The 72,089-nt window shown below is 38.4% G+C and overlaps 3 protein-coding genes across 4 annotated transcripts; all 3 read right to left on the reverse strand.

Moving 5' to 3' along the window:
- Positions 1-5,092: 5,092 nt before the first annotated feature.
- Positions 5,093-8,234, reverse strand: smim12 (small integral membrane protein 12). 2 transcript variants are annotated; one of them, XM_079829704.1, is made up of 2 exons: positions 8,191-8,234; positions 5,093-7,666 (listed from the first exon to the last, which is right to left on the reverse strand). In XM_079829704.1, exon 2 carries the CDS (start codon positions 7,642-7,644, stop codon positions 7,369-7,371), a length of 276 nt encoding a protein of 91 aa, XP_079685830.1. In that variant the 5' UTR covers positions 7,645-7,666; positions 8,191-8,234; the 3' UTR covers positions 5,093-7,368. The 2 variants fall into 2 exon arrangements, with proteins under 2 accessions (XP_079685830.1, XP_079685829.1); XM_079829703.1 differs by lacking the exon at positions 8,191-8,234 and adding an exon at positions 8,087-8,173 and having other exon boundaries at positions 5,923-7,666.
- A 63-nt stretch (positions 8,235-8,297) lies between these two features.
- Positions 8,298-21,753, reverse strand: pef1 (penta-EF-hand domain containing 1). The gene is made up of 5 exons (XM_079829702.1): positions 21,700-21,753; positions 20,435-20,696; positions 17,604-17,759; positions 17,268-17,411; positions 8,298-9,356 (listed from the first exon to the last, which is right to left on the reverse strand). Exons 1-5 carry the CDS (start codon positions 21,715-21,717, stop codon positions 9,127-9,129), a joined length of 810 nt encoding a protein of 269 aa, XP_079685828.1. The 5' UTR covers positions 21,718-21,753; the 3' UTR covers positions 8,298-9,126.
- A 2,899-nt stretch (positions 21,754-24,652) lies between these two features.
- Positions 24,653-26,914, reverse strand: gjb9b (gap junction protein beta 9b; the record flags this gene model as incomplete). The annotated part of the gene is made up of 1 exon (XM_079828922.1): positions 24,653-26,914. One exon carries the CDS (start codon positions 26,912-26,914, stop codon positions 26,141-26,143), a length of 774 nt encoding a protein of 257 aa, XP_079685048.1. The 3' UTR covers positions 24,653-26,140.
- Positions 26,915-72,089: the final 45,175 nt, after the last annotated feature.

Genomic DNA, 72,089 nt, shown 5'->3' on the forward strand with positions numbered 1-72,089 from the left:
TTTAAAACTGTTTTCCATATTTTAAAATGGCATTTATTCCTGTGATGACAAAGCCGAATTTACAGCAGACTTCAGTGTCACATGATGCTTCAGAAATCATTCCGATTTGATCCTCAAGAAATATTGTTGAAAACAGTTTTGCTGCTTAATATTTTTGTTAAAACATATTTTTTTTCTTTTCATGATTCTTTGATGAATAGAAAGTTTAAATAACATTTATTTGAAAAGGACATTTTTAGTCTTTACTGACACTTTTGATCAATTGAATCATTTAGTTATTGCTAAACAATCCTTTAGTGTGCTTAAAAATAAATTAACTAAAAAATACCCCAGACTTTTTTGAACACAATACAGATTAAAGTGTCTTTTATAACATGGTAAAAGTTCAATTAGGTTCATCATTAGTTGAAGGGATAGTTCACCCAAAAATGAAAATTCAAACAAACCTGTCTGTCATTCTTTATTCTGTGGAAGATATTTTAAAGAATACACACATTGAAAGCCAGTGGGAACCAATGCTGTTTGAACCCCAATGACTTTAGGTATCAGGAACTAATAATGTCTTTTTAAAAAAAGTCTACAGCATATTGGTTTATCGAATGCCCAGCTGTCAGGTGGTCAAATAAACTGGATCCTTAACTTAGGCCCTGTATACACTAGTGTGTTTTAGTTTTAAAATGGCGTTTTAAATGAAAACAATCCTCGTCTACACTGGTGTTTCTATTGCGTTTTAGAAACGATCTCTGTCTTCACTGCACAACCGAAAACGCATGTCACATGACCGTTCATGCACACTGGGCATGCGCGTAAGTGTAAACAGTTGCCTCTTGAGTCTGTACACATCTGCAGAATTATACAATACAGCATTTCACTGCACAACGTATGCTAAAAAGGACCACAACGTCAGCAAAGCATCCAGTTTTCGTCTCTGTGTTGTTGTTTACACAGTCGTCGAGGCTGGTATGTTACAGAGCCATTGAGAGAGACGGCTCAGGGCTGCGTTTCCCAAAAGCATTTTAACAATAACCACCAACGGTCTCTACGATTTTGGTCTAAAACGCAACCCCAGATTTTTCAAACTAAAACGGGGTTTGCGTTTTCAAAAGTCTCCGTTTTTGAGGTTCGAAAACACAGTCGTATAGTGTAGACGACAGGCGTAACCGCAGCAAAAGTTATGCATTTTAAAACGCGCTAGTGTAAACGGGGCCTTAGACAACCTAGAGGAAATAGGCTTATCTGCTTCCTGATTTTTCCATTGGTCACTCCAGGCAATGGCTAAAATGCTTGTTCAACCTTACAATGGAGCAGTACACTGTACAGTACAATTGTACACTGATTTTGTAACAAGGTGTTGCTATGCAGTTATTTAGGTGCTCTTGGTGGTTTTTAGTGCATTGTAATGTGGTTGCAAAGGTGTTTACCAGTAGCAGCCCATTACCAGTCTCCATGATATTCTAAGGTATTGAAAAATACAGTCTGCGAGATTTTCATTTTTTTTTTAAACCATTTTATGCATGAACAGCTCATCTCAAAGAGAGAAACAGATAGAGTGAGTCAGAGTACATTGCTTCTTAATCTATAAGGAGCTGATCAGATTGTAATGCAGGAAAGACATTGTTAAAACAACATCTTGACTAAAAACCATGCCTCCGTTTTTCAAGCTTAAAGCAATAATAGTAATGAAACTAATGAAAAACAATGACTTGTGCTCAAAAATAATCAGGCACTTGTGGCATTTTTCCCCAATCTTCAATGCCTTTTTTTTATTGATAACATTGTGATTAATTCCACCATACAATTATTAATATCAATATTTTAACTTAATTTCTTGCCAATAATAAAGTATTTTCACACATTTTTTACAGTATTTTAAAAAATGTGTGATTCATTTGATAAATCTAAGTATCAGTATTAATAATCAATATTTGAACTTCATGTCTCGCTCCCATACCTCTGGGATGAGAATTTTTTTCTTACAAATTTGCCAAAGTGAGTGGTAGGACACATCAACTTCATTTGTCACCGTTCAATATTTAGTAAATGATCTGGAATGGGACAATGGAGTAGTGATAAGACCCTAGGGTCCCATACTGAGGGAAATGGAACTGAACTTGAAACTCTCTAAAAGGGTTCAAAGGGGGACACAACAAACTAGTTATGGGAACTGAACAGTTGACCCCATGGGAAAGGGGAGGATTTAGAGTGTCTCTCCATTGTTTTTGTCGCTGATTGGAATCTATAATGAATAATAACTATGCTGTAATTGTGCAGAAAGGCTGTACACATCCTGGCTGAAGGGCTGAGAGAGGCCGGCTGGCGTCGTTCCTTCTTCTATCACTCAGGAACAATAGGGCTGTATGTCCTCTGGGACAAACTAGCACCTTTCCAGCACCAAACCCAGTCTCCTACCTGGTTAGGCACAAATAAACCAGACAACACATCCTCTCTCACACAACTGCTGGTACAGGAAAAGGAGTACTCGTACAACTATAGCAGGACATCTGACCCACATTCTCCAAAGTACTCTCTGTACTCTCAGGTCAAATGTTTTCTGTCAAAATCTCTGCTAGATAGAACATGCATGTCGCATGACAAATAAATTTTCCTTCAGTACTCCGTCTGGGATTTTCTTCGGTCAAATTTTAACCCGTCCAATCAGCGAACAGAGGGAGTGGCTGAGAACGATGACGTTAATGTCGTGCGCTAGTTTGAGATGACATACGTCACAACCAAACGTTAGCGATTGGTAATGGTAGATCCAGAGTGGCTCTGGGCAGATCCAATAGTTTTAAACTTCAACAGAGTACCTGTTGGAAGTTAACGCCTGGCAATGGAGAGTGGCCAGACTCTCTGTACAAATGAAACGTTCGAGAGTCTGGTAGGACCAGGCTTGGGCTCACTAGGGAGCCTCAGAAAACATCCAAGGGGGCTTCATGGTGATTTAAAATGATGGACAAAGAATTAAAAAAAGAATTAAATAGGCCAAACTAGAACATGACACACGACATACAAACAGGTTTTAAAGACCTTCAAAATTCATGACTTGGGCATTTTATGAAGAATATGCATTTTCTCTGTTAAAGCTCTAAAATATTTTATCAGGTATAAATTGTGAGTAAAAAAAACGTAATCCTTATCTAATTCACAACGAACAACAGGAAAAGTCATGGGGCCTATGAATATTGTTGTGGGGCCTTGGAGTCAATTTTTAAAGTGACACCCCCCCCCCCCCCCCCCCCCCCCCTCAGCATAGCACCGGCAGGACCTGTTAAATGTGGAACAAAACTTACGTTAAGTTTATGGTGATGTAAATGTTTCTGACTTTGACTTGAAGCCATTCAAGTGCAATATTTCTTCAAATAATACCTTTTATAGAAAAATGTTTTGGGCAGACAAGCTGACGGTGCCTGGTATCAGCATTTATGCTGATGTAAATCTAGATCAGCAGTCATAAAGTTTCACTAGCTTGTTGGCAGCAGTGAAGCAAAACTTTTGCTGGAAAATGTTAGGGTTACCTCTATTACGTACACTCTGAGGATTTGTGATATCTTGCTCTTCTGGTTTCTATTAATCAAGCTGCGTGCTGAAAGAAAAAGAATTTGCAGCACAGAAAACAGGCAATGCATCAGTCCAATGAAATCATAAAAGTAAATGCACCATATTTGTACTAAATTATATATAAAATTTCCATATATATATGGAAGCTTATTACCCCACAGAATAAAAAAAAGTTAATTGTGACTTTATATCTCACAATTCTGACTTTATATCTCACAATTCTGACTTTATATCTCCAATTCTGACTTTATATCTCACAATTCTGACTTTATATCTCCAATTCTGACTTTATATCTCCAATTCTGACTTTATATCTCGCAATTCTGACTTTATATCTCAGAATTCTGACTTTATATCTCCAATTCTGACTTTATCTTGCAATTCTGACTTTATATCTCACAATTCTGACTTTATATCTCAGAATTCTGACTTTATATCTCCAATTCTGACTTTATCTTGCAATTCTGACTTTATATCTCACAATTCTGACTTTATATCTCCAATTCTGACTTTATATCTCACAATTCTGACTTTATATCTCCAATTCTGACTTTATATCTCGCAATTCTGACTTTATATCTCAGAATTCTGACTTTATATCTCCAATTCTGACTTTATCTTGCAATTCTGACTTTATATCTCGCAATGCTGACTTTATATCTCGCAATTCTGACTTTATATCTCGCAATTCTGACTTTATATCTCACAATTCTGACTTTATATCTCACGATTCTGACTTTATATCTCGCAATTCTGACTTTATATCTCACAATTCTGACTTTATATCTCGCAATTCTGACTTTATATCACACGATTCTGACTTTATATCTCACGATTCTGACTTTATATCTCGCAATTCTGACTTTATATCTCACAATTCTGACTTTATATCTCACAATTCTGACTTTATATCTCGCAATTCTGACTTTATATCTCACAATTCTGACTTTATATCTCGCAATTCTGACTTTATAGCTCGCAATTCTGACTTTATATCTCGCAATGCTGACTTTATATCTCGCAATGCTGACTTTATAGCTCGCAATTCTGACTTTATATCACACAATTCTGACTTTATCTTGCAATTCTGACTTTATATCACACAATTCTGCCTTTATATCACACAATTCTGCCTTTTTATCTCGCAATTCTGACTTTATATCTCACAATTCTGACTTTATATCTCACAATTCTGACTTTATATCTCCAATTCTGACTTTATATCTCACAATTCTGACCTTATATCACACAATTCTGACCTGGACTTGCTGTCATAGCAACAGGTTACGGACAAGAGGAGGAGCAGGCTTATTTAATGTTAACAGGATTAGATTGCATCTTTTTAAGCAGCGTTGATACTTAAAATGTGTCCCAACCACTGCTACTTTATTACAAGTATTCATTACTGAACCAGGGGCAATAATAATTTTAAATAACAATAATATAAAAATGTATTTGAAAATAATATTATAATGTTGTGTAAAAGGTGTATAATACTATAGACACAACCACTTGATTGAGAGCATTATTTTTTGACGGAATAATTACTTTATAACTTTATTGGAGTCTTACACACATGCTGTACAGTTTACCTGAGCCGTGCATTCAAATAATTTGAGTGATAACGGATATTATGGGGGTGGCTTGATGCGGCACAGGAGATTCTTGACCCTTAAGAAACTTTAATTAATGCTGTCGTCATGTAACAAATCTGCTTCAAATTGACTTAAAAATTTAATGAATTGCTAATTACAACATTTAAATAAAAATGTAAAGGGTGTACAAATACTTTAAAATTGTGAATATAAATAATTGGGAATAATGGTTTTAAAAAAAAACATTTATCATTTATCTATTATAACTTTTATGTTGGTTTGGTCATTTGGCTGTTTCCATATAAAGGTCCAGACATTCGTGTTTTTTTTGTTTTAATTTGTCAAGTTTTGTGCCAGGTGGCTTTAATTAGGCATGATGACATGATTACGTTCCTGTCTTGACGCCAGCCAATCGCTGCCTTGCTGATCGTGGTTTTGCGTATCGATGCATCTGCCCTCTTCAGGGAACACAAGAACGTGCAGCAATCTCAGATAACTTAATCCAGATATTTGAATCCAATCCGCAAATTCGTTTGAAGAACCAAATTAGCCAGACATCAGTTATCACGATTAAAAGTGTCAATTCATCTCAGATGTATTAAGCGAGGTACGAAGAACGGACCCCAGACCTTTAATTCATTGAAAATCTTTGGAATCTTTGTGCTGTAGTAGACTTTACAAAGTGCTGGACTCTTGCATTGTCAATACAAGATCTAAAAAATGTATGCACCTCTTGATGGAAATAACATCACAACATGTATTTCCATCAGCAGCCCAAAACAGAATCTAATGCTGCCATGTTTTATTGGGAATGTCAGATTGTAGCTTGTGATGCAATGAAATAAAAAGGCTGCGTTTCACAAAATGAATGCATGAAATGTCTATTGCATTGCCCTACAAGGGTAATCTAATTCACAAACTCTTATGAGCTGATTATTTTAAGTGAAGCAAAAACATACATCACAGCTAGTTTAGTTTTGATTGATAAATAAATTACTTTTATTAGCCGGGTCTTTGTAGTGAATCAAAAACATACGACAGAAACCAATTACTCTTAAAAGTTGGCTCTAGTTTAAAAAAGAAAAGTTACTGGTTTGAATGGGTGTGAAACCCTTGATGTTATAAACTCTATAAAACGGTTTTAAAAATTACATGATCTAGGACCTTTATAGAGTGCATGCTATTGTAACTTCTATAGTCTGTCCCTCACAACATCGTTTTCATCTGCGTTAAGTTCAATATGGTGTCTAACCTGACTAAGGTCTATTGTTGTGCAATGCAATGTGCAAAATTCATTTTAGCTGTTAAGATCATCCGACAAACAGTACCAAAAAGTAAGTGTATCTTTACATTTATTATGAACAGCCTCCCACACACTTCAGCACAGAAGTTAGCTGTGCAATTATCACTGACATTTTAGCCATAATGATGCTTAGGAAACGACTGCATGCGTAATGAACCCGGCAATAGTACGAGTTCACTGTACTGTACATGTAAATTGACAAAAAACGTACAGATAATAAGTTTACAATGAGATCATTCTTTTTTCCCACATATTCATAGCGAGTTCTTACATGAACCGAAAAGATTAACACTGAGGCCAAACTTTGCTTTCATTCCTCACTATTCACTGTCTATTATTACTAATTAGCTGTAGGCCACAAAGACAGAGCTTATATGAATTTCTGAGCGTTCGGAATCTGAATAACTTCAGCTACCCAAAGTTTAAACATCTCAAACATTTTCTAGCCCATGAAGTGTTGCCTTGCATAAATGAACTTTTATTCACGCAGTCACAAACTTAACAAAGGTGGTCTTTCTTTGAGCTTCAGTCTCATGAGCATATGACAGGGAGCATGAATGGAAAACTTATTAAAGCTTTCCAAGCTTTATAGTCATGTGTCTGCGTGCCTAAGGGGAGAAGATGAATATTGAAAAGTCTCAAAGAATGAAAGTTGTAAAATATTCTCTCAGCAGTCAAGTTCCACCAGCTGGCCTGGTAAATATTACAGCAAGAATCCATTTAATTAGGGCGGCAGAATGAAGTGGCATAGGAGTGGACGTGAAATCCCACACACACACACACACACAAAAAAAGTTTCTCGATGAAGTTCTCGTCCCTGGGGCCGTAGAGGGTGACAAATGAGCCCAAAGTTTGAGAAGTTGCACATCATTATAGTGTAATCTTGCAGGACTTCATGACATTTAATAAAACTTAGCTCTTCTCCGGTCGGTTTCTTTCCAGCACTGCCCTTGGTGTGAATTCTAGTTTGTCCTTCAGGCTGAGGACCTTTGTACTGTCCTGACCGGTCAGTTCCTCTAATTTCCTATCCTCCCGTAGCTCTGCAATGCCCCGTTCTTCTCCTGGGGCCTTTGGGGTGCCCCTGATAAACCACTCAAGCTGGTATCCAACAGCTCCCACCACAAAGGCCACTGGGAAGGTCACATAGGGCGCATAAGTGCGCATTACAGTCCAGACCACTGGCCACATGGTTGCAGACTCAGAAATACACCTGGGGGAAAAAGTCAGTTCAAGTCCTAGATTATTTACCTTTGACAAGTGACAATGTATCATTAATCTGGTAACAGGTGTAAAATAAAAAATATTACAAATACAACCAAGGAAGCAATATTGTTTTTATAGGGTAGAAGGAAGGAAACTAATGACTACACAAATTTATCAGAAAAAAATGTCACAAACAATGTCAAATGCAAGTAACACGTTGAATTAAACATGACATTTTGAAGTAGAACGAAGAAAAAGCGTTTTCTGGTAAAGTGTACTCCAATAATGTTGGTTTTGTTTACACATTAGAGAAACAAAAGCGTTTGACCTGACTATAAAAAGTCATGTAACTGTTACAAGGGTACCGGTGTCAAAGCATGAGGTGTGAAATGGCGCATTATTATACATTAATACGACATGTTTTTACTTGTACAGGTTCCTGAAACCCCGCTGACGATTTAGTGCGTAATATTCCATACATTCGATCAATCAATTGCGCGTGCGTTTATAAAATCTCATGACTGTACATACCTCTTATCTCTAGGCGATTCCACTTCCTGCCTCGTTGCGTCAGCGTAAGCAGCGATCTGATTGGTTATTGGTGTACGTCAGAATTACGCTCTCAGTTCTTATTCGTTCAGGGAGGGAAAACAAGTTTAATACAGGATGGCCTGGTAAAGCAATACTGACACCCAGTGACCAATGCTAAATGTGTGCGTTAGTCCTGAACTTAAAGTTGATTTTTGTATATGTACGATTATATTGTAGTCAATTTAGACAATGTTTTATATTTAAATTAAACAAAAAGTAGCCTAATAAAAAAAAAGACAACTGAGGGAATACTTCACAATTACATCACATACAACTAAATTATTTTCTTTTCTTTATTGTAAGCAAAACAACAGGGGAAAAAAAGAAAAACAATATTCACTATTATCATTTTATATGAAATAAAAGGGTGGAGGCAGTTAAAGATAGCATAAATATTATCATAGAAAAAAAAATGCTTCTGTGAGGGAGAGCTAAACAAATTTCCACTTCAAGCATTCATAATCATTCAAGTTTTCTTTTTTTTTGGCTAATATTCAAAAAAGAACAGAAATTTTCATTTTTAACAAAAAGAAAATCAAAGTATTCATACTTTCATGACAAACACCCAATACTAAGTAAATAGTGCTTGTTGCATAGCTAATGGCGTTTTATTCACATGCACCACTGACAATTTTGGCATTAGTATAGTCTTGAATAACTGCATTACATATTTGTATAAAGCAGACAACCATATCACAATGGTAGACTCTTGCGATGAGTGCTATATTTGGCTAGTTGGCAATGTTTAATGAATATAGTTTTCAGCTCATTGTGGTGAAATCAGGGTGAGCTGCAGTGAAAGGCACTGTTGAGAGGGTGAAGTTTCGTGCCACACATTCAGAGTCATGACATCTTCTGAAATGCTCATGCAGTTCTTCACATCAGTCTGGTAACGGCACCAGACAGAAAGTCTTCGTAACTCAATCTCACGTTGCCAGTCATGCCCGTGTCTTTCTCGCGGAAGGCTTGGGTCATGCTTTGGAGCTGCGTGCACACCTGAATGAAGCGGTCCAGCTGGAGAACCCCGTTCACACCCGGTGCAGCGTAACGATTCACCAGTTCCTGAGTAAACTGAGGACTCAGATTGTAGCCCATCTGAGATAGTGCTGGAAAAGAAGAAATACATGGGTAAATAAAAACATTACATTTACACCATATACCGTTGTTTTTTTAAAGAAGTCTCTTTGCTTATCAAGGCTGTATTTATTTGATCAAAAATACAGTAAAACAGTCATATTGCGAAAAACTCTTTTCAACTTTAATATATATTGAAAATGTTTTGTAACATTATAAATGTTTTTACTGTCACTTTTGATCAATTTAATGTGTCCTTGCTTAAGGACACATTTCTTAAAAAAAAAAAGTAAAATAATAATTACAAAATAAAAATCTTACAGGCCCCAAACTTATGAACAGTAGTGTACATAAAACAGGGAATTCTTATATTGCTAACCTCTGGTTAGACATCAAAGTTTATTTATTTGTATTGAGTTAGCAATAAAAAGTAGAGAGTTTTTCAAAATTAATAAAGTTAGAAGGACCAACAAAGCCTCCAATGGTCCCTAAATCCCAATTTTTCTCTTCACAGGGCCCATTAAACCATTCTACTGTTATGTTTGTATCCACCATGTTTTCAACACCAGTAATCAACCATGCACTTTCAGGCCTATTCACATCTTTATAATGGCTTCAGCTATATAGTTAGCCTGAGGATCTGACTCGGCCAGCTATAGAATAGCTTTGTTCATACAAAATCAATGAGTATAAAAAACACACAGCAAGATAACGGCTACAATTTTGAGGTTATTTTAAGAGCAATTTTTCATGACGTCTCAATGAAAATAATGCTGTATTCAATCACGCAGGATTCGATGGGGAAAGGAGTTACAGCAGAGAACACAAGCTTTTCTTACAAACTTTCTGTGACTGCCACATCTTGTGCGTGTGTGGTCCTGGTAAGCCCTATGTTATAGGGACAGAAAGTCCTGACAAAGCAATATCCAAAATCCTTGTCCTTTTGGGGACATTTTTGCTCCCCATGAGGAAAACAGCTTATCAATCATACCAAGGGATGTTTTTTGAAAATCTAAAAATGCAGAATGTTTTCTGTGATGGGTAGGTTTAAGAGGTAAGGCAGTGTTTTCCAATCCTGGTCCTGGAGAACCCCCAACACTGCACATTTTTAATGCCTCTCTTATCTGACACATTCATTTGAGGCAGGCCTGGGCAAACTCGGTCCTGGAGGGCCTCTGCCCTGCAGAGTTTAACTCCAACCTTAATCAAACACACCTGAACCAGTTAATCAATGCCTTCAGGATTACTAGAAGGCTACAGCCAGGCGAGTTTTATCAGGGTTGGCGCTAAACTCTGCAGGGCAGTGGCCCTCCAGGACCGTTTTTGCCCATCCCTGGGTGCTTCCCAATTATTATTTGCGCATCCTCGTTTGCTTTCCTCACATCTTAGCTCCACCCCTTAAGGATGCAATGGAAGGACGCAAGGAAAAGACACAAGGAAATTAATCAAGTGAAATGATATTTCCTCGCTCCCTTTAAAGCGTCGCCAATTAATGATGATCTCTACCGCTGGATTTAGCTTGCATGTCGGGATTCTTAAACATTAGAGATAATTCCACAAAATACCACATTTGTCAGTTTTTTTTTAAATATATATATATTTCCAGCTATCATTAACAATGAATTATTCCCAGTTATTAACAGTTTGTTTAATTTTCTTGTGCTTTGATATAATTCGGCAACTGTCCTGCTACAGTTGTTGTAATTTGACATACATTTGTGTCTTGTACATGTAAACAATAATGATAATAAAAATAATTATAATTAATAAACTGAAAGGGGAGGTATATGTGCGTCATGTTTAGGCGATAAAACAAAGGATCTGCAAAGGATACAACTGTTTATCCTCGCTCATGACTCCTAAGTAAGCCTCCTCACTCCTCGACCACGGTGCGTTCACACCGCCGCCAGTGAGTGTCAAAATTCCACCCTGCCAACGACGTTGTAGAAAGATCCATGGACACTCTGACGTAGATTGAATGCATGGTCTTTTTTTAAACTGTATTTAAAGGAGCCGTAAGAAATTGAACGATGGAAAGCACTTAAAGGTCCCATGGCATGAAGAGTTCATTTTATGAGGTTTTTTAACATCAATATGAGTTCCCCTAGCCTGTATATGGTCCCCAAGTGGCCTGAAATTTTGACAGGTGTAAACCGAGTTCTGGGTGTCTTTCTCTGCCTTTGAGAAAATGAGAGCTCAGATGAGCCGATCTGGAATCTTGCCTGTTATGTCGCCATAACAGGAAAGGTTACCTCCCCTTCCTCTGCTTTGCCCGCCCAGAGAATTAGGAGAAAATGGATTCAGTTTCAGTTGCAATGTCAGCACAGGTTTTACAAACAGACTTTTACCATATGGATTCGACAGCACCGCCACAAACAGTGAGTAACAGTGTTCATTAATGCCTCATCTGGGATTTCTGATGTGTAGCTAATCATTCAAGTTCACGTAGACTTTCTTTCGAAATCGTTTAATATTGTTGTTTATGCATTGAATCAAGCCAGTGACTAAACGATCAAATTAACATTGTTTCTCTAAGTAGCATCAAACAAATCTGTTATTTAAATGATTAAACTAGAGAGCGATCAAAGAACACTCTTTATAATGTTCGGAGCTGTCAATCACACGTCACGAGTGTATCTGCACACTTGCCCAAACTGCCGTCATAACGAATGACGCTGTTATGCAGCACAAAGCTCTTACTGTATTCATGTCCATGTTGTGTTTGCTGTTAGTTGTGGTGAAAGCATTTTGTGAGAGAAAACGCGCTGCAATGAAGAGATCACTGCATTCACGCGATCAACAAGACTGCATGTGTACTCAATGCTCATCACTGCAGCTTTTGATGTGATAGGAATAGATCATAAAATAATGCTACAGTCAACACTTTGACGATTCGTTCATATCGACGGCTGTGATGGTAAAAAAAACGTAGTTTAGGGTGTTTAGAGGGGTTCCACAAGTTCGTAGTATAAGGAGGAAGACGACAGGTCGCGTGGCTGGGACTCGTGTTCATTCAGAACTCTCAAATACAAACAAAATAAACTTGCGCTCTCAACAACTCGGTACACTAAAACCTTCTCAGCAATCCGTATCCAGCTCTGCATCTCTCTGGTCCACATGCAGCCCGTCTCTCTCTCTCTCTCTCTCTCGGGCAGTGTGTGGAGATATCGCTAAACCCCGCCCCCTTCGCCACATAATCGAATACTCATTTCCAATGCAAAGATGTCAGCCAATCACAACAGTGGCCGTTTTCACTGAAGTCTCACAATAGACACGCACCTTGAAACAGAGCATTCAAGCCAGAGGGCTAATATCAGTATAGAAAAATGCTTTTTTTTTTTTCTAACTTGACATTTTTTTGATGTAAAAACCATACTAACAATATAAGTACACCTCAGGAAACATAAAATAATAAAAACAATCTATGCCATGGGACCTTTAACAATTATTGTTACATTTGCTAATGAAATAAACCTATTTAAAGCCATTTGTGTGGTGTGGCTTTTGTGTTCATGGTTAAGTTTATAGGAGTTTAAAGTCCTCATGAAATCAAAATCGATCTTATTTACTTTGTTAGCCCACATTACAGATCTTAGGGTGAACAATTCATCTGTGCAAGTTAATACACATTAAAAAATTGTTTGCCGTGGTAATCTTTAATCAAAATCTGAAAAGTAACTTCCGGTCTTGAATGGCATACCCTTTCCGATGACGACTATGCGACGGCTTGGGTTTGAATATCCTTAACCACTCCCCTCCAACCGTTAGTCTGCTATGAGCGTGAGATGGAGAGGAGGAGTGCTGAAGTGAAACCCTGCCCTCTATTTAATATACCGTTTCACTTGGAAATACGTCACAGCACTGAAATAAGATCAGTTGCAACTTCCGGTTCACTGGGACTTTAAACATGCAGTTTATAGGAGATGTTTACTAGCTGTGGTCTTTAAGTAACACGAACATTCATTTGTGTACAGCCTACATTACAATAACTCTCCTGGTTGAAGTGTAGCCTTAATGCAATTGGTTGATTCGGTGTTGTTTTGAGCAAATGAATTACAATCCCGCTGAAAAACAAGTGTTCTAGCGCAAAAACGTTGCCTATAAATAGTGTTGCGTGCCTTCTTATCAGATTCACACCATTATGGATGATCAAGTTTTTCCCATTTTGCTTGGGAACTAATGTGGTCGGAACCAAAGTTTACACGACTGCGTTCTCCAGAATCCTCTCAAGCGGAGGACGTCTACATTCCAATTCATTGCCGCCGAACCACGTCCAAGTTCATTACCATAAAGTTGACCTGATTTCAACTCTCCTCGACACCCAAATCGTCCAAGACGTATCGCACCGCTTCTCAGCGAAAGCTCGCCGCCGGCTGACATTGAAAATTAATTACTTCCAGCCACTTTGACGCTCTTACCGGCGGCGGTGTGAACACACAGTTAAGAGTTGAGATGTCCTACAAGATGGCTGAGCTCGATCCGTTTCCAGGTAATAGGATTGAGTTGCGAGGAAACGAGGAAGGATATTGAGAAGCACCCCTTGTCTTGGAGTCTTTACTAATGAGCTGATGAGTTAAATCAGGTGTGTTAGATGAGGGAGACATCAAAAATGTGCAGTGTTGGGGGTTCTCCAAGACCAGGATTGGGAAACACTGGGGTAGGGGGTAGAATATACAGTTTGTACAGTGTAAAAATCATTATGTCTATGGAAAGTCCCCATAAATCATGAAAACCCAATGTGTGTGTGTGTGGTTCAGGTATACCCTACATTAGATGACCTTGTAGGGAAATGTTTTGGTCCCCATGAGGAAAACAGCTTATAAATCATTCTAAGTGATTTTTTGAAAATGTAAAAATGCAGAAAGTGCTCTGTGATGGGTAGGGTTGGGTATCGTTTGGGTTTTTTTCGATTCCGGTGCCAAACCGATACTTTTAAAACGGTTCCGGTGCCTAAACCGATACTTTTTTTTTTTTTAAAAAGGCCACAAAACGAGGTGGATGACATTAAATGGCTTTTTATTTATTTATTTTTTATTTAAATTGAACCATTTATTAAAAGTTTAACGTATACTTAAATGTATGAATATAAATAAATACAAAACACAATTTACTTATTTACAAATTATAATTGACTTATTTACAAATTCACAGTAAAACCTAAGCCACCTAACCCAACTACAACAAGCCTAATATAACTCTTAATTACAATAATAACAGCAGTAGTCTGTATTCTTGGTATGCTACTAACCAGCTTCGAGCTTCAGCTCTTTTTTGAAATATGATCATATTCTCTGGCTAAATATTTTAGAACGCATCGTCTTAATGTTTCCATGGCGACGCGTCATGTTTCTCACATGATGACACAGCAGCCGCAATAGCGCTGACAGCTCAGCTGTATCGGGTTTATTTCGTTTTTTCTTTTTATTCAAAATATTCACAAACTTCTTAACTGTGTCACGAACTATCTGATGTTCAAATGTGTGAGTGAATGTGTGTTAGTTGATCTCTAAAGCGCAATGGGCGGCGCCATGTTAGTTTGCGCCTCAGAATCGGATCTGTCGGATTTACAACACTTGAGAGCATTCTCACGAAATACATGAAAGTAAGTGACCAGTGAACTGGAAGAAGAACAGAGTAAACGCTATAGTTACTATATAATGTGCATGTATCTGATGTGAATAAAACATGTAACGTTAGTCAAATTATAATCGTCTGAAAGGATTGTCATAGCCGCTTTCATAGACATCAGGGTGTGTTTTTTGCTAGTAGCCTACTTATGAGCATTTAAATGTCTGAAACCTGAAATAAACATGATGTCGTTGAAAACACTGAATAGTTGTCATGAGTTGTGATGTGACCAGCGCTGAGCGTCTGTCTCTGGCTCAGCCAAAGCGCGAAAGCACGTTTGAATTTTGGCACCGAAATGAGGAACCGAAATCTGCGTTCTGATTCGGTCCGGTACATACCGGTTATATAAGTACCGGTGCCATATTGGAACCGGATTTCGGTACCCAACCCTAGTGATGGGTAGGTTTAGTGTTTGGGGATAGAATATACAGTTTGTACAGTATAAAAATCATTATGTCTATGGAAAGTCCCCATAAAACATGAAAACCCAACATAGAAAAAAACTGATATAAAATCAATGGAAGGCCATGCAATGTGCTCACTAATATAGTCAAACAAGTGTGTGTGTGTGTGTGTGTGTGTGTGTGTGTGTGTGTGTGTGTGTGTGTGTGTGTGTGTGTGTCAAGCATGCCCTACCTACAAAGATGGCAAACCCTTCTATATTTTAACAAATATGTTCTTTCCTGGAAATGTTGCTAATTAAAGTTATTTGTAATTATGATTTTTCTATTGTGTAAATACCTGGAACTAAAAGTAAGTGACCAAAAACCAAATATAAGTGAAATGATACTGTATGTGAATCACTTAAAACTACTGGCAACTGGCTGGTAGGTTTATTAACCCTCTGGTGCTCTTCGGTCATTTCTGACCGGAAAATTTTCTGTTTTGAAATGTTAAAAATCGCAGCTTCATCGGAATGATATGAAACTTGGTGACTTTTCATACATTAGGTATGTAAACACACAAAAAAAATGGGGTCATGAGATCGAGCATGCTAATTGGTCGTGAAAAAAAAAGTAGCATTCATTGTCTTCGGTCATAAATGACCGACCATAGGAAATGAATGGGAAATCGGCAAAAACACAAAAATTAACCGAATATTTGTGTGTACAATCTACAAATCGGCCACGATGCTGAAAAAAAGTACACAGCAGTAAAGGGGTGACACTCTAAAACATCAAGAGTGGGATATTGACACATCCACTCACACACACACTTATACACACACACATACACCTATGAAAAACTGAACCTATGAACCACATTTGGAATTTATAAAAATCACAGCTTCATCAGAATGATATGAAACTGGTCACTTTTCTAGCATTAGGTATACAAACACACAAAAAAATTGAGGGCATGATTCGAGCATGCTAAGTGGTCATAAAAAAAATACTCCCACTTGTGCTCTTCGGTCAAAAATGACACCATAGGAAATTAATGGGAAATCTGCAAAAACACAAATTCACAGAAAAAAATCTATATTTCTAACAACAACAAAAAAATCTAAAACTTTATAATAAACAGTCTTTGAGATTTTTTAAATATATATTCAAATCCATCCAAAAAAAATTATTAAATGTGTTCAAAATGGAACTAGGGAATTCTTAAGCCTCTCCATTGAAACCTCTAGTGGTTACACCCATGGTTGCATGATTTCTTAAATAATTTCAAAAGAGGGTGCTAATCTGCCTTCAAAAAAAAATATTTTGAAGGCAGTCTCTATTTTAACCTGAAATACTGCAATAATTGGTTTTTTTTTTATTACAATTTTTTTTTTTAATATATATAATTTTCAATGGCAAAAATAGACCATAATTATTGCATAAATATAAAAAATACCATCAAATCATCTCAAAATACAAAATTAAAAAGAAAAAAATATTATTGAAGAAAAATAAATTGCATTGGTTTTACTGGGGTGGAGGAAGTTTAATTTTTAGGTGTCCGGTCACGACCGGGAAGACAACCAATGCAACCCCGGCCTAAACGAAGAGCACCAGAGGGCTAAGAACAACAACACAATACGTGGTCTATATCAAATAGTTAGTATGAAAATCTGACCCCTCAGTGGTGTAAATTAGAAGAGCTGATTCAAACAATTCAGTTGCTTATTTTCATTCAGAATTCCATGTGGAGATACTCTATCATTCAAAAGTTAGATTTTTCTTTAGTAAAGAATGTAATACTTTTATTCTAGAAAATGTATTCTAATCTGCGCTTAGTGACTATAACTGTTGTCATAACAGTGTGACTATGTGGCCTTTACTGCAAACGTGTTGTCTTGGATCCTTTTTGACCTCTAATTTACTCACCCTGGTGCATCTCATTGCTGTTAATTGATCCCGATCGGTCCCGGTCGAACTGCTGGAACATTGCCCTCCACTGCTGCAGAAACATCCACAGTGCAGAGAAACCATATATATCTACGCGTCCGGATTTGGTCTTGTCAAACATATCTGGAAATGAAGACAAAGCACTGATTCCTGCTTCAATTTCCTTTGGCACTGGAAATGTCATCAGATGACTTCTATTTTTGTATTGTTTTTTTGACATTGCAGCATTCTGAATTTAGTTATATGGTGATAAGAGCATCCATTCAATAATCTACCCGCTGTCATGAGGGTTATGTTAACAATGGCAGCACTCACTGAGCATCATAATGCAGGTTTCGTCATTGAAAGTGGAGTTGTTGGAATTCATGAGCGCTAGCTTCAGCTCTTTTCCGTTAATGTAGCCACTATGATCTGTATCCACAGAAGAAAACCACTGGTAGGCCTCAGGGTTCACACCGGGAGGAATGTTACCTACAACATGAAAACGGCCTATATTAGCAAGTTAGATGCAAATGAATTTCCAACATATTTCAACATGAGATAATTCAGTCAGTTCAAATCATATCACTTAACCATAGTTAACCACAAGTCAAAATAGTATTTGGTAATGAAACACACACAAAAAAAACACAAGGAAAAAAGTGCAAGACGTTAAATATTTCACTGCAGACATATAAATTATTAGTATCATTTTTGGTGATGCTATCCTTTTCGTCGTTTTTAGTCTGACATAAAAAATAAATAAATAAATAGCTCATTTATATTCGCATGTGGCATGCGCTATTCACTGAATGGAGCAGTTTTGGATGCAGCATATGCATAAATATGCAAAAAATCGTTCATTACTTGCAAAAATGACAGTAGGAAGATGATGAGGACAAGCAGTCCTATAGGTCAGATTTGAAAAACATATTGGAAATGGTTTCCGTGTGAACAAGTCTAGGATGTCAGCGATGTGTCGTCTTGGTCCCAAGAGGGACAAGAATAAGTTGTGCAATTTGGTGAAGCAAAGACGGTCACTGTATCCCTCGGGAGGGATAAGCACTGTTCAGAGGACAGTCTTTGAATCTGACAGCCTTTCCCACAGGATATTATAGAATACTTACCGACAAAAACGCAGACGGACACACACACACGAACCACTTCGCTCAGAATTACCTCCCTCATCACTCTAATTCTCCTGTGGGCACATTCTGTACCAGATCAGTACAAGCTGCTTCTGCCATCCTGCAGCGTATCAGCATCAGTCATTCAGTGAGGGGCATGTGACACAGCTGCAGTGCAGGAGGATCAAGGACCTTGTCTGCAGCACCTTCATAAATTCCTATCTTTCGTATTTTATTCACAGCCCTCAGCCACTGCATGCCTGATGGAACGGCAGCCGGCTCGCGCTGTCTTAGCTGCCAACCCTGACACTCAGACATCATCAGTCAAATCAGCCTGGAGCTGCTGCCTACCACTCCTGAGACCATGTTGAAAAATTCACCTGCTGGACCAACATCTATCACGGTGCATTTGCAGATGCATGAAGCTGTTGAAAACATTCTGATAAAAAGTAATTTATTCCAAACTACATTTCTATCCCTCCACAGTCAATTAACCAAAAGGTGAGAAATTAACATGACTACCATTTAAAAGTCTGGGGTCGGTAAGATTGGTTTTGATGTTTTGAAAGAAGTTTCTTATGCTCACCAAGGCTGCAATTGACCTATCGGTAAGCCCCTCCCCTCGAACGCAGATGAGCCAATAGCAGTTGAGTATCAGTTGCGCTGGGACCGGAACTCGGACATCTTTAGGTGTCCGCGCCATAGAGAAACATTGGAAAATCCGAAGCTCTCATCGGTTTGATGGTGTTTATGCTACAAAAATGCTAAAATGTCGTGCCTGAGGTACTGTAGCACTGATTCCAGGTATCCTGAGAGGATTTTCTGTTTGTTATACTCTCGTTAAGTTACGATTAAAGTCCCTGCTAACATACAAACCGAAATAACTAACTGTTCCCACGTCATGTAGCTACACTGTAGGTCAAAAACACGAAGTTCTACATTTCAGTGCCTCTCCATATTAAACTGGTTATATGTAAATTAATTTAATTTTAGATATGTTTAAGGTCTACATTATCTGTCCTACTAAGGAGGACTCCTATTTTGATGGGTATTATAGTCTACGGGTAGTGAAAGGAAGAGCTCGCACGCAGTTTATCGGAGTTGTTTTGCAGATACTAAGTTTACCAGTTATTAACTGCACCCTCGAAAAGGCATACGGTCTGTGTAAGTTATATGTTTGTTTACTGTTAGTTGTATGAGTGTTTTTGTGTAATTTGCTGTGTATGTTAATGGTAATGCAACGGAGAGAGATAGTTTGTGAATGAGACGTTAATGCGCACTTCTTATGCTTTGTTTGTTCAGCTCTTACGATGATTTTTTTGGCATGAAAAAGGACATAATAAACTTGATAAACCATCAGTAAATTTTGGCCATCATTCGGACGGGGTATACGCTACATTATGTGTCCAAAAACATCTTGGGATAATGTTTTCACACTGACAGCTGTCATTGTAAGATATAGCAACTCCTTTGCTATAGTTTGAGTTAGGAACAGTAACGAAGGGGGGCGGGGCTTACCGATAGGTCAATTATGTATGCATTTCAAAAATGACGGTAAAACTGTAATATTGTGAATATTATTACATTTTAAAATAAGTGTTAATTTAAAATAAAAAAACAAAACTTCAAATATTAATGTCTAATTGTATAAACTTAAATAATATAAACTTTTTATTTGAATACATTTTAAAATGTAATTGTGATGTAAAAGCTGAATTTTCAGCATCATTGCTCCAGTCTTCAGTACTATCAATGTTGTAAACAGTTGCTGCTTAATAAAGTTCAAAAGAAAAACATACATTTATTTGAAATACAACTTTTATGTACAAGTCTTTACTGTCACTTTTGATTAGTTTAATGCATCCTTGCTGAATATAAGTATTAATTTCTTCTTTTTTTTTTTTAAAGCTTGAGTGTCCTTTTATTAAACACACACACACGCACACACACATAAATAATTTATAAATATATTTACTGTGTATATGCTCATGATATGATACTCTGCTCAACTAAAACTAAATAGAGTAACATGTCTCTAACCTGCAGGTGCCTGCTGACTATATGGTCCTCTCTGGGGTTGTCCATAACCTCCGTATGGACCACCTGGAGCTTGGCCCCCACCGTACTGTGCTCCTGGTCCAGGTTGACCATGAGACCCGTATGGAGCCCCTCCACCATACTGTTGCCCTGTAGGGGCACCGCCATAACGTGAACCATACTGTCCGCCCGCAGGACTACCTCCATACGGCGCCCCTGGAGACGGGTGGCGTTGGGGTGCGTTACCACCTGGTCCCGGATAACCCTATAAACAAATAAGGAAACATTTGTATTGGGGAAAGGTTTGTATGAAACATCAACAGAGAATCAGCTGTGGTCGATGACAAAGGCAACTATGTCACCAAAACAATAAAGGATTAGCATCAAAATAAAGGGATAGTTTAGGTAAATATGTACATTCTGTCATCATTTACTCAGGTTGTTCTGTATGACTCTCTACCATGGATGGAACAATACAATTTATATTATTAAGAAGAAGTTTTATTTATATAGCGCCTTTCCACAGCTCAAGGTCGCTTTACATAGTGTTAGACAGTGCATTTGTCCACGTACACAATAGTACATTAACACACCCACATATACAATTCAAGCACATTATTATACTGATATGTACATAACATCTATATTATTAATATAGGAACTATTCTAGGAAGGGTGACATATTCAGTCACCATTCACTTTCATTGCATGCCTTTCCATACATACAATGAAAGTGATTGGTGACTGAGACTATCTAACATCTCTTGTGTTACGGAAGACACAAAGTTATACACGTTTGGATCATAACATGGTACTGTCATAATGGTAACCTCGTAATCTTGTATTGTGATTTTACACCAGTAACAACAACTGTAAAAACTATGGGTTATGATGGGCGGATGATGGTAAAGGGTACAGCCTAGATCCAAAAGTGACACTATTTTGCATCTTTGTTGTATGACATTAATTACATAAAGATGTGAAATACATAGTCATGCCATGTAATGTGATAAACGACTGACCAACACGCGATCAACAGACACAAAAACACAATTTTAATGTGTTTCACATCAGAGAAGCTACAGGGCTAACTGACTAGCCTGTAAAAAAAAAAGACTGTTTAGGCGATTAGGCGACCACAGTTAAACATAATTTCCCTGTACACCAACACTAAGAGTTTAGACTGTTAGACACATATGTAGGAATCATATACAACTTAATATATACATATAAATATGCAATTGCTAAACCCGGAAGAAAGACTTTACCTGTCCGTAATAACTCATTCCGCGGAAGCTCTTCAGAAAGGGAGCGATCAGGCTGTATTTAATAAGACCCGCCTCCTGAAGCTGATTGGTTCGCTATCACGTTTGTCAAAGACGCAGCCTCATATTTTCCATCAGATTGGTTAAACAATGGAAAACAGCTCAACTGCTCAAAACTTTGAGTCACTGGTTTGTTGTGCTGTGTTTTGTTTTAGTAACCATATGGAGGCGGGTGGATATAGTTATTGAGGTAAGAGTGGGTAAGAGCGTGATGTATGTGGCCATATATCATTCATTAGAATACAACATGACATCATCTCTTAGCTTTGAGCTAATGTTTATATCCCTAAATATTTGGAGAAATATTTGGCTACAAAAAAAAACACATTAACATTCGATAAATAATATTCTTACTCTCACGTGTAGATAAAGTCGAATTCTCATTTAGTTCATTAGTTAAAGTTAACTTGTTAGCCTACATGATTTCTGTAGGCCTATAATAATAAACCATTATTTATTATCCTTTCTCTCTCTCTCTGTTTTCCTTCTATATGCTTGTTCAACCGCTATTTAAATTGTTTAGTTGTTCTAAACTGTTTTCTTCGTCGTTTAAAGCTACACTATGTAACTTTTCCGTCCACTAGAGGTCGCCTGTTCAAAACAAAGGCGTAGTTTGATGACGCCACGTTTGAGCGCAGAATCTCGGGACATGTGGTTTTCACCTCACAGCCGGTGGGAAACAGTCAGGATAGGACTCGGGCAGAAATCATGTTCATGGATGCGATTATTAACATTACTGTAGTCTGAAGCAGAGCAGGAGCGAGTGTTGTGGAGCTGAGCAAGGCCGCAGGAGCGATTGAAGAGCGGGACTGTTATTATGGCATAGTCGCTGGCGGGACTTTTATTATGACACGGTTGCCGGCGGCACTTCCTCTTCTCCAGTGCTGAGTGTGAGGTAACGCAGCTCTGTTTATCGTATTAGATATATCTGAGTGTGTTGAAAAGGAAGTTATGGCGTTCGCTCGGCGGCTGCTATGACACTTGTTCACAATGCAGTGAGAGTAAAGTGTTTCACTGAATAAAAACGGAGACCGAGGGTGACGCAGATATGACGCATTCGACAGGGGACTCCCTCACACGCATAGCTCACACGTCCCGGCTCCTTGGTTAAAATAGCAATTTTCTCACGATTTACAAATAGTTGAAAACATTTGGGATATTCTAAGTACTCAACTGAACAAAATATATAACACTGGCCTAGTGGTTTCTGTATGTTTTACTGCAAAAATCCTACATAGTTCACCTTTAATGGCAATGCAAAATGTACATTTGCCATGACAATAAAGGTAGCCTATTTGAATTGAGAGAGAGAGAAATATTTGAGTAAGCTAAAATTCATACATGTAACTTAAAATTATCATGCAATCTCAACTTTAATTTTTAGAGAGAGAGAGAGAGAGAGAGAGAGAGAGAGAGAGATACCTTTTGTGACAACATGCCCCAATAGTCAAACTGTGGGGGGTTAAAGGCCTGTACACACCGGGACGAATATCGCGCGCGCTTATCGCCAGCGTTTTTCGTGCCGTTTTTCGGCGCGTCTTGAGTGTTCACACCCAAGCGATTTTTACTGGCGCTGCGCCGAGTGAACGTGCACATTCAGTCGATGCGCTCCCGGTACACAAGATGGTGCTGCGGCACTTTAAGCCTCTGACACTCGCTTGTCACACAAAGGAGAAGAGAGACAGTATTTACGTGCTTGCCAAAACCATAGACATATTATGTATATGGACAAAACCACTCACACACTTTTTGCTAACTGGCAAGCAGCATTAGCAGTTCATCTTCTTCTTTGTCTACTTACTACTTCTTCGTCGTATCAATGTGTGCTCGGCAAGACCGTTTTGCGCTTGAGCGCCACCAAGTCGTGTTTTACTGTCACTTCAGCAGCTCCAGGCACGTGAACAAAAGCGCCGATCTCATTGGTCGGACAGTTTTTTACGCGCCGCGTCAAAATAAAAAAACGAACCCGAGGCGTTTTTTTTAAAAATGACGCTTTTACGCCTGGCGTTTTGCGCGTCGGTGTGAACACTCATATTGGCGCCCATTGTTTAGTCCCGAGGCGTTAAACGTCGGCGATAAACGCGTGCGAAAATCGTCCCGGTGTGAACAGGCCTTAATATTGGTTTAGGCTACTTTAGTGGAACATGCCATTAAAAGGGGACTTACTGTGCAAATTTCACTTTTATAATGTTATTGAACATATGTATGTGTCCACAGTGTGTGTAAGGAACCACCCTATTGTTGTAAAAAAAAATCATCCACTCTGTTTAGGCTGTTTAGGAATGTACTCTAACTTGACATCACATTGGAACAGGCCCCGCCCACTACTGGCAGTGGAATCTGAGTGAACTGTACATGCGTGATTTCCAAGTAAAGCTAGTTAAGCGGGTAAACCAGTTTATCTTCTCGCCAGAGCCTAAACTAGTTAAGCGGGTAAACCAGTTTATTTCCAGACCATTAAAAATGTGTTCTAATTAAAGCTACTATAATTCAGTCAAGAGCAGTGAACGATTGTCTGTTTTTCTTTTGTTGTTTAACAGCATATCCAGCATATACTTTTAAGATAGACCACCATAACGCATAACGATAATAAAATTTGACCAGCCATTAAATAATCAATAATAATTCATAAATAAAGAAGAGGGCATACATGTATGTTTAAATTAAAAGGAGGAATTTTAGTAATCATAGCCATAGCTCTATGGCTTGAAAGTCCTTGCACTGTTTCAAAATAAAGCTTAACTTTATTAATCAACTATTGGGCTTCCTTTCAGACCATGAAATGAATGGATGTGAAATTTGCCATGTAACACGAGAATAATTAATATAAAAAATTACCGTAATTTTTCCAATAGTAAAAAAAAAACATGTCATTGTTTGTCTTTTTATTGCACAACAAGAATGTTGCACACACAGAAATATACAGAGGATTTACACATTGCAGCATCAAATAAACCAAATACATTATCCAGGGAATAACATTAAATGAATGAACATATGCAATTGACATAGCAGCAACACTTTAAATGGCAATTGTACTAGCCCATATGTGTATGTATATATGTGTGTGCATGTGTGTATATATATATAATAAAGTAATTAAGTATACACTATCCAAATTAAGAGTCCTAACTGATTTAACTAAGACAAACCACCAATGATATGGGACACAAAATAATGATGCAAGTTTGTGCTTTGTAGTAGGCTATTATAACTTTACTTTGACATGAACATGTACATTAAGTATTTTTTTAGCAAATCATGAAGGTATTCATGTGGATAAAGACGTTACTGTAAACCTGAATAAGTTGGCAAAACTAAAAAAAGAGGTAATCGGTTTAAGTTAATACATTTAAAGTTTAAGCAGAACTTTCAGTTTATTTTAGCCTACTCATGCATTTGAATTGCTCTTAACTTGAAATATTTGAGTAAGCTAAAATTCATACATGTAACTTAAAATTATTATGCAATCTCAACTTTAATTTTTAGTAGTAGAAACTTGGCTAGCTTTAACTAGCTAATTCAATAAATGCTACCTTGCTAATTGGTAACACAATGCTTTGATAGCATTAGCATGGCATAACGCTTGCTGAATGACAGCAATAAAAAAGAATTACCATATCTGTTCTCAAACTAAGCTTATGCTCCACTCGTCACCATGATGGTAACCATATAAAAAAAACACCAACATAATAGAAACTCTTCTAAAATAGCATAACAAAACATTAAACTAAATCTCCCACTTAACATTAATCTTTGACAAAAAAAAAACACTTATTTTTATCATTTACTCTCCCTTTTGAATGTCATGGCAAAGCATGCTGGGAAATAGAAATCCCAGTTTCAGTTCATTTTAAGGTTCTCTAAATTAAAATAAGTTCAACTCAAAGCAATAAAAACAGTTCAGATTACTTAACATTTTTAATTTTTGTAAACTCAAAAGAAAAAGAAAGATTTAAATACTCATAAAAGTTCATTTGATTGAACTAGTTTGTTTAATTTGAATTGGCTCTACTCCAACCAATTCATTCTTTTGAGCATTAGGGTTTACAGTGTTCCCAAGGTTAGTAGAGGCCTAATGTATTAGGCCAGGGACAGGATGCTTACAGTGTTCTCCTCTCATCACGTTGTTCTCTAAAGGGGTTATATGTCCTGTACACTAGGGGGAAGTGTGCTCCTTTAGTGAATGAGACTCAAGAATACCATCCTAATGACCTTCTCATTTCATCTGAATCATTAAAGGACACTCAGAATTAGTCATAGATAAGGACTCAATGTCACAGGAAAAAGTCCTTAAAATATTTTCTGGTGTATTGGCATGATTGGATCTACAAGATATCCAATACTGTTTATCATTGTCCCAGAAACGGAGTTCAGACCTTAACTAGGTCAGCTCTGAATTCTTTTCATCTGCTGTGGCCTTTGCCTTTTCCAAGTTGCTGAGGTTCTGGGTGGATGAGGCTGTTGGATCCACCCTTTTATAGTATACGTCATTTTTCTGGTCTCGCTGTTTGCGCAGTAATTTGCGAATTTTCTTGTTAATCAGGTAGAATATCTCACAGATACACATGAAGATGCACACACAAGAGGTGACCACCATAAATATGGTGAAGATTTTCTTCTCTGTAGGACGGGAGATGTAGCAGTCAACTGTATTTGGACAAGGCCATTCAGCGCATTTGGTGACATTTGGCATGTCAAAATGATAAATAAAGTACAAAATATAGAGGAAGCCTGCATCGAAGCCAGCTTTGAACACCAGGCTGAGTAGGTAGGTGTACCACAGGCCTCCACGCTTCCTCCCAGGGTTGGCGTACAGGTGTATACCCTCGTGGAGAGTGGTGTACTTCACATCCTTCATTTCTCGATACTTGACGTGAGCCACGACCATGAGAGATGGGCAAGTGACAAAAATGATCTGCAGAGCCCATAGACGGACGTGGGAGATGGGAAAAAACTTGTCGTAGCAAACGTTAGTACATCCCGGCTGGGCAGTGTTGCAGATGAAATCTTTCTGTTCATCATTCCACACCTGTTGAATGGCCACCCCAAACACCAGGACTCGGAAGATGAACACCATAGATAGCCAGACGCGTCCAAACACAGTGGAGTATTGGCTGACCCCGCCAAGCACGACTTGTAGAGACATCCAGTTCATATCTGCGGATGGCTTACTCATACCAGGATATTAGTCCTACAAATAAATGAATACATAATTAAGTAAAATAATAATAAAAAGAACAGATTTTACAGTGGTGAAAGGTGATTCGGAAATCTACTGCCGCTTCAATATAATTGTATATAATATTATCCTAATTACATTTATAATCAAAGCCTTAATCAATATTTATCGTTCTATTATATTATAATGATTTTTTATGATTCTTTCCAATCAAGATGTTGCTCAATCAATCGGACCAATGATTGTTTCTTCCTTTATATTTTCTAAAGTTTGTGTTTGGTCTCCTAGGGATGTGTGATGTGTCACTAAAACACTTGATTTCAGTCATGTGTTTGGATTTTGGAGGTGTCTCCAGGGCTGTAACCACCATAGACATTGAGGGGGACAAGTCTCCCCCAATAATTAGAAATGGCCAAATTGTCCCCCCCAATATTTGAAATTCTTGCACTGCTCTGCTACACTTCATTATGCAGCACTCTGTATGGTGTTGTTAGGATGACAAAAGTTTAAAAAAGTTACATTTTAGTCTGGTTTGCCTCAGTGGTCTAACAGCGCTCGTCAATGTCAAAATGAGATGGCCGATCAAATCAATCATGGCCGGGTTTACGTTATCTGTCTGTACCTCTCACTGAGAGAAAGCACATGTCATCTGTAAACTTTTTCTTGTCAGGACCAGAGCTCACCAACTCAAACCTTGGAGAGACTGTGTATCTGTGTATGTGCTCAGTATTCGGTGTTACAGATCAGGGGTCCGTTCTTCGTACCTCGCTAACTCAGTTAGCTGGATTTGAGTGTTGATGATTTGGCATGATCTTGGATTGTTTGGTTCTTCGAAGCTCATCCTTGACTTGCTGTCATAGTAACAGGTCTGTAAGCTTAAACCTGCTCGCGAGCAGGCTTATTTCATGTAAACAGGATTAGATTGCATCTTGAGGTGATACTTAAAATCTGTCCCAGCCACTGCTACTTTATTACAAGAGTTCATTACTGAACCAGGGGCAATATTAATAATTTTAAATAATAATATAAAAATTTTATAATGTTGTGTATAATACGACGCAGCCACTTGACTGAGCAATTTATTTGTGATGGAAAAATTACTTTATAATTTTATTTTATTTTTATTGCTTTACACACATGTTGTACAGTTAATCTGAGCCGTGCATTAATTTAAGTGATCACGGATATTATGGGAGTGGCTTGATGCAGCGCAAGAGAAGATCATTTGATCTTGACTCTTAAGAAACTGTCTCTACTGTCACGTTACAAATCTGCTTCAAATTGAATTACAACATTGAAATAAAAATGTAAAGGGTGTACAAAAACTGTATAAAATCGTGAATGTAAATAATTGGTAATCATGTTAAAAAAAAAACATTTATCATTTATCTATTATAACTTTTATGTTGGTTTGGTCGTTTGGCTGTTTCCTCATAAAGGTCCAGAAATTTGTGGGGTTTTTTTGTGTCATTTGTCAAGTTTTTTTTGCCAGGTGGCTTTTTAATTATGATGTCATTACGTTGCTGTCTTGACGCCAGCCAATCGCTGAATTACTGATTGTGGTTTTGAGTATCGATGCATCTGCCCTCTTCAGGGAACACAAGAACACGCAGTAATCTTAGATCATTTAATCCAGATATTTTAATCCAATCCGCAAATTAGTTTGAAGAACTGTGTGGAAATTTACCATGACTGTCCATTTTCTCTGAGCCAAACAGAATCATCCGCCTGGCAGTAATGACGTGGCCAGACCTTGAAAACAGTATAACTGTTGAGAAATTGTATGTACGATAGGCTGGTAGAGGGAACGCAGCCTACAAACTCCTTGTGAGACTTGAAGCTGGCTTCTGCTGATGAAACTGCAAACTATTTCTCAGTAAATTTCTCTTTAATTAACTGCACTCTTGACTCTTGGTCTTCATTTTTCACTACTAGTCCTGGGTCCTAAACTGTTACCCCAACAGTGGCAATATCTGAGATAGGAATGCACAATAATCTGTATTGTATCACAACCCATTCTCACTCCCAAGGTGTCAAAATCTGAAGCATGGTCAAGTGCCTTCCACGTCACAATGAAGATGCTAAAGGTACCCATATGCGTACTTTTTCGACACGCAGGGGTACTCCATTTATTTTTAAATGAGAAACCTTTGGCGTCATACACAGACGCATTGGGCATGGGAATGTTATCGCCATGATGAAATTATATATTGGGTTTTGATTTTGCCATTATGAGATTTTGGAATGTGATTCTCAATTTAATCAGCCAGCATACTTTTATTTACATTTATTTTATTTAAATTTTTATTTATGCTATTTAGACACATTTGAACATATAACCCAACCCCATCCCATCCCTAAACCTACCCGTTTGTGTATTATATGATATAAAACACAGGATATAAAAGGCAGATACGATTGCAGGCACAATTTATTCAAAAGGTACAAATATTCCAAGTGTTCCGAGGCCAAACGATTGATTTGTGTAAAGAAAGCAAAAGTGAAATTGCATTGGCTCTCGTATATCTCGTGACCAATTGCATCATTGCGTCAGCTTTGATTGTAAAATGTCATTGTCTCTTGTGTGTCTCGTGACCGAATGCATCATGCTAAAGAGTAGTGTGTATCTTTTGAATGAGATATGACTGTGTGCATTAATCATTTTATACTGTTTTTGCAATAAATACCTGTGACTGTACTTTATTTGCCTGTTATGTGTTTTATATTGTTTAGAAGTGGGTATAGGTTTAGGGTAGGAGTTGGTTAGTTGCTCCAAAATATAAAAGTAGCCTATAAATATTCATAAAATCATGTCTGCCTTTACACATGCAATGAATTAAATGCATCTTGATGTGACACATTGGGCAAACAACTGAAATCAATGGAGTACCCCTGTGTGTCGATACAGTGAAGCCTAGGGGTGCCTTTAGCGTCTTCATTGTGACACAGATGGCACTTGACCATGCTTCAGATTTTGACGCCTTGGGAGTGAGAATGGGTTGTGTTGTGTATCAGTTATGGTTATCAAAGATCAATATAATTTAATATTGCATATTTAATTGTGCATGCTCATTTTCTCTATTTTATTTAGATTACCTTTATCGTCGTCTAATGCTCACTCAAACAGTAATAATTTTATGTAATCTTTAATGGCCATGATACTGTTTTAAAAATGATTGGCTTATCAGTTTTGGTAATTAGTATTAATTAGTAATCCTTCATAATTCATCATAGTTAGTTGATAGTTATTAATGATGCCAATCTCATTCAGTAATTATTGATTAAGGAACTACCTCAGTTCTAAATTTGATATTACTTACAGATTAGTTAAGCTTGTTTCCATACGGCTGAAGTCTTAATGTAGTACTACTCATTTGTCCTGCATTCCTTCCTGCATAGTTATTAATGACAGACTATTATTCCAAAGTATACATATAAGCAATGAAATGCATATCAATTTTTGCAGACTTTCATTTGATTATTTTCCAGCAGTTAATATCAAGCTGTGTTTCCACAAACAAATCAAGACTTTTGCAATTGATGTATTTAATTGGACTTTAGTTAGTTATCATTATTTGTCATTCTGCATATCATTCGCAATATTGTATTTACCATTGAATGTGTTAGTTTCCAACAGCATTGGCACAAAACATTGTCAAATTGAGTTTTGATACCTTGTTGCATTCTTGATGCATAATCTTACAATTACAATTTACATTTAGCAGATATTCTAGAGAGACAAACAAAATGCACTTTAGTTAACGTGTATAATTCTAAAAATGCAAATAAACAGGTCAACATCAGATTTTTATTTATAACAATTAAGCTTATATAGCTGATGTAAGTCTCGATCCCTGATTACGACAAACAGCCTCTTTAGTTTGAGCAGATATAAATCATGTCCTTACCTTTAGGGGTTTGAGCGTTATGAGGCGTTTGTACATTACTGGAATCAAAAGGAAAAGTTCTTCCTGTTTGACAATCTAGACAGACTTGATTTTGTTAGAGGGCATCCAAATAATGGCAATGACTCACCTGAGTTCACTTCCAAAGAAACCAAATGAAACGATGAAAATCGAATCTCTAATCCATGATTGTGTATACTTCACTCTACAGTGAAGGATTTGCTATTGTAATTAGTTTTGTGTAACACCAGGGGCATTTAATAAAGTTACTCAGTTCAGTTTAAGAGCTAGTCAAGGTTGTTTAAAACTTAAAGCAGTACATTGGATGCCAATTCAGTTGTTTACTTATAGGTGTGTGTGTGGGTGTGTGTGGGTGTGGGTGTATGTTGGTGTGTGTGTGTGTCTTTGCTCACTATTGTATAAGGAGTGTTTCTTTGCATTAAATAACATTGTTCTTGTATAAAAATATAGAGTCATCATCGTATATTGCTGTGATAAATAAATTATCATAAAGCTGAACAATATTTTACATTTTTGGGGGATATTTGACACCACATTTATGGTGCATCTTGAATAAAGTTGGTTTATATAGAATAAAGCTTTATATTGGCACACATAAAATACCCATGGTGTAAAAAGCGCAGCAGAATTAGAGGGAACAAAAGCAAAACCAAAAGGTCAAAACAACAGGAGTCAAACTGAAAGTGTGTATTATTAGCTTGTGGTGATTTAGAAACTTAAAAGCAACATTCCACCAAAGGGTGGATCGCATTACACATGTGTTATGTGTTTTCATGACAGGCCAATTAGGCCTTAGTAGGACATTTAAGTATTATAAACGTGCCTAAGAATATTTCCTGAGGTGCACTTATCAATTTTACATCAAAAATTAAATTAAATTATTAAATAATTTAGAAATAAAAGGCATTTTCCTACCCTGATTTTAGCCATGTGATTTGAACTTTCAGTTTGAAGGGGCGTGTCTGCTGTGATTGGTTAACATCTTTGCATAGTAAATAGCTAAGTATTACAGGTGGAACCCTCTCGTAAACCTTTACCACATTTTTACTATTACAGCTGTCAAGGTAAACTAATCGTGAAAAGTGTTGATTACAGCATTATATATTTAGATCGTGGCATGAAAGGTTGCAGTGATGAGTAGCCGATCACAGACATGTTGAACGCATGAATGCAGTGATCTCGTCATTGCAACTCGATTTTTGCACACTCACTAACGCTTTCGTCATAACTAACAGTGCAAACACAATGTAAATAAGAGACTTGTTGATTACAATGGGAATTTTGCAGAGAGTCCAGAACTTAGTCACTGATAAACTTGTGCTGTTTGATTGACAGCTCCAGCAATTGTAAAGGGAGTGTTCGCTTTTTATATATAATTGAATCACATATTTAAATAACAGATTCATTTCATCTTACTAAGCAATGTGAAGTTGACCGTTTAGTCACTTGTTTGATTTACTGACACATAAAGAACATCTGACTGTACATGAATCATTACATATCAGAAATCACTGATCACAGGCCAGGCATTAGAATTAACACGGTTACTCATGTTGTGGCATTACTGTTGAGTCCATATTGTAAAAGTCTGTTTGCAAAGCCTGCGTCGAAATTGCGACTGAATTACCATAGAATCCACATAGAAATGTACAGAATATGTAAGGAATAATCCACGGCTAGCTGTGCATTAAACGATTTTAATGCACGACGTGGAGGCAAGAACAGAAACAGAGGGTGGTTGCCTCATCGAAGTGCATTAAAATTGTTTAATGCACAGCTAGCCATGTATTATCCCGCTTATACCATGGTCATTGCCACAATTGACAACTTAAAGCTGATGTTTACAGCGCAATATTTGAACGGAAGGGTAAAACTTGCATGTTGGACTCCGGCAGGGCTGCCCTTTTTCACCGGTTCTGTTCATCATTTTTATGGACAGAATTTCTAGGCGCAGCCAAGGGCCGGAGAGTGTCCGGTTTGGGGACCATACGATTTCGTCGCTGCTTTTTGCGGATGATGTTGTCATGTTGGCCTCCTCAGACCAGGACCTTCAGCGTGCACTGGGACGGTTTGCAGCCGAGTGTGAAGCGGCTGGGATGAGAATCCGCACCTCCAAGTCCGAGGCCATGGTTCTCAGTCAGAAAAGGGGGGATTGCCCACTTCATGTTGGTGGAGAGTTCCTGCCTCAAGTGGAGGAGTTCAGGTATCTTGGGGTCTTGTTCACGAGTGAGGGAAGGATGGAACAGGAGATTGACAGACGGATTGGTGCAGTTTCTGCAGTAATGCAGTCGATGTACCAGTCTGTCATGGTAAAGAAGGAGCTGAGCTGTAAGGCAAAGCTCTCGATTTACCGGTCAATCTACGTTCCTACTCTCACCTATGGTCATGAGCTGTGGGTCATGACCGAAAGGACAAGATCCCGGATACAGGCGCCCGAAATGAGCTTTCTCCGTAGGGTGGCTAGGCGCTCCCTTAGAGATAGGGTGAGAAGCTCGGTCACTCTGGAGGAGCTCAGAGTAGAGCCGTTGCTCCTCCACATCGAGAGGAGCCAGCTGAGGTGGCTCGGGCATCTATTTCGGATGCCTCCTGGACGTCTTCCCAGGGAGGTGTTCCAGGCACGTCCCACCGGGAGGAGGCCCCGGGGAAGACCAAGGACACGCTGGAGGGACTATGTCTCCCGGCTGGCCTGGGAACTCCTCAGGGTCCCCCCGGAAGTGCTGGAGGAAGTGGCTAGGGAGAGGGAAGTCAGGGCGTCTCTGCTTAGACTGTTGCCCCCACGACCCGGCCCCGGATAAGCGGAAGATGATGGATGGATGGGTAAAACGGACTTTTTCGTCAGGCTCGTTAGATCAGATATCAAAGATAAAGTAGTGCGTAAGATTACATTTATTTGAATGAAGGAACTATAGCGTTTATTTTAATTCATTATAGATTGATCGATCGAGAGAGAGATTCATACCTGCTCTGTTCAGCGTCTCTCTTAACAATGAAGATGTGCGTTCAGGGCCGGGACAAGCTCAACTGCCTCTCTAGGCGAAACACCGTCATGCCGCCCTCACACACTCACAATTTAAGACGATCTTTGAGATGCATGTGAAAGGCTGGAGATTTTGTTAATTGATAAAATTGCACTAAAATAAAAGAATACAGAAGCATGTTTTCAGAAATTGAGCGTCAGCGTCAGTTCTGGCAGGCCAAGTAGTCAAGACGCTGCTAACGCTATTGGTAACAACACTGTCTCATCAGCTGATTTGCATCAGCTGTTTCAACTCCCCTCGTTACTAATGGCTACGCTAAAAGCAGGGCGCCTATTTAAAGCAGATCAAGTTCGCTCTTACTACTAGCTGCTCGCTGCTTTGCAACCAGGATAAGAATTATTGGTTTTCCTTTGCTTATCACTATGCATTTTGTGCGGTCTGCTTTAACAAATCATCAAACATACACAAGGCTCTTTTAAAGTGCATTGCCTTTTACTCTGTGTTCTATTGAGTGAGATAGTAGTGTTGGCTAATGATTCAATCATGCAATGTGAGCATTATTTTTGCAAATAAAGTATTCAGTATTACATACAAACGCCAGCAGCTGCATTTTCAGCAGAATTATATCAGGACATATACTATAACTATGGGAGCAGCAATAATTATGACCATGTGTTGGATACTTTCGTCAGCTTATTTCTAGACTAAATGCTGTCTGGTAAGAATGATTTTTTTTTTTCTCCAGCTTATCCGAGTGTGCCGGTTCAAGTTCTAACATTACAAGCTATTTTCTCAACGAAAGCAACCCCGCTTGATGAGCCTGTAATTATATAATTTGGCAAACGTTTCACTGGGTTCTGTGTCTCGGGCTCTGGGATACGTGTTCCATTTGCAGCGTGTTTAGCAGCGATGGGCGGCGGCCAATCGTCACGGACGTGATCCTGAGAGGTGGCCGTCAGCGAGGTATTAGTATTATTAGTTAAAATCACTCACTGCTCAAATGCATGTTTTGCTTTAATACAAGATTTGTCAGGAGCTAATTAAATGGGGAATTCGGCAGGCAAAACAGAATCATATAACAAGGATTTGTGCAGTGCGAATTATAGCGAGCAATTCGCCCCCACACGGTTCACCTCACATTCATTCAGGTTGTAAACTTGAACTTGCGATTTTGTCGCATGGTTCATAAACTGTCTAATTTGGAGTTTGCATCGCTGCATTATTTTCATGGACTCTGAAGTTATACTTAAAACTTAATGTGACTGACTCAAGAACAATTTCAGAGAAATCTGCACTCCACAAGGTAAGTATATCAAGCATATGTCTCAGCTGGCAATTTTCACTCTCATTCATCTGTGTCTTCATGAAGCTAACTTCGTTTTAAAACCCTGTTAAAAAATTATCAGGTAGATGGCAACGTGATTGACAATGGTATCTGCATTGCTTAAGCTAGTCGTTTTCAGTAAATGCTAGGCTTATGGATATTGTTTTTATCTCTATAGTGGTATTTGTAAATGTGTAACTTGTTTAAGCTAAAGTTGCTATTGGATATTGTCTTAAGCTATAGTTGAGATCTGAAGTGCTCGTTATTAAAGCTATAATTAATATTGGAAGTGTTGTATTAAAAAGCTAATATTGGAAATGCTTGTTATTAAAGCTATAGCTAATATAGAAATGCTTGTTATTAAAGCTTTAGCTAATGTTGAAATGCTTGTTCTCAAAGCTTTAGCTAATAATGAAATGCTTGTTCTCAAAGCTTTAGCTAATATTGAAATGCTTGTTCTCAAAGCTTTAGCTGATATTGAAATGCTTGTTCTCAAAGCTTTAGCTGATATTGAAATGCTTGTTCTCAAAGCTTTAACTGATTTTGAAATGCTTGTTCTCAAACCTTTAGCTGATATTGAAATGCTTAAAGCTTTATTGAAAGGCTTGTTCTTAAAGCTTTAGCTAATATTGGAAGTGCTTGTTCTTAAAGCTATAATATTGGACACGCTGGTTCTTAAAGCTATAGCTAATATCGGAAATGCTTGTTCTTAAAGCTATAATTAATATTGGACGCGCTGGTTCTTGAAGCAATAGCTAATATCGGAAATGCTCGTTCTTAAAACTATAATTAATATCGGAAATGCTTGTTCTTAAAACTATAATTAATATCGGAAATGCTTGTTCTTTAAACTAAAGCTAATATATGAAATGCTTGTTCTTAAAGCTATAGCTAATATCGAAAGTGCTTGTTATTAAAGCTATAATTAATATTGGAAGCGCTGGTTCTTAATGCTATAGCTACTATTGGAAGTGCTAGTTCTTAAGTTCTAATTAAAAGTGAAAGGCTTGTTCTTAAAGCTATAGTAATATTGAAAATCGCGTGTTATTAAAACTATAATCAATATTGAAGCTATAACTAATATTGGAAGTGCTCGTTTTTAAAGCTATAATTAATATTGGAAGTGCTTGTCATTTAATTAATAGTTGATATCGGGAACATGCTTGTTTAAAGCTATAATAAATATTGGAAATCGCTTGTTGTTAAAGCTATAGTGTCTGATGCATGCTTGGCTTAAAGCGATATAGCTACTGTAAAACTACTTTTTCTTAAGCTATAGATGTTGGAAATGTGCTTGTCTTAAAGTGATATCGTAAGCTATAGTAGAGTTTGGAAACATGCTTGTTTTAAAAGCTGTAGGTGCTATTAGAAACACACTTGTTCTTAAGCTATAACGAACTTTAGAGTTAGAAGTTACTTTTTCAGAATTGTTTAAAGATTCTTTCAGAAAATCTTTCTTCAAGCTAAAGTCGCTATTGGAAATTTGGAAATATGCGTTTTCTTAAAGCTATAGGCACTATTGGGAATATGCTTTTCTTAAAGCTATAGGCACTATGGGAATTTGATATTATTAAAGCTGATAGAGGTGTTTTGGGCCTCATCCTGATATATTGCTAAGATACGTTTTACTTGCGGTCACATGACCTCACATTTCTTATGTATCAATTTGTTCCTAGCACTTCAGCATAATTCTAAGCACACTAAACTGATAGGAAAGGGGATGAATGGCGTTTTATCTCTGAATCTGACTCTGCTTTTATGTCATCTATGTTAGCCTACCTGAGGAGTCATCCACAAGCTGGTCAGCAGGATCCATTATTTGCCTTGGAGTGCGGAAAGCTCGTGTCCAGAGCCTGGCTTGCCTCCTGTCTCCGCCGCTATGCATACCGCAAGCTTCCCTCAGAGCGTTATACGGCTCATTCTCTGTGCATTATGGCTGCTACAACTGCAGCTTCCTCCACTCTTGTCTCTACATTTGAAGGCCATTCATGCGATTGTCTTCATCTGCTTATGAACGTTTTATCTGGCCCGATGCTCGAGCCATCCATTAGAAAAGCTATGAGTGCTGCTCTCTGATCGTTGCATGGGAAATTTAATATTATAGCTTCAGTAGCTGTCGACGTATATAAATTACTTCTATCAATTAGCGGGCTACATTCATCATGCTAGCTTCACGTAGATCGATTGGATCTTTACAATTAAATTCAGTTCGATAGCCTTCTCTCGAAACACTCTTTTGGATCCTCCGTGGCTCTTCGAATTAGAAGGAAGAGCCTGGGAGGATTGCCTGGTTATGGTCTATAGGGGGGATTTATGCTACTCTCCAGTCTATAAAATAGGATGATTGCCCCTAGAAGCTGCTGCTGTTCCCTGTTTTGGATTTCGTGGAGCTCCCCATGATGATGAAGGGGAATTTAGAAAAGAGCCATATCACCTTTACTATTTATTTACTCGTATCAATAACTGTAGCTACATCCTCGTGCTAGATGAAATTGCTTTTTATCCTTTGCTGTCTCTTCAATTAGCTGAAAGAGCCAGGGAGGATTGCCTGGTATGGTTTGGGGGGGGGGGGGGTAGTTCAGCTCCCCTAGTCCTAATTCATATGAGCGTCCACTAACGCTGCTGCTGTCCCCTGACTCAATGCTATTTCATGGTGCTCATGAAAGGTCAGGAGACTCATCTGAACAAAACCATATTGCACTAATTCGTAATTCATTCATAAGATGTCTACGAATTTTAATTGTCTAATTCCATCCTCTTGTTTTATTCTCAAGAGGATTGCCAGGTGTGGTTTGTTTGGGGGGAATAGTTAAGATCCCCTAGTCCTAATTCACGTGAGCGTCCACTAATGCTGCTTCTGTCCCCTGACTCTCTGCTATTTCATGGTGCTCATGAAAGGTCAGGAGACTCATCTGAACAAAACCATATTGCACCAATTAGTAATTCATTCATAAAATTCATAAGCATTTTTCTACACCATCCTCTTGTGTCATTCTCAAGAGGATTGCCAGGTATGGTTTGTTTGGGGGGAATAGTTAAGCTCTCCCAGTCCTAAACTGGTAAGCGTTCCCTGATGCTGCTGCTGTCCTCTGACTCTCTGCTATTTCATGGTGCTCATGAAAGGTCAGAGGACTCCCTGAACAGAGCCATACCGCCAAAAACAAATTTAATTCAGAATTCATCAACTGATTGCAATTCAATAAAAATTTCTAAATCATTTTTATTGTCATGTGTGTTCTTGACTTAATGGACCTGACAGAATTGTTTTAAATTCTGCAACGTTAAAAACAAATCAGCACCATGTACAGGCCTGGAGTAGCCATCTGAAGATTCTGAAGAATTCCCAGTGGGCCACTGATAAATTGGGCCCGCAGCTGTACCACTTCGACATACGGGATGCGGAAAGCACAAGTCTCTAGTTCGTTTTTAATGAAGGACGCACGGAGAGCGGCAAATCAGTGGAAGTCTCTGCGTGTGCACAGCTCTTCGTATCGGTTATAAGTATTATTAATATCAATATGGCATCCCAGCAAACATTGGTCCGACGGCAACGTTGTGTCTCTGGCCAAAATAGCCGCTGTAGGACGGCATAAATTGGGAAAAAATTTAACATTACATTTCCAAAAAATGCATTCAGATGTGCTCAACGTACGTCCAGTTAACTTTCATTTTGGAACTATTTTTCAACCATGACAGGACGTGTCGGAGGGGCATCTTTTCAATGGTCATTAAACGTCCAAATGTTAGCTGGAATATATAAATATTACGCACACAATAAGGTGAGCCACATAACTTCTCCCCCGCTTTCTCTCATATAGCTAGCATGATATTTTTGGATGATATTTTTGGATGTAGGCTACATCAGGGAGTTTTTCATGTAGACAGATGCCGCTCTATGTGGGGCGGGATGGGGTGGGCGTACTAGAATGAAAGAAAGTTCATTTAGATTTAAAATAACTAATGGATTGATAACTTGATGATGGAAGTGCAATAGTTCAAACGAATATCCCAAAAAATTATAATTCAATAAATTAAATGGAAAAAATGGAATCTCTTTTATTCTTGCCGCCCTGACTGTGCTGCTGCCCTGGGCGGCTGCCTAGTTCGCCTATATAGGCCCTTTGTGCGTTCAAAATAGCGTTGCTCCTCGTTGCTGAGAAATATAATGTAGGGATCCAGCAGCTTAGCTATTTTTGCGTGTACGTAGCGCGATCTTCGCTCTCTGTGTGTGAGTGACATATGCCTATGTGTGTGCGCTTCAATGAAAACAGCCCATTAATATAGAACGGTGATTCAACTGACTTGAAACTAAATGTGCATTAAACAGTTTTATTGCCCACCTTCCAGCCAATCAGAATAATGTATTCAGACAGACCATGGTTTAAAAATAAATAATGCTCAAATGAGAGATTCACATTGTTGAAAATAATTAACCATATTCCTAGCATTAGGATCCTTTGGAAGGTAATGTTATTTTAATGTTAATGTCATCCTGTATCGATCTTCTATCCTCGTCATCTCACTAACACGCCAGTGGGCGGGGCCAATGCTGCCATGATTTAGTAGGCATTGATTTTCTTCTGCAGATGTGGTCTTTCACCTATCTATCACAGGCACATTCCACAACAAGTCTGGGCTTGGTTAAAAGCTGTTTTTTGGACTAACAAGGAAGTTTTAAATTCTGAAAGTTACAGGATATTCGTATAGTATGATGACCTCTTATATGTCAAAATTAGATTTCTCAATTCAAGACCGCTTTAGGATATATCCGTGCAAGTTGCTTTCAATTAAAACAGCTCAAACAGGAATTTTAGTAGGAGTAGTCTTAAGCCTTGTCTGTGAAACCAGGTGAATGTCATACAGCTGGACATGATCAAGTGCAGATAAACAGGCAGATAGAGGGAGAAGATGGGGGCAGGAAAAATACTTTTGTATCTACTTCAAAGGCTCACAATGGACATGAGGATAAAGTAGCTGAGGGTGCAGTGGGCTGAACCGCTATTTCCTCCTGTAGGCTGGTGGTGCCATGGTTACAGCCTAGTGGGTCTGTGGGTGAATATGCACAAATATTTGTCATGTTGCTTCTGCGAGGCTCTCCGAAAGTAATTGGATACAACTTTCACCTCCATGCTGTCACAAGGAGTTTGTTTTCAAATAAAATGCCTCGGGCTGTCAGCTTGTATACAGCCATACCCATCTTTGAGAGTTTTCCATAACACATAGCAGCTTATGCAGAACATGTTTCTCGATGTCCTCACTGATTTGGCATGTTTCTACTGTATGTATGTATGTTCAAACTAGCCTGGCCTGTTCTCCTCCCACCTCCTTCCTGCCACAAATTTGTGCACAACAGTTGGATTCAAATCGATATCTTTGCACAAATCTTTTGTGCTCGACTGTAGGATAGTCCCAAGACCTATAAAATATGAAGTATTTTAGATTAAACTTCTAACATTTTGAATACAGAGCAGGATTTGCCATGACTTTTTCATAACCCAGGTATAAACATTGTTAGCAAGTGCCCCTATTGCTTGTTTCTCACATTGATACATAAAACATGGAATTATAAAAGCAGTACAATGCTTTGTCCTGAATGCCCTTGCTGTCTGTAAACCTGTCACTCATTCTCTCTGCTTGAGAGAAATCTTAACAGGCGAATCTCACAAAAACATGTCTGGGTCGCATTTCAACCCTGGGGTAAAACAAAAGATTTTCTTTTTTTTTTTTTAAATGATAGTTAAGCACATTCCCTAACCACCAATTCCCATTGCCGTAATATGTTTAGACATTTAAGTAAATCCTTTTTATTGCTAATTCCTGTAATGTTCTAATATCCATTATTCTTAGTGGTGATTCTCTTTAGATTCTCGTTACCATTATACAGAAAGCTGTTAAACAAGTATTACACACACATTGCTGTTCAAAAGTTTGGGGATTTTTGTTTTCAAAAGATGTATCTTATGCTCATCAAAGCTTCATTTATTTAATTTAAAATACAGTAAAAACAGTAATATTGTGAAATACAATTACATTTAAAAAATAACTATTTTAATAGATTTTAAAGCTAAAGATTTGCTAAAAATCTGTCATATGATCCTTCAGAAATCATTCTAATGCTGATTTGGCCAAGAAACATTTCTTATTATTATGTTTAAAACAGTTTTTCTGGATTCTTTGATGAATAGAAAATTCAGAAAAACCATCACTTGTAACAGTGTAAAGACTTAACTGTTATTAAATAAATTTGATGCATTCTTGCTGAATAAAAAAATATTAATTTATAAAAATAAAAAAAAACTGACCACAAACTTTTGAATGCCAGTGTACATGTATTTAAAAATAGATTTTAAATAAATTATTAACATTAATTTCTTATTAATTGCATTAATTAATATATTTATTAAAACAATTATATTAAAATTCTACATTATTAACATATAATTAAATTGTTTATTAATAAATTGATTGATTGATTGATTGATTAATTAATTGATTTACTTATTTGAATCAATGAGTACTTTAAAATAATGCTACAATAAATGAATTCTAAAGAGTTATAAAAACAGATCTTTCTTTTTCACAGATTCTTTGGTAAAATATAATTTGAAAATGTTCTTGTTTGGTTTCATGAGATTCTTATGAGAAGGGCATGCCACGACTATCATTATGGAGATCATGGTGCTGGTTGAATGAGGAACGAGCAAAAGATGGAAACGGTGACCACGGAACAAAGAGTGTCTTTGATCATTTCACCAAGGCACCACTAGAGAGGGCTGAAGCTCCACTGTCGTCCAACAACCTTTTCTCAGAAGCCAGCAGGTTATTTCTGAAGCTTTGGAAAAGGCTCAAAGAAGCTTTTACAACTTAGCCTCATGCTGAGAACAGAAGCAACACAACTGCAGAGTAATTCTATATTTGTGACTCCGTTTTTTTTATTTATTAAACTGTCAATTAGACGTAAATATTAATATTCCAACACACGTCGTCTGAACAACACCTAACCTATTTCTACCTGTTCAGCTTTTTCTTCCTAGTAATTCATTGGCACTGTGTCTTGTAGCCTTGACTTTCTGCTGAACTGCCCACAATAGACCATGCTGTAGGGGAGAGTGGGTAAGATGAGCCATTGTTTACTTATGTGGCCCTCAAGATAAGAGGAAAATAAGGCAGAAGTACAATGAAAGTAATTTCAGGATGTTTGCTTTTAAATGATCAGAATGCATCTATGACAAAGGATTCTAAAAATATGACTTCTTATAAAAAAGTGTTCCTGTAGCTCAGTTTACCCCAGGTCAGGGGTAAGTTGATCTGAGTCAGTGGGTAAGTTGCACCATCTGGGTGTAAATGGACCATCTAATTGAATCTGAATCAAACCCATGTGAAATTGTAAAGATGTACCTCTTATAAAAACACCTTCAATGATCAAATTACCTTTTACAAATAGTAATATTTATTTTCTTAAGCATCTTCTGGTTCTTTTCAGAGAAGGATTTGGTGTACTTGTACATCATTCCTATCAAATAAACTCAAATTATTTATTTTCAAGAAAGCGATAAACCAAACCAGTTGTGTAGCATTACATTCAAATTATACCAGTTTATACTTCAGAGATTTAACTCAACTACAGTGCCTTATGGTGGGGTAAGTTAAAACGCTGGCTCAACTTACCCAATAGCATTTGGCTCACTTTTTCCCCATAGCTGCCATTTTGGATAAAAATATCTATCTTACCAATTCAGGCTAATATTTAGCTAAATGATTGGTATGGTTTTACATTGCTAAATCACCAATATGGGTCATACATATTTTAGACCTGGACAAATTTGCTTTGATGCAACAGCCATTACATCAGTTATGCTAAAATTTTACTTTGACAAGCCAAAAACCATTTTTATAGTAAATGGGTGCCTTCCACTCCTCCCATGTGCTTCTCATTTTCAAAGTCTGGCAGAAATGATGGGTGGTTTCAAAATAGATGGTCACATGACAATAAAAGTCTACAGTTACCAAGATAAACTTACCCACTGGCTCATCTTACCCCACTCCCCCCTACATGGTATTAGAAGCTTTGGGTAAGAAAGCAACTTCAAGGAACACGAATGCAGTACAATATCTCAGGAGAGGCAGCACAATGCAGACCATGCCATGGTCACTATTTCCAGATTGTTAGTCTGTCTCTATATACCGAATCCTCCGTCCATGTCTGCATCACCCAGGAGATTTTCCAGAGGTCACCGAGACAAAATGTAGCTGTGAGAGAAAGAGTTAAGACCTTGAGACCAAGATGGACAAGAATAAGGGAAAAGCACTACATATAAAGTAAACCTGGCAAACAGGCTGTGTGTGAGAGAGACAGTGACTTAGCAGTCAGGACTTGTGCTCTTTCTGAACCGGGGGAAGGATGGGGTTGTATCGAGGGGGCGAGGAAAGGAGAGCTGTCACGAAGCATCTCAGCAAGACTTCGGGTGAATGTAGATGTGTCCTGCTCAAGCAGAGCTTCCGCTTGTCATACCTGGCAACTCAAATGCCAGCTGGAACACAGAGCTGTTCTTGAGCAGCTATGGCAAAGGGGTAATGTCTCTGCAGGCCTGTGTTGTGACAGATCTGTGGATCACTTTTGCAGGAGGCATGGACTGTGAGAGTGTGTTTTGCTCTAGCCTTCAGGACATCACCTAGACTGAACAGTGTTTGGACTCGACTCCAGTTACTGGAGTTTTGATTGTTGAAGCTGCAGCATATCTATTGATTCTTGATCTTTTTTTAACAGTGCTTGCAATGAGTCTGTATTGATATTCCTCAGATATTCTGGTTACGGTTTTATTCTGAACCACTAAACCCAGAGTTTTTTTTAACCAAGTATTAACCCATACTGCTCAATGTGCAGACTCTGTTAGATAACTTTTTATTTGGTTGATTTAAAGTTCAAGTTGATCATTTCTCATTGACGGACATAGTTTTTTTTATTTTTAGATGCAGCATTTCATTTAGATTTAGGCCTGAATCTATAGCTAAAACTTTAGCTCTGTTTTACTGTTACCCTTTTGCTTTTATATCTCATAATTATGTTTTAGCAAATCATAATTTTGGCTTTTTATTTCATAATCAGGAATATATCATAATTTCAAAGTCAAGTCAAAACGATGATTTATGAACTCAGAATAATGAGTTACAAACTCAAAATTATGAGATAAAAATGACAACTTAAATCTTATCATTTTGACTGTCCATATCATAATTATGACTTAATATATCATAATTTATACTTTTTATTTCATAGTTATGATTGTATCCTAATTGTGACTTTTTATGTCATAATTATGTGAAAAAAGTAAATGATGAAATACCAACTCACTTATGAAATTAGTCCAAATTGAGAGGGTCATAATTATGACAAATTATTATTCAACTAAATTTCAACTTAAAGCTGCAGTCCGTAACTTTTTCGCTTAATAAACAGAACTGTATGCGTCTTGCGGAAGAACATTACAGCCGGAGCTACTTCTCTTTGTTTATGTCTATGGCGAGTAGGGCTGGGAATCGATTCTTTTTTCCATAGTGTTGAGAATCGAGAGTCGATTCCAAAGTTTGGAATCGATTCCATCAAGGGGAATCAACTCCTCTTATTAATTTGTCTCTCGCTCACTAATAATGATTGAAAGTCCATTTAATTTCTGCAAAAGGTTCTTTCGGACAGTTGAAATGAACCAGTTAAAAATAAAGCAATTCAGTGGTTCATTTGCGCCATCGCGTTATGACGTTCCATCGTTTTATGGAATGCCGAAACATTCAAATAAAGCCATAGGCTACGTGAACGCATATAGCTGATTATTAGCCTCATTCGCTTAGGTTAATGGTGTTATTGTTCTTCCTCTGTTTCTTATTAGGGCCCAAGCCCTGAAAGGGCGCAGAGCCCTATTGTTCTTCCTCAGATTATTCTTTGTTTTTTTTTTTTTTTTTTTTTTTTTTTTTTTTTTCGACTTCTCGGGTACTTTTGGGGCACTTAACATGCTCGAAAACTCTTGAAACTTCGCACAGGCGTCGGAATGCGCGGCCATCAGAGCCGGGCTGAAGCTGGTACCCGGGCGTGGCAGGGCGGCTCGACAGCGCCCCCTTAAGTGGGGTCTGAAAACTTGGTCCATATATCAAACACACTTGCACGTACATGTATGAAACTCGGTACACATATAGACCTCATCGGGCCAAACAACTTTCGTGCTCATAGTTATGCGTCAGCCCAACAGGAAGTGAGCTATAATCGGTTGTTCGGAAAACCCATGCTCTGGAATTTAATATACTCCTCCGAGGCCATTGTTTCGATCATCGCCAAACTCGGTCAGCATGAAGAGAACATATCCAGGATGCTAAATTGCGAGCGGATTTTTGATATCTCAAATGGTGTGGCCGTGGCGAAGCAACGAATTTATGGCGAGAAAAGGGAAACAGGAAGTGTGTTATAACTTGTGCAAACATTGACTGATTTGGATGAAACTTCAGCTGTGTGTTTGTTGTAAGAGGCCGATCACATGGATATGACTTTTGTGAGTCAAAGTTATAGCGCCACCAACTGGCAGCAGGAAGTGTGTCACTTTCAAAAATGCTTTGAATCACCATCTTATTTTCACCCCATTTACTTCAAACTTCATCAGTATAATGTGAAAACATGAGAGATAGAGACGTATGAAATGGATTCCTGAAATTTCAAATACTGTTGCCATGGCAACGTGTCAAAGTTTAATAATCTTTTGGCTGTTCTGAGGCTCTTAGCATGCTTGAAATTGCTTGAAACTGCTTGAAACTCAACACACACATCAGAGATGTCAGTCAGTACACATGGACAAAGCCTCAGAAACGGGCGGGGATGAGGGGCTCTCTAGCGCCACCTTTTGACAAAAGTGAAGGGCTTCGTTTCATCTACAATCACCAAACTCAGTATATATATTGACCTCATCGAGCCGGACAACTTTCTAATTTACAGTCATTAGCTCCGACCAACAGGAAGTCAGATATTTTGGTTTGAAGGTAAATTTTTGGTTAAATCGGGGTCTGAGTTTTTACGTTCTCCTCGTAGGCGTTTTATTCAATCTCCACCAAACTCGGTCAACATGAAACAAAGATACTGAAGATGCTAAAATGTGAACGGATATTGGATATCTCAAACGGTGTTTCCATGGCGAGGGATTAAATAAGGACAAAAAAGGGGAACAGAAATTCTCTGTCTGCTGCTCTCCCCTCAATGAACACAAGATGGCAGCATTGTATTAGTTTTGAAGCAGGATAAAAAAAAAACTTGTTTCTCTCTCTCTCTCTCTCTCTCTCTCTTGTTTGTGATTTATGAGGACACAAATTTGTATAATGACATGGGTATTACACTGGTATTACAACGTGTATGTGTGTGTGTTTAAAAACATACTAAAACAATGTTTTATTAAAATGTAACCAAATAGCTTTAAAATAATCATACTATTTTTCAGATCAATATATTTATTTTATTTAATATATTTCTTCTGAATATTTATTCTCTGTCTGCCCTCCCCTCACTAAAGGGTGGCAGTGTTGTGTTATTTTTTAAACTCTCTTTCTGTGTGTGTGTGTGTGTGTGTGTGTGTGTGTGTGTGTGTGTGTGTGTGTGTGTGTGTGTGTGTGTGTGTGTGTGTGTGTGTGTGTGTGTGTGTGTGTGTGTGTGTGTGTGTGTGTGCAGGCCCGTCGCGACAAGGCAGGCAAACCAAGCAATTGCTTGGGGCCTCGAGCTGGCCTGGGGCCCCAAGACAGCGACAGGTTAAGAATAAAATGAAACGACAAACTGTGTGAGCGCCCCATTGATAGTCAATGCAGTAAAGTGCAATGACACTGCTATCGGGATCCCCCTTAAGGGGCCCCTCTCAGAAGTCGCTGACAGCAGCCAGCCAACCACGCGATCTCTGCTGCGGCAAAATACAAAATCTTCGGATTTTAAGCGGAATTTTATGCTTCAGGAAGCCAGAAAAGAAAATAGAGAAAGGAAGAGGAGGATAAGAAAAAACAAGATAGTGGTATGTGATAAATTACACTGGATAAAATAGCTCTACTTGTCTTGTACAAAAAAAGTGTAAGTTTGCAGCAGGTAGGCTAGCAAAAAATATGTTTATGTTAGCTATCGTTACCTGCCTGACGGCAAATGCTGCTTGTAACGAACAGTTAGTGCAACTTTTTTTTCGAAAAGACGGAATAACATGAGATTGCTATAGCTTTGTAATAGGTTTTGATGAAAGTGGCATAGCATGCTCTACTAACTATTATTTATGCTATGCATAAATAACCTGGAATAGTTAATATAGCATGCTATATTAACAATTATTATAAACATTATTTAACCAGAAAGAGGCAGAGGAACATGATTTTTTTCATAGCTTATCTTAATGTGCTAGTGTCGGGATATATACGGTAGTGACAGTTTATGCAAATATGACATTATTTTTATGAGTTACCAATAGATCTTGAACAATTACTTTATTCTGTGGCAATTTTTACACTGTTACATTTTGAAGTACAGTATCAGGACAACCCACATGTTTGACTGGTACTGTTTACATGTTTTACTGGTACTGCCCACGTTTTACTGGTACTGTTTATTAACTATTTAACAAGGTATTATAGTCATCGGTTGCAACTTTATAATAACCATCCAGATAATGTTTATAGACAGTTTACAAAACAACTAGTAACCCTTAAGTATTCCCAAAGTGTTAGGAATATCTGGTCCGTCTATCTATGTAAAAGTAATGTTTATAGATGTTTAAAAAATGGTTACTTAAAGGTTTAAAAAAAAATTAATGATACAGTGGTGTTTTTTGCAAATGTTTTCAAATTTTATGCACAGTATATGCAACAACAGTATTTGCACTGTAAACCTTTTTATTAATATAAAGTGTAGGTGAACTTAAACTGTATGGCTATGCTGGTATGCTGTGTGTGTGTGTGTGTGTGTGTGTGTGTGTGTGTGTGTGTGTGTGTGTGTGTGTGTGTGTGTGTGTGTGTGTGTGTGTGTGTGTGTCAGTGTCCTATCTGTGTGGATGCGTCTCATGTCAGCTAATCAAGGGACACTGACACACACACACACACACACACACACACACACACACACACACACACTCGACGCATAGATAGACTCGCGTCAGTTTCCTGCTCACATCGAGTTCTCTTTTGCTCTTGAACAAACAATAACACAGAGGATTGTGAGTATTCTCATATTCGAGTCTTAAATTAGTTAAATAACGTCTTAAATGAACTTAAAGAGTTGTGAGGAAATGAGATGCGCGGGACAGCGCGTGAGATCCACGGCTGTTCTTAAAGTGACAGGAGCACTGATGATGCCTGTCATTAATGTTCATCAAAGAACAACGGGAACAGAGAAAATTGTAGCTTTAATGATGATTCATCTATATTTCATTTATTATTTATGCAGTTAAGGAAGGTTTGATAACTATTACATTTCTGTATAACAGGGAAGGCCATGGGTAAATATAACATTTATTATTTTGGTGATTTAGGTAAAATGGTTTAAAAAAAACACAGCAGAACCACAGCGCATCTGATATGACTGGCATAACGCTGGCGAAGTTAGGGACCGTCTGCAAAGTTACATACAACATTGAAACGTGTATAACGTTACCAAACTTCACTAGCATTTAAAGAGAATGACAGTCATAAAACTGACTGTAAAGTGTTCATCTAGGTGTCAGGTATGATGCACACATTTTGATATTTAATAAAATAAACTGTCAAATCATATGGAAATATGGATATGCATTATTTCACTTGGATACTGTTTGGGCTCTAACACAAAATATGCTTGATTTAAATGCATCGTAGCTGAACACTGATGAGAATATTTATTGAGAATATATTTACAGAGATAATATTAGAGATTATATTTACGACAAATTATTATTATTTATGCGTTATGCGTTGCTATTGACGACGGCCATTAAGTAAAGAAATCCCACAGAATCTAGCTTAAAAAAGTGCTTAGAGCTGCTTTAGTTATTTGTTGTTTGTTTAATTTCAAATATAAAACTTGTTGAAATGTTTTAAGTGTGTGCATCTGTTCTTTTTGAACACTTTCATCTTGTTTGAACAAAACCGTGATAATATTGATAACCGTGATAATTTGGGTCACTATAATCGTGATGTTAAATTTCCATACCGTTTCATCCCTACTTTAGTGTGAATAAGTAAAAAAGAACTACAAACACCTTGAATTAAATACTGGCCTTCTGGACTTACAAAATTTTGAGCAGGAAAATATAACTTTTATTTATTTTATCCTATGATATTAAAATTAATCTAGATTTAAATTACATCATGGGTGTGGCTTGTGGTGATAGTGGCACCAGTTGCTGCGGTAAATGTGGCATATTCGAGCGATTCTAAAATATTCTCCTGTTTAAATGCATATTGCCTGCCGTGCACAGTTAAGCTGATGCCACCGGCGTGGCGGTGCCACCGGCTTGGGCCCGTCATCGCTGCTCGCAGCTTTAATTATTATTATTATTAGGGCCCAAGCCCTGAAAGGGCGCAGAGCCCTATTGTTCTTCCTCAGATTATTCTTTGTTTTTTTTTTTTTTTTTTTTTTTTTTTTCGACTTCTCGGGTACTTTTGGGGCACTTAACATGCTCGAAAACTCTTGAAACTTCGCACAGGCGTCGGAATGCGCGGCCATCAGAGCCGGGCTGAAGCTGGTACCCGGGCGTGGCAGGGGGGCTCGACAGCGCCCCCTAAAGTGGGGTCTGAAAACTTGGTCCATATATCAAACACACTTGCACGTACATGTTTGAAACTTGGTACACATATAGACCTCATCGGGCCGAACAACTTTCGTGCTCTAAGTTATGCGTCAGCCCTACAGGAAGTGAGCTATTATGGGTTGTTCGGAAAACGCATGCTCTGGAATTTAATATACTCCTCCGAGGCCATTGTTTCGATCATTGCCAAACTCGGTCAGCATTAAGTGAACATATCCAGGATGCTAAATTGCGAGCGGATTTTTGATATCTCGAAAAGTCTGGCCGTGGCGATGCAACGAATTTATGGCGAGAAAAGGGAAACAGGAAGTGTGTTTTAACTTGTGCAAACATTGACTGGTTTGGATGAAACTTCAGCTGTGTGTTCGTTGTAAGAGGCCGATCACATGGATATGACTTTTGTGAGTCAAAGTTATAGCGCCACCAACTGGCAGCAGGAAGTGTGTCACTTTCAAAAATGCTTTGAATCACCATCTTATTTTCACCAGATTTATTTCAAACTTCATCAGTATAATGTGAAAACATGACAGATAGAGACGTATGAAATGGATTCCTGAAATTTCAAATACTGTTGCCATGGCAACGTGTCAAAGTTTAATAATCTTTTGGCTGTTCTGAGGCTCTTAGCATGCTTGAAATTGCTTGAAACTGCTTGAAACTCAACACACACATCAGAGATGTTAGTCAGTACACATGGGCAAAGCCTCAGAAACGGGCGGGGATGAGGGGCTCTCTAGCGCCACCTTTTGACAAAAGTGAAGGGCTTCGTTTCATCTACAATCACCAAACTCAGTATATATATTGACCTCATCGAGCCGGACAACTTTCTAATTTACAGTCATTAGCTCCGACCAACAGGAAGTCAGATATTTTGGTTTGAAGGTGAACTTTTGGTTAAATCGGGGTCTGAGTTTTTACGTTCTCCTCGTAGGCGATTTATTCAATCTCCACCAAACTCGGTCAACATGAAACAAAGATACTGAAGATGCTAAAATGTGAACGGATATTGGATATCTCAAACGGTGTTTCCATGGCAAGGAATTAAATAAGGACAAAAAAGGGGAACAGAAATTCTCTGTGTCTGCTGCTCTCCCCTCAATGAACACAAGATGGCAGCATTGTATTAGTTTTGAAGCAGGATAAAAAAAAACTTGTTTCTCTCTCTCTCTCTCTCTCTCTCTCTCTTGTTTGTGATTTATGAGGACACAAATTTGTATAATGACATGGGTATTACACTGGTATTACAACGTGTATGTGTGTGTGTTTAAAAACATACTAAAACAATGTTTTATTAAAATGTAACCAAATAGCTTTAAAATAATCATACTATTTTTCAGATCAATATATTTATTTTATTTAATATATTTCTTCTGAATATTTATTCTCTGTCTGCCCTCCCCTCACTAAAAGGTAGCAGTGTTGTTCTGAGGCTCTTAGCATGCTTGAAATTGCTTGAAACTGCTTGAAACTCAACACACACATCAGAGATGTCAGTCAGTACACATGGACAAAGCCTCAGAAACGGGTGGGGATGAGGGGCTCTATAGCGCCACCTTTTGACAAAAGTGAAGGGCTTCGTTTCATCTACAATCACCAAACTCAGTATATATATTGACCTCATCGAGCCGGACAACTTTCTAATTTACAGTCATTAGCTCCGACCAACAGGAAGTCAGATATTTTGGTTTGAACGTGAATATTGGTATAATTCAGGCTCTGAGTTTTTACGTTCTCCTCGTAGGCGATTTATTCAATCTCCACCAAACTCGGTCAACATGAAACAAAGATACGGAAGATGCTAAAATGCGAACGGATTTTGGATATCTCAAACGGTGTTGCCATGCCGAGGGATTAAATAAGGACAAAAAAGGGGAATGTGTGCTGCCCTTCCCTCAATGAACACACGATGGCAGCAGTGTCTTAGTTTTGAAGCAGGATAAAAAAAAACCTTGTTTCTCTCTCTCTCTCTCTCTCTCTCTCTCTCTCTCTCTCTCTCTCTCTCTCTCTCTCTCTCTCTGTGTGTGTGTGTGTGTGTGTGTGTGTGTGTGTGTGTGTGTGTGTGTGTGTGTGTGTGTGTGTGTGTGTGTGTGCGTGCTTCTGTGATTTCTGAGGACATACATTTGTAGACATTTCATGTGTCCCCGTACATATATTGTTCTCTTCGAGCCGGACAACTTTCTAATTTAACTAATCTAATTTAACTAATTTAAAACTTTCTAATTTTAAATAAAAACGTCATGTGCTGTGTTTGCCAAGATCACGTATGATGCATATGCAGGGTATATGCAGGAATCCTGAAGTAAATTTTAATACCTTTTTAAGACTTTTTTAAGACCTTCTCAAAATATTTAAAGACCTCATCGGCGATGAGAACTACTGTTGAGCAATAAAATAAAAATATATAATCATAAGCTATAACAAAAATATATATTAAATTAGGTGAGTGGATAGTTAAAAAAATTTGCAATTACAAAAAGTAATTCTTGAAAAAACATCTCTGGACTAATTTTATAAAATCTAAAAATGTTAATGAAAAGGTACAAATTACTTTGTGTTCTTATTAAATACATTTATAAAAAAAACAATTTATATTTAATTTATATATGAATGTAAATAATTATATGGGCCTACACAAATAATATAACATTTCAAGATTTATAGTTTATTGTAAACGTAATGTGCAGCTCTGTAAAGGGGCAACAAATATATGATAGATACGTGAGAACAAGATTTTTTTTAATCATCTTTAAGTGCACAAAACTATGAAAATATATGAAAGCGCGGCACAATGTGCTTATGCGCATCCCGGGTGCAGAATGATGCGCTTAAAGCAACATGGAGTCAGAGGGCGCAGTGCAGCGCGAGTGCACATTAAAAAGTTCACGGCATAAAGAGACGATGAGCGTTGAGCGCACAAATCCTAGTCTACTATGTATATCGGTCGGTTTCTTCACAGTTTTAAATTCCGGTTATTGTGCGTGTGATGCCTTGTGTTGTCACCCGGGTAGGGAGCACAACATCGTTCAGAAACCGCTAGATAAACTCCAGGAAGATAAATTATTTTATCTGCATATCAAGTATTATAACGGGAATATATCATCTTGGAGTGAGCTTTACCGAGCAGCTGACTGACTGTAACCAAACACGACGCGCAGTTTGAATGCTGAACGGAGAATGATGGACAGCTACAGCGGAGGAAAGACATTCAGCTATGGAATGGCTTTAGATAACTTTGTACTAGCAAATCATAAAATACTAATAATGATTGCTGAAAGATCATGTGACAATATATATTTCTGATGATTATTTAATTACCACGACATGCCTAATCTGAGCAAGGGACTGCCTGTCTTGAGTTTTGTCGACAGACGGAGGTGGCACGAAATGTGACGGAGGCGGCTGCTATGCAGGAAAAACCATAGAAAAACCCTGCGGTCATTGTTTAAACTCATCCTACTCCAACCAGGAGTCCGCAAATTTACATTTCACCATTTCGGAGTCTGTTTCGCAACGTGTGGAGGGCGACACATCACCTAACTGCGCATTTCGCAAAATACGTGACATCACCCATAGACGGTGTGCGCGCCCGAGCTGATCTCACTGACATATCACTATTCAGACAGGACTAGTTTTTGTAAATTATATTTGAGTTACAATTCTCATCACCCAACATCTGTGATTTCAAATATATTCAAAATAATGTTTTCGGAGAGTGAAGTAAAAAAAACTTTCTCCCACCATTTAGATTTTATTTATTTTTGTTGTTAAAATCTTGTGAATCTTGTTCAATGTGCAGATTGCCTCTCTCTCAGTCCTTCCCCTCCCCCCTCACTCTCAGGCTCACCCTGGGTGTGTGTGTGTGTGGGGTCTCTCTCTCACCCTGTGAGTTTGTGTGTGTGCCTTTCTCTCTTGATGATGATAATTTACCCCTTTCATATCATAGACTATCACAAATAACTATCACTTGTGAATAAGTAAAAAAAGAACTATACAAATACCTTGAATTAAATACTGGCCTTCTGGACTTATAACATTTTGAGCAGGAAAAGATAACTTTTCACATATTTGAAAGAGATCTATTTCATCCCATGACATTAAAAATCATCTACATTTAAATGACATCATGGGTGTGGCTTGTGGTGATAGTGGCACCAGCTGCTGCGGTAAATGTGACATATTCGAGCGATTTAAAAAAATTATCCTGTTTAAATGCAAATTGCCTGCCGTGCACAGTTAAGCTGATGCCACCGGCGTGGCGGTGCCACCGGCTTGGGCCCGTCATCGCTGCTCGCAGCTTTAATTATTATTATTATTTTATCGACTTCTCGGGCACTTTTGGGGCCCTTACCATGCTCAAAAACTCTTGAAACTTTGCACACACATCGGAATGCGCGGCCATCAGAGCCGGGCTGAAGCTGGTACCCGGGCGTGGCAGGGGGGCTCGACAACGCCCCCTAAAGTGGGGTCTGAAAACTTGGTCTATATATCAAACACACTTGCACGTACATGTATGAAACTCGGTACACATATAGACCTCATCGGGCCAAACAACTTTCGTGCTCTAAGTTACGTGTCAGCCCAACAGGAAGTGAGCTAATATGGGTTGTTCTGAAAACACATGCTCTGGAATTTAATATACTCCTCCGAGGCCATTGTTTCAATCAGTGCCAAACTCGGTCAGCATGAAGTCAAGACACAGAGGATGCTAAATTGCGAACGGATTTTTGATATCTTAAACGGTTTGGCCGTGGCGAAGCAACGAATTTATGGCGAGAAAAGGTAAACAGGAAGTGTGTAATAACTTGTGCAAACATTGACTGATTTGGATGAAACTTCAGCTGTGTGTTCGTTGTAAGAGGCCGATCACATGGATATGACTTTTGTGAGTCAAAGTTATAGCGCCACCAACTGGCAGCAGGAAGTGTGTCACTTTCAAAAATGCTTTGAATCACCATCTTATTTTCACACGATTGACTTCAAACTTCATCAGTATAATGTGAAAACATGACAGATAGAGACATATGAATGAATTCCTGATATTTCAAATAATGCTGCCATGGCAACATGTCAAAGTTTAATAATGTTTTTGACTGTTTGTGTGCCCTCCCCTCTATCACCAAAAGGGGGCAGTGTTGTATTATTTTTGAAACTCCCTTTCTCTCTCTCTCTCTCTCTGTGCTTGCTTATGTGATTTATGAGGACACAAATGTGTATGATGACATGGCTATTGGTATTACAACGTAGTGGTTAATGTGGACATGAACTATGACACTATATCACTACAGAACTCATTTTCTAAATCACATTTGAGTTACAATTCTTATCATCTGACAGCCGTGATTTCATGTACTCATTCAGACAGAACTCTTTTTTTAAAACAGAGGAGTGTGAGTGTGTTTTCTATACATGTGCTTTACAGAAGGTCATGTGCTGTGTTTGCAAAGATCACTTTTGACACATTTGTCTTTAAATTCATTATTTACTGACATAGTTCAAATTTATTTTTAAAAAAAATTCACATTATTTTCTACAAGTGTCTGTTTATAAGTGTCTTTTTTTCACAGAAAGTTTTTGTTTGAACGTGAATATTTGTATAATTCAGGGTCTGAGTTTTTACGTTCTCCTCGTAGGTGATTTATTCAATCTCCACCAAACTCGGTCAACGTGAAACGGAAGCTTAACGCATTAAAAATATTTAACGCAAATAACACAGCGTCCGTTTTTATATCCATTTTTGCTTAGCGTTACATGATCACGCTCCTATTCATGTACATGCTTCCAAGCGCGACAAGACACAAGAGAGCGCGCTGTATGCCAGTGTCCTGTCTGTGTGTGTGTTAGTGTCCTGTCTGTGTGTGTGTGTGTGTGTGTGTGTCCTGTGTGTGTGTGTGTGTGTGTATGTGTATGTGTGTGTGTCAGTGTCCTGTCTGTGTGGATGCGTCTCATGTCAGCTATTCAAGGGACACTGACACACACACACACACACACACACACACACACACACACACACACACACACACACACACACACACACACACACACACACACTCGATGCATAGATAGACTCGCAGTTTCCTGCTCACATCGAGTTCTCTTTTGCCTAGGGTTGCCAACTCTCACGCATTTGGCGTGACACTCACGTTTTCAGGCTCTGTCTCACGCTCTCACGCTGCCCAACTTAATCTCACGCCAAATTGCCAAACCTGCTTTTGATATTAAACAATGTCTAAGCTTTTACATTTTTTAAAGTTTTAATGCGAAATTCAAACAATAAATAGCGTTTTGGCGCTAATATGGCATAACAGTTAAAGCCAGAGTGTTGAAAAACCATACGGAGTTGCGACATGCTCTATCATCTCCCGGCGGCGCGCGCAGTCGTGCTTCACAGAAATCTCAATACTTCTAGCGCTGTGTCAATACATTTGAATGGCTTGATACACAACAGCTCCACTTTACAGGGGTTTGCAGCAAGTTTTGGTAAACAGTACAGCATAGTGTGCATTGATTATTACATCAACCATACAGGATCGTTTTATAATGGAGAGTAATGCAACAATGTTAACATTAATGTTAATGTTTTTTATTGTACTTAGCCTTCAGGTATTCCATACTAATTGGTCATACTCATACTAATTGATGGTCAAATGTGACCATACACCTTAACTATTTTTCAATTAAATAAATGTTCTATATTTTAGTTCAATAATATTTATTGAATATTTTGAGGAGATCTTTTGGTACTAAATACTAGTTGTGCAATATTTATTGTCAATAATGACCACTTAAAATATTTTTCTTCTAATATTTGTATTATTTATATTACAATTAGTATAGTAATAAGGTTAAATTAGAGAATTATTTTTCAAAGAGGCAAATTAGAGTCATTTTGTGGAGTCAGCCTGTCATTAATGTTCTTCAAAGAACAATGGGAACAGAGAAAATTGTAGCTTTAATGATGATTCATCTATATTTCATTTATTATTTATACAGTTAAGGAAGGTTTGATAACTATTACATTTCTGTATAACAGGGAAGGCCATGGGTAAATATAACATTTATTATTTTCATTTATTATTTATTTATTCCATTTATTATCATTTATTATTACTATACTCTCCTTGAAGTTTACTTCCCGCTACTTTTTCCCTCTTCCTCCCAACCGCGCGGCTGCAACTGTCTTCTTCTTCTTCGATAGTAGCCTAAGCCAGTGTTTCCCAACCTTTTTTCAGTCATTTTATCATACGTTACGCTAGGGGTGTAACGGTACAGATTGCTCACGGTTCGGTTTGTATCACGGTTTAAGGTTCCCCGTTTCGGTACGGTTCAGTATTTGCTATGTTCAGGGAAAAAAGGACTACTGTCAAATAAAACAAAAGAAAATAATAAGAACAAATCATTTAAATACAAGCAGCAGCACAAATAAATACTATTGAGCAAAGATACTAATAAAATAAACTATGCTTTTCAGGTTTTTCAGGTACGTCTAACATTAGTTTTCAGGTACAGAAATTGATCAAATGTAAAATAACATTGCATATATGACTGTATAAATTAAAGATTAATCCTATTAAACTTACAAAAGTTATTCAATCAAGAGCAGTGAGTGATGCCCTTGTCTTTTGTTTGACATTAAACAGACAGCAGTAAAGGCTACTGCCCCTTTAAGACCTCGGATATGCGTCGTCTTTTCTGGACTGTATAAAGCTTACTTAAGCCATATACAGACTATGTCTGCTAGAATACTCATCAATATGTTGACATACTTTTTGCGTGAGTTTGTCCATTCAAGAGCAAGACTTGAAAGAGAACTCAATATTTGCGCGCTGAGAGACGTGTGCGCGCTCTCGGATGAGTGCACGGAAAATTTTCTCACAGTGCGCGCGACTTCTCATTCGCGTCTTCTGGCACTAAACCAGATAGTTGCGTGTTCTGAGTTAACACAATCAGAACGTAAAAATACGGGATATTTTACGGGAAAATACTAAAACGGGAAGACAGCGGGAAAAGAGCTAAAATACGTGAGAAACCCGGAAAAAACGGGAGGGTTGACAGCTATGGTGTGTGTGTGTGTGTGTGTGTGCGATATGTAGGCTTAGGGGTAGTGTAGGGGGATAGAATGTACAGTTTGTACAGTATACAAACCATTAAGTCTATGGAATGCCATCTGCCTGTCTTTCCCCTTCCCCCTCTCTATCTGTGTGTGTGTGTGGGGAGGGGGGGGGGGTCTCTCTCTCACCCTGTGAGTTTGTGTGTGTGCCTTTCTCTCAGTCCTTCCCCTCCCCCTCACTCTCACTCTATCATTGTGTGTGTGTGTGTGTGTGTGTGTGTGTGTGTGTGTGTGTGTGACTTTCTCTCTTGATCATAATTTAACCCTTTCATATAGGCTATCACAAATAACTATCACTTGAAATAAAAACGTCATGTGATGTGTTTGCCAAGATCACGTATGATGCACATGTCTTTAAATTAATTATTTACTGATATAATATAAATGTATTAAAACATAAATTTCACATGATTTTATAAAAGTGGCTATTTATAATAAACTTCCATAAAATGTAGACACGCATCTTACTCTTACCTGACACTGATATTAAAATCATCTTTGCAGTTTCTGTGATTTGGCTCCATTTATACATTTTTTATTAAAAAAATTTTATTGGACCACCCATATTGAAATTAAAGCATGTTTTATGGTGCATAAGATTGGTGCACAAATGGTAGCTAAGGTAGCTCAAAAACACATGAAGAGAAGTGTTAGAATAAAACAACATCAGCATTCGAATGGTATTCTGAACTCATTCCAATTTGACCTTTGACATAATCTGACATGAAATTCATATAAATTTAATTGATCTCATAGATGTGGCTGTTGTGGTTTGTGGTCATAGCAGCACCAACTGCTGCAGTTAATGTGGTGAATTCAGATGACTTTGACATAGTCCTTTTATGTTTTCCCATTTTAAATGCCTATTGCCTGCCGTGCACAGTTAAACTGATGCCACCGGGGTGGCGGTGCCACCGGCTTGGGCCCGTCATCGCTGCTCGCAGCTTTAATTGTCATTGTTTCCTTCTGTGATCCTGCATCTTGGACAAGTTCACTACATTTTGCACTCAAAAATATAATTTTAGCTTAAATCGTGAAAAGGTTATGTTGTCCACAACGGTAGGTTTTGAGAGCTGCTTGGTCTACGATAACAGATGGAGATGTGAGGGTCGTATTTTCATTTGAAATAAAATGCTGTTTTTTCTTTTTATAATTCAATGATAATACTGAAAGAAAATGCACCTATAGCACATTAATGGCAGAGCCTCGCACATCTGATTGACAAATAAACTGCACAGTCTTATATCATTGTTTTTGTCAATATTGTGGTTATTTTGCCTCGTACATTCTGTGCAAAAGCACTTAAACAAACTGTCATTTATCTTAACTGTGCACATGCATTCTAGACATGTCATATAGTTTTAACTATGTAATAAATGCACATCCTTGAATAATGTGCTTTCCTGTTTATTTATTAAATCGCATTTACTGCTGAGCTATGGGCCATTTCACGAGCATCCATAATTACTATTTAAAATCAATCAGAGTTATTGAAATGTATCTTCATTTTACAAATAAAGTTTCAGAGAAGGATGCTTTCTACATCCTTATATCCCGCGGTCACTCCGGGACTATGTTCCCCCATCAATATTGTAAAAAAAAACAAGTCGAAAACAGCCGTGAGGAATTGATTCTTGGAATCGACTCCAATCGATTCCGGAACCAGGAGTCGGAATCGACCAATGGTGAGTTATGCAGGGGCTGTGCTCCTCTGCAGCGATTCCTACCAGTTTGGTCTGAAATAGTCCCAATATAAACACTTTTTGTAAGTGTACCATAATGATTCAGGGAAAGACAAAAACACAGTTTGGAAAATGGATTGATGTTGTACATTCTCATTATATAATGTTTGTAAATCTTGAACACAAAAAAAGTTACGGACATCAGCTTTAACAACGACGGCGCGCGAGTGAACGAAATTATCTCTTCGTAATGAATAAACATGAATTCATATCTTAAGGTATGTTGCGGATACATTACAACTTTTTACATTACATCATTTGTCGTGTAATCGCTCAACCATTGTTTCAACCGCGGAAAGACGTCCATAAAACAACTTGTAAACAATATCACGTTGCATTACATTTACCTCAGGCAGTCATTCAGTCCACAGCTGTTTGTTCACTAAAGAGATGAACTCTTTCGCTAAATATATGCACTATATTAGTCTATATATTCATTATATTCTACTTAACCTGTTAGTGATGTTTTGATTATATAATGTATGTTTAATTCAATTCAATTCAATACATTTATTGCCATGTCAACAAGTTGAGAGGAATTTGTCTTGGTACAACTCTCAGATATAAATTACATAAAAGACAGACATAATAAGTACAAAAACAGATAATGTTCACCAACAATGCCCAGCAAACAGTAGGGCTTTAGACCAAGACCCCGCAGACATTAAAAAAGACAATACCCCTGGACAAGAAAAAGAAAGTGCACAGTGCATACAGTTGATAGTGCAGCTAGCTGTCAGTGCAAATTCAGATATCTAATAGCCAGAGGGTAAGTACTGTCTCTGAAACGTGAAGTAGAAGTCTTAATGCTCCTATATCTTCTTCCTGATGGGAGGAGATTAAAGAGGTGGTGAACAGGGTGAGAGTGGTCCGCTATGATGTTTTTAGCCTTTCTGATTATTCTGGTGGAGAAAAGTGAAGAAAGTGATGGGAGACTACAGCCTATAGTTTTTGATGCTCTGCGTACTACTCTTTCCATCCTAGTTTTGTCCTGAGCGGTTGTGTGACCGAACCGTTTCCGTGAGACAAGCATGGGAAAAGTAAGCACGCTTTCAATAGTTGACCTATAAAAGTGGGTCATGGCAACTCGGCTGACTCGAAACTTTTTGAGCTGCTGCAGAAAGTGGAGTCGCTGGTGAGCTTTACTGATCTTAATATTAGCGTTGAGCTCCCACGATAAGGATTCCTGTATTGTGGTCCCAAGGAACTGGAAGGAAGTGACCATCTCCACCTCCACCCCATTAATGGAGAGCGTAGAGAGGAGACTAGGGGTCCTTAAATAAATAAACCTGTGTATAAATGATTATTTCAAACGAATTGGAGAAAAAACATAATTTTATAATCAGATTTAGAAAATTGCCGTATGAAAAGAAAAGAAAAATATAATGACAACAAATGTTAATTATTTGTCATTATACTATCTATCTATCTATCTATCTATCTATCTATCTATCTATCTATCTATCTATCTATCTATCTATCTATCTATCTATCTATCTATCTATCTATCTATCTATCTATCTATCTATCTATCTATCTATCTATCTATCTATCTATCTATCTATATACACATCAAAACATACTCATACTCATCCCAAGTAAACCATCCTGTTTACTCTGTGTAAAAAATAAATAAATAAATAAACGATTAGGGTTTTTTGTTTATTTATTTTTTATACATGACAAGCATCATCTCTGAGGTGGTTTGTTATTGCTGTGTGATTTGGAGTGTAATCCCTATAATCTATAGCTTGTATATCTCTCTTCTATCCTTCTTTTTGATCTGGCCTCAGACAGCAGACAGCAATCTGTGGCCAGAATTCTAATTGCCGTGGCAATCAGAGCGACACGGTCAGCCAAGTCAGCTGATTACTGAACTTCAGTACATCTGCAGCCTTCGAGGTTTAGCCGTCAAAGTGAGGACACAGATAGAGAGTGACAAAGGGGTATGTGTGTTTGTGAGAGTATGAACTTTTAAGGTAAGATTTTCAATCCTCATATCAGCACACTGATTATTGAGGCATAGAGCAAAACAGGCTGGAATGAAAAAAGTTTGCCAAGGAATTATTTTAGATGAAACATTTTCGAAATGATTCACGTTTTGGCACAACTTCCTGCAAAATGTGTGTTTTTCATTGTCTGTCTGTCAATATGGAACACATCAGATATGAAAATAATGTGTACTGTCATGACAAACATTTATTATAAATATTATTAAATTTAGCATTCTTTTCAGCTCCATTTATTGAAATGTCACCACTATCAGACAAAAAAATCTGCTGGGTTGACGGCTTATGGTGTTGACAAAATAATAATATTGTGTTATTAGCCCCGTCTGAATGTTTTTTTCAAAGAGCTCAACACGGCTATTTCTAGATTTATCTGGAATAAGAAAAATCCCAGAATCTGACTCAAGAAACTGCATCGTAAGAAACTTGATGGGGGTCTGTCATTTCCTGATTTTAAATGACATAACTTAGCTTCAAATAAGACCAATCAAGACCTGGGTTAATCCTGATTCTTTGGTTCCATGGTGGGATTTAGAAGTGAATATTGCCCATCCTGTTCAGATTTCACGTGTTTCTAAATGCTCTAAGAAAAATGATGGCCCAATTGTTGAGTACTCCCTTAATGTGCAGAAAAAGGTTGAGAAAATGATGGGAAGCCCCTTCTTATACACCAAGATAATACCATTATGGCATAATACTTGTTTGCGTACTGGTAACAAACCCTTTGTCTTAATAATTCAATTATTTTATTGCAGTACTCTTATATTCCAGCTGTCTACTCCTGGAAAAGGGAAGGTTTAGCTAAACCTGATTGGGATGTGGTATGGGCCAGATGTTTCACTGCATCTAAGAACCTGGCACACCAGATGATTCATTACAAATGTATTAATATGGCTTATATCACTCCTAGTGTATTGTATAAGATGCATGTTAGATCTAATCCATACTGTTTTATACATTTATGCAATACATCTACAGTAGGTTCTTATTTGCACATGTTTTGGGAATGCCCAACAGTGGTTCCTTTTTTGGACTTTTGTATGTACTGTTCTTTCTGATATTCTACATTTGGATATACCTCAGGACCCTGTGATATTTCTGCTTTTAGACGATTCCGCTCACCAAAACAGGACCTTATTGGCAGCAAGCACTGCTGCCAAAAAGACTATTCCAAAGCTATGGATGGAACCATCCAGCCCTACAACTTTCCTTTGGCTATATTTTAGAGACATTGTATTGCTAGAAGGGACCACTGCCAAGCTCAATGGCGACAAAAAGTTGAACAAAAATTGCAAAGATGTTGTTAGACAAGCTGAAATGTTGACATCTTTTTCCTTTCTCTCTTTCTTTTTATATATGTGTATACCTATGTTTATGTATAATGTCTTATTTGTATTGTATTAGTTTATTTATTATAATTTTTTTTTATTGTGGACATCTGTTTATATATAGGTCATGGGAGATTTGATATGTTCCTGGTATGGGAATAAATGTAAATAAAAATTTGATCACAAACATTTTTTTAACCTTGTGCATTACATGTGTGTGTGTGTGTGTGTGTGTGTGTGTGTGTGTGTTTGTGGTTAGGTATACCCTATGTTATTATGGGGGCAAAACGTCCACACAAAAATGGCAATACCCAAAATCCTTGTTCTTGTGGGGACATTTTTGGTCCCCCTGAGGAAAACAGCTTATAATAATACTGAGTGATGTTTTTTGAAAATCTAAAAAATCCTTATATCTATGGAATGTATATATATATATATATATTTTAAATTATAATAATATTTCACAATATTACCGTTTTTAAACGAATTCAGCCTTTGTGAGCATAAGAACTTTTTTTAATCTTACCGACCACGGCATATGTTGTGTATATAAAAGTAGAACAGTTAATATTCTTAATGACTGCTGCTAATGTCTCCATGAGACAATGAACAGTCTAGCTTGAGTAATTTAAATTCATTTAAAAAAACTAAAAAACAAGTCCTCTGCACCTCATTACCCCCCACCTGCTAACACACTGCCTGATGCAACCTGTAGAAAATCCCTCACTTGGACTATGACTATTAATGAACTGTGGCCCCTTAGAGAGTTCTGGTTGTTTCTGACCTGTTTTTACATGCCCTTGAATGCATATATTACTGCTAGCATAGCAGTTAATAGACTCCTATAGCCAGACAATTATCCTCATTTAGGAGTTGGTGCCATTGATTCCAGGATAAGACACATTTGGACACACACAACATGTGTGTAGGTTCATGGACATGCATTGAAATGCATACAAACTCAGCATTACAACTGCGATCTCAAGTAATGGAAAACTAAAGATCAATAGGAAGTGCAAATTTAGGAGTCAGAACCACTAAGCCGTACTAGGATTTTGCAAGTTGGTATTAAGCCAAATGGATTCTTTACTAGGGCCTAGTAAAGAAAATTAGTCTTATGTTCAATAAAATCTTTATGAGCAGCTCGTCAGAAGTAGATGAAAATAATTTGCTATGGATTTTTTGATGGTCGATATAGATGGCAATATCTTAGAGGGCAGGCTGGCCAATGGCCAATATAATGCCGGACTGATATATATCAGTTTTATATTGGCCACCCTGCTCTCTAAGTTATTGCAATACCAACATTTTTTGCATTTGATGCAAATTGATCCATCAAGAGGTGCATACATTTTTGGTCAAGATCTTGTATTGACAATGCAAGAGTCAATCACTCTGTAAAGTCTACTACTGCACATCCCAAAGACTTTCAATGAAAATGACTCTTCATGCTCCCTCCCAACCATTCTTTCACAATTTGAGCCTGATGAATCTTGACATTGTCATTCTGGAATATGGCCATGGTATGTCTTCCTACATGGTTGATTAAGAAATGAAAAGCTACACACTCCATTATTTAGGGTTAGAAGAACTGCTGCCCAACATACAGTATAGCATGCTAGAAACAAAATAATCACTGCAATAATGATCCAGTCATAGACTCTTAAGCAATTTGCCTATTTAAACACAAGCAGCGACTTTTTTCGTCAGGAAGTGAAAACCCAAAAGTTTAAATTCTCTCATCATTCACTCAGCTTCATATACCTTGCCAGAAGTAAATGACTTTCTTTCTTCTGTGGAACACAAACTGATATTTTTAGAAAAAATAATCCATCTCTGTGAGTCCATATCATTCAATTATGTAAAGAATGAACCGTATGAAGTGGAAAAGGTTTCATATACTGATATAATGGGTATTACAACTAATGAAGTTTATAACGCAATAATGCAGCTCACAGATAGGAAAGCCAGTAGCTTGGATCAAATTAGAGCTGAACACCTAAAGTTTGCAAGCCCTATGGGTAGCGGTCCTTCTTGCCATTTGTTTTACTGGCCTGATAAAACATGGTCTGTTGCTAGAGCCGATGTTGTTGTTAGCCTTGGTGCCGATAAATCAAGCAAGGTGGGAAGTTTGGATAACTATAGACCAATTGTGCTTGCTAGTGTGGTATCAAAAGTTTTGAAAATAATTCAATTAAGTGTATATCTTGGTACCACAGATAATCAATTTGGTTTTAAGACACAAAATAGTACTGATTAGTGTATATATGCACTGAAAGAAATAGTAGAACTATAAAAGACAATTCTTCTATTATAATTGGCTTTATTGACGCCTCTAAGGCTTTTGATATGTAAATCATCAAAAGTTGTTTGATAAACTGAGACAAAGGGGTGTGCTTAATAGCATACTAAGAATTTCGGTATATTGGTAAGCTAATCAGACTATGACAATAAAATGGGGTAATAGTGTTTACCCCACTCCTTTTGGAGTTGGTAATCGAGTGCGGCAGGGAGGTCTTACTCTCACCAGCCCTTTTTAATGTTTATATGAATGAATTGTCAGAACAATTAAGTGACTGTAAGACTGGATGTGTGCTTGTAATTAATCATCTTATGTATGCTGATGATCTGGTTATTTTTTCACAGAGTAGTGCTGGTTTTCAACAGCTGCTAAATGTATGTTCTGTCAATGGGATTAAATATGATGTGCAATATAATGCAAAGAAGAGTGCTGCCATGATATGTAGAAGAAAAGGGGATAAGGACCTTAGTTCTCCAGATTTTTATTTGCCTGGGCAAGTACTGAATGTATGCACTAAAACAAAATATTTGGAGCATATCATTAATGATGAAATGAGTGATGATGACAATATGCATAGGCAGCACCGAATGTCATGCCCAAGCAAATATGTTGGTGAGAAATTTGATCGGATCAGGTTAAGATCAACCTTTTTAGAGCATACTGTACTTCCATTTATACTGCTCCCTTGTGGGTTAAGTTTAAAAAAGTGAGTTTATGTAAACTTCAGGTTGCCTACAATGATTGTATGAGGATTATATTGGGGGAAAAAAACCAAGGTGGAGTAGTGCAAGTAATTTATTTTGTGTCAAGAGTAAAAACTTTTATGGCTTTAATAAGGATTTTGATGTTTACATTTATTTGTCGGCTGGATAATTTACAGAATGTTATTATTATGCTGTTGTCTAATCCTAAGCAAAGTGTGGTGCGATACCAATCACCTATGAGAAAGTACTGGTATAGTCTCTTTTAAATGTTTTGTACTGTTTGAAATTTTGTGTTAGTGGTTGTATGTCTCCTCTCTAATGAACCTTGAGTCTGGAAATAAAAGTTGAATTGAAATTGAATTGAATTAAAGTGGATGGGTCTCTCAAAGTTGGGGCTTGAAAAACTGTGCAAAATAAACTTGGCAGCATTCATACAGCCCCAGTTGATGAATCAATCAGTACATTTACATGAACAACAATACTCCGATATTAATCTAAACAATTAAAAAAATATATATAAAAAATGCCCCTTTCAACAATCATCAATAATATTGTGGCAATAAAACAGAATTTGAATTAGAATAAATATAACAACGCGTACAAAACAATATCTTTTACGTATCTGTCAGTCTGAAATGTCGTTCCCATGACGTGTTGCTATGGTGCGTGTGTCTTGCTTGACTGCTCATTCTGACACTGCCTCCTTTATATTTTTTTCTTTGTGTTGTAATAATTCTGCTCGTTGTAAAAGTAAAATACAATAAGTTTGTATCTGTAATCCCAGATTCATAATTGTCTGATTACAACAACAGGAACCTCTAGGCTCACGAGTCATATGGGTCATTCAGTGAACGCCTGTGGCTCGAAGGCAGGAAAAAACAATCCAAACAATCACGATTTTGAAACCTTTTTCATCATTAATCAAAGCTATTATTCGAAATGTAAGCTGTCAAGAAGGAGGCAAGAGGGGCAGTGTCTCTTCAAAAAAACATATATATAATATTACAAAAATAAAACAACGTAAATAAATAAATATAAAAAATTAGATTAAAAAGTATAAATCACTTGTTTTTATAAAGTAACAATGTCCAACAGCAACACCCGGTGTTGCCTGAGCCCATTGATTTTAATAGACCCGCGAAAGTCGTGCTATGATTGAACGTCGGACAGTGTAGCGTAGCATGGGGACGTAATGATATACCATTAATTGAGCTATGTTCTATAACATGTAAAATGGGAACATGAACGGAATATTCTAAAAGCAACTCATGTAAACACCTTAATCAGAATATTGTCTTATTCAGAATAAGGTCAATAATTAGATTACTGCTGTCCATGTAAACGTAGTCATTGTCTTCTGAACCAGTGTTTAACTTAACAGCGATGGTTTATATTTTAAAAAGTACTTTTCTCACACACATCTATTGTTTTACTTCATCAATTTGGATCATATAGATTACCACCATGTTTGTATTGCTTGCTTGTATTTTTATTTTTGGAATATCGCTTTAAAGAACTTAAATAGCACATGCTGCAATGAAATTTATATTTGTATAATAATTTGAAAATTAATTTAAAAAAAAGACATGAATGTGACATAGTGGTAAAAAAGCAACTCTTTATTTTAATGGTCCACTTTAGACATTCCACTAACTGTAGCTTCTAATTGTCTACTTATTCTACTAACCTTAACCATAACACCTAACCCTAACACCTAACCATAACCCAGCGTTAGCTACTCAAAGTGTGGGGCGCACCCCACTGGTGGGGAATAGAGACATGACAAGTGGGGCGCGACAAACGGGAGGAAATGTGGTCATTTTTGAGCCCATCTCTGTCACCCTTTTGAGTGGTCCCACATGTGGGATTTTTATTTCGGTGCACCTGAGATGAGATGTGTGCTGCGCTGGTGGAAACAACACGGCTCGCACAGTGTTTAGAGTAGCGCGGGGCTGGCGCTTTGCATCGCCACAAATGAGTAAAGCAAGCCAACACGCAAACTGCCGCAAGTGAAACTGAAAATAGGCTACGTCTTAGATGCTCAAAAACACAATCATCTTCGTTAAAACGAATGAGACTAAATGCTCTTACCAGTGCTTAGGTCGCTCTTTCTCATATTGCGGTCTTTGATCATGAAATGAGCTGATGAATATAGGCTAATGCAGCTCATATCTGTTGCTTTTGTTGACGTGAACTCCGGTAAATGTAGCGCAGGTCGGGAATTGAAGATCAGATTTATATTCATTTTGTAGAGTTGTAAGGTAAGACAAACAGTATGTTTTTTTTTTGTCTTTTTTTTAGATTAGCTAAGTACTAGTATTTCGGGAGAAACTGATAAATTGCATGGGAGGTAAATCCGACTGACAGGACTCTTTGAACTGCGATGCAAACAAACATGGCGGCGCCCTTCTCACGTTACAGATCAAAATCAAGATCATTTATGAAGGTTTTTAAATGGCAAAACACACTCACTGTCACAGGGTGTTTTGGTGTTAGTTCATGTTTCATGTTTTTAGTTCATGTTTACTGTCATGGTTCTAAGTTTGTCTTGTTCTGTCAGCTTCCTGGTTTTGTCATGTGTTTCATTGTCATGTGACTCCCATGCCCTCACGTGATCTTGTGTCTTGTCCTGTCATTGGTTCATTGTTTAATCACTGTTCACAGGTGTCACTTGTCATGTCATTAGTGTGTGTATTTAAGCCCTCATGTTTGCCATGTGTCTTTGTCGAGTATTACTATGTGTAACCGCTGTTGGTGAGTGTCTGTCATGTTTTTTAGTCAAGTCTGTTTCAGTTCAAGTCATGTCACATCAAGTCAAAGTCACCATCGGATTCTGTGTTTCACCTTGTAAATAAACTGCACTTGGGTTCTCAACTTGCCTCCAGTGGATTCGTTACAGAATACTCGAACCGTCAACCATGAACCCAGCAGTTTCTCTGCTACGTCTACGCCAAGACCAGCGTTCCATTGAGGACTATGTTGTGGACTTTTGTGGACTATGCCATGAGGTAGATTTTAATGATGTAGCCCTCAAGGACATTTTTAGATTTGGGCTTAATGAACCCATCCGATCACAGATGCCAGGGGGGAAGATCCATTTTACCCTGGCCCAATATATAGACCAGGCCCTTTTGTTGGGCGGCTCGGCCTTTACTGTGGGAACAGTGGATGAGGAGCTCCACTGTCCCACAGTACTCTCCACACCAGTGAGCCAAGCCCACGTCCAGGCTCCAGCCCAAGTCCAGGCTCCAGCCCACGGCCACGTCCAGGCTCCAGCCCACGGCCACGTCCAGGCTCCAGCCCACGGCCCCGTCCAGGCTCCAGCCCAAGGCCCCGTCCAGGCTCCAGCCCAAGGCCCCGTCCAGGCTCCAGCCCAAGGCCCCGTCCAGGCTCCAGCCCAAGGCCCCGTCCAGGCTCCAGCCCAAGGCCCCGTCCAGGCTCCAGCCCAAGGCCCCGTCCAGGCTCCAGCCCAAGGCCCCGTCCAGGCTCCAGCCCAAGGCCCCGTCCAGGCTCCAGCCCAAGGCCCCGTCCAGGCTCCAGCCCACGGCCACGTCCAGGCTCCAGCCCACGGCCCCGTCCAGGCTCCAGCCCAAGTCCAGGCTCCAGCCCACGGCCACGTCCAGGCTCCAGCCCACGGCCACGTCCAGGCTCCAGCCCACGGCCACGTCCAGGCTCCAGCCCAAGGCCCCGTCCAGGCTCCAGCCCAAGGCCCCGTCCAGGCTCCAGCCCAAGGCCCCGTCCAGGCTCCAGCCCAAGGCCCCGTCCAGGCTCCAGCCCAAGGCCCCGTCCAGGCTCCAGCCCAAGGCCCCGTCCAGGCTCCAGCCCAAGGCCCCGTCCAGGCTCCAGCCCAAGGCCCCGTCCAGGCTCCAGCCCAAGGCCCCGTCCAGGCTCCAGCCCAAGGCCCCGTCCAGGCTCCAGCCCAAGGCCCCGTCCAGGCTCCAGCCCACGGCCCCGTCCAGGCTCCAGCCCACGGCCCCGTCCAGGCTCCAGCCCATGGCCCCGCTGTCCCGCCCAAGAAAATTTGGGGGGGGGGGGGGGGCAAGGGGTACATGGAGGCCATGAAGGCCCCGCCTCTGTGGCCCGATGAACTGCCGTTGCTGCCATGGCCACCCACGCCTGAGGGTCCAGGTCCTCCCACGCCTGAGGGTCCAGGTCCTCCCACGCCTGAGGGTCCAGGTCCTCCCACGCCTGAGGGTCCAGGTCCTCCCACGCCTGAGGGTCCAGGTCCGCCCACGCCTGAGGGTCCAGGTCCGCCCACGCCTGAGGGTCCAGGTCCGCCCACGCCTGAGGGTCCAGGTCCGCCCACGCCTGAGGGTCCAGGTCCGCCCACGCCTGAGGGTCCAGGTCCGCCCACGCCTGAGGGTCCAGGTCCGCCCACGCCTGAGGGTCCAGGTCCGCCCACGCCACAGGGTTCAGGTCCGCCCACGCTCCCAGGCCCGTCCAGGTCATGTCTGGGTCCGGTGCCCCTGCACGGGCCTGGCCCACCATCCCTCCCCCAAGACCGCCCCCCAAGACTTTTTGTTGAGACTCTCTGTTGTTAGGCCATTGGTGTTGTGGTATTGTTTAGGCGTCAGGGGCCGCCCATAGAGGGGGGGATCTGTCACAGGGTGTTTTGGTGTTAGTTCATGTTTCATGTTTTTAGTTCATGTTTACTGTCATGGTTCTAAGTTTGTCTTGTTCTGTCAGCTTCCTGGTTTTGTCATGTGTTTCATTGTCATGTGACTCCCATGCCCTCACGTGATCTTGTGTCTTGTCCTGTCATTGGTTCATTGTTTAATCACTGTTCACAGGTGTCACTTGTCATGTCATTAGTGTGTGTCTTTAAGCCCTCATGTTTGCCATGTGTCTTTGTCGAGTATTACTATGTGTAACCGCTGTTGGTGAGTGTCTGTCATGTTTTTTAGTCAAGTCTGTTTCAGTTCAAGTCATGTCACATCAAGTCAAAGTCACCATCGGATTCTGTGTTTCACCTTGTAAATAAACTGCACTTGGGTTCTCAACTTGCCTCCAGTGGATTCGTTACACTCACTTACACATATTTGAGAATTGGATTATTAGATTTGATGCCATGGTGAGCAAGTTTGTCAAGTTCGTTCGAAATATCGGCCGATATATATATATATATATATATATATATATATATAACACAGAAACGCCTATATAGATTTCCCTTACATTAGTTATTTGTAGTTATTTATGATCCCTCAGCCACTCTAAAATAATGTGATAATGCAGTTTAAAAATAAACTTGTTTGTTTTATTGTCACAACAGAACAGAGGAACATAAAAATATATTAAAGTTTTGATAAATAAAATGTATAAAAACTATGAAACGCTGTTCGGTGGCAGCTATTCGGTGCTGCCTATGCATATTGTCATCATCACTCATTTCATCATTAATGATATGCTCCAAATATTTTGTTTTAGTGCATAAATTCAGTACTTGCCCAGGCAAATAAAAATCTGGAGAACTAAGGTCCTTATCCCCTTTTCTTCTACATATCATGGCAGCACTCTTCTTTGCATTATATTGCACATCATATTTAATCCCATTGACAGAACATACATTTAGCAGTCCGTTTTTATAATTTTATTAAATATTAATTTATCGGCCATCATAAATGCAGATACCAATAGTTTGGAAAATGCCTAATATGGGCCGATAATATCGTCCGGGCTCTAATGGAAACATTAAGGGGAAACGAAAATTGCACAACTACAGTACACATTACAGGCACTGATCAACAAACGCGGATATGTTACATGTCTAAAGTAGCCTATAGAAAGAATAAACCAGTCTTATAAACTTATACATTTTGCTTAACAACTTAAATTATATTCTGCATGCACAATAAACTACAGTAAAATGTATTTAAATATCTCGACAGGAAGATTTTTGCAAGATGTTATTTAATAACAGTAGTCATAAGCATATTTCCAGTAGCCTATGT

Source organism: Gobio gobio, assembly GCF_949357685.1.
Source record: "Gobio gobio genome assembly, chromosome: 11".
Taxonomy (NCBI): Eukaryota; Metazoa; Chordata; class Actinopteri; order Cypriniformes; family Gobionidae; genus Gobio; species Gobio gobio.

What these genes read in the sequence shown, in the direction of transcription:
- pef1 (XM_079829702.1), bottom strand. An exon ending in TAGTCAGCAGGCACCTGCAG is followed by an intron (nt 17,760 to 20,434) that starts GTTAGAGACATG and finishes TTCATGTTGTAG; the next exon opens with GTAACATTCCTCCCGGTGTG. An exon ending in AACCTGCATTATGATGCTCA is followed by an intron (nt 17,412 to 17,603) that starts GTGAGTGCTGCC and finishes CTTCATTTCCAG; the next exon opens with ATATGTTTGACAAGACCAAA.
- smim12 (XM_079829703.1), bottom strand. Translation starts at nt 8,136, where the DNA reads ATGGAATATTACGCACTAAATCGTCAGCGGGGTTTCAGGAACCTGTAC. An exon ending in GGTTTCAGGAACCTGTACAA is followed by an intron (nt 7,667 to 8,086) that starts GTAAAAACATGT and finishes TTTTTCCCCCAG; the next exon opens with GTGTATTTCTGAGTCTGCAA.